This window comes from Pleurodeles waltl, chromosome 11 (genome assembly GCF_031143425.1).
Source record: "Pleurodeles waltl isolate 20211129_DDA chromosome 11, aPleWal1.hap1.20221129, whole genome shotgun sequence".
NCBI lineage: Eukaryota > Metazoa > Chordata > Amphibia > Caudata > Salamandridae > Pleurodeles > Pleurodeles waltl.
Genome location: NC_090450.1, coordinates 198,362,719 through 198,434,807, shown reverse-complemented (window position 1 = coordinate 198,434,807; position 72,089 = coordinate 198,362,719).

Below are 72,089 nucleotides of genomic sequence, written 5' to 3'. Positions count from 1 at the left end.
GAGTGATGTTCTGCTATTGTTGCTGTGTCACAAATTTGGACAGACAGCCACCAAGAATGAATACTATGATCTGTAGCAAACATCCATGGATCAGATGGATCAAGTACTTGTACATAAAAATAAAAGTTACTTTCTCTAATTGAACAAACACCTTGAAGAGCAAGTATCTGCAGAGCTATAGAAATTTCCTAAAATTGGAAGTATGGGTACTTGTTCAATTTCCCCTTAATCCAGTTAGAAAACATCCTTATTTCTTGATGGAGCTGTCTAGATTCAAGGTAACTTTGATAAGCCTTTCTCTGTAATATGTACATCGTAAAAAACAGTAATTTGATGAGCATGACGTGTACAGGTTAAGTGGGAATATAGCATCAGCTTTTCCTATAGTAGTGATATCAACTCGCATTAACATACTGGTCCATCCACTGTTGGAAAGTCAGTCTCCAAGTACTTTAAATTAAAAAAAAATCAATATGAAGTTGCCCCATCATCACAACATATTTATCTTCACCATTTAGATATGGTACATTCCTTTAAATTTGTTTTGCTGGGGCAAAGAGAGGTTGGTCCATTGAAATAATAGGTGTTTGTCCTGGATTGAGATAATAAACAGACTCTTTAATGACTTTCAATGCAGAACCATAGATTTAGAATGAGAACTTTCTGTGAAGAGCGTCAACAATGCAGTAGTTGACATATGTCTATTGACAGGTGGTAGTAATGATTCATGAAATGCTACCCAAGGTATGCTTTCACCAGAAGAAATATTTCCACTCTCAACATTGCACATCACTCTTTCAAGCCATTTATATTCATAGGTGTTAGCAGCATCAATTAGATCGCTTTGGCAATCAACTACTAATGGAAAGTGATAATCTGTATTGTTCATTGAAGCTGGTTCAATATTTGTATGCAATACTGAAAGATTTGAAATCTGTTCTGACTTACCATATTAGGATTAATCGCCACAATACCACAATCAGTTCCTTCTAGTTCTCGTTCTGGGTGTTGTGTCAGAGTTATTACAATTCCATGGAAGGAGTCTTAAGCTGTCATGAAACTTGAGTTGTGATCTATGTTAATAATACTTCCACTGGTGAGTACTTGCAACTTCAGTTTTGGTGGACACACAACTTGTTGACTCTCATACAGTGTGCAAATGCTATTTCCTAAATCAGCATATATTTGCAAAACCCTGTCATATGAAATACAAATAGTTAGTTTATGCAACTTGCCTACTAGCTCTTGATTGGTCATTTGACTCTGGATAGAAAGAGCAATGTATATGGACAGAGAAGTTTCTTTATCGCTGTCATGTCTAGGAACTCAAGGAGAGTACGTTCTTCAATTCTTTACACTGTTAAACATTATCACTTCGGAAATAGACAACGTTATATTGGTAGTGACTCTCTCACAGGAATACCAATCTCTTATGTCAAATCCATCAATTATAATTTTAACATGGGCAAGAAGTGATTCCGAAACAGATCAGTTTCCAAAGTCATCCCCAAACGTTCCATTGAAGTTTTCTGATTTCTGCATCAAACCCCTTCTAAAAACATTTGCTGCATTAGCAATATTTAAGGCATCAGAATCAGACCTGTCACAGGTAAATACTAATGTGGATCCTACGTCATCTTCGAAAGCTAGTAGGAAATTTCTTCCTTCAGTGTATGCCTTTAAACCTCTTGTATTTCGGAGAATTCTCTCTTTTAGTCTTGTCGAGTTAACCTTACCTGCGGTGGAATCAAGTTGCTTTACACTGCTTGTGTGCAGCTTTACTAAGTCACAGAGTTTGAAAATTATTTTAACATCTCCCACTCACAAATATTTCAAATAAAATACAAATTTAGCTAGAGCTATTCCTTCTCCTTTGGTCTCACTAGGTGATTCCTTTTTTAGATCTAGCCTAGGCAGCTCGCATGCACTGTCTCTCAACATGCTGTAACCTGCTTTTGTGGGCTTTCACCATGCCCATCACTTTCATTCCTTCCTTGGCCTGCCTTTCAAAATTATTTTGTTCCCTCCCTGGAGGCTGACCCATGGAGTATTACACGTTCGCCCACATACTTTAGTGTCAGCGCAGTACTTTTTACTTTTGCCTTAGGTTCTTTTGTTTCTTGCTCGTGCTCTGCTCCCTACAAGAATGTAGCTGTGTATTTGTGTGTGTAAAGAAAGTTTAAGATATGATAGTCTTTGCTTCATATTATTGTACCTTTTCTAATAACTGCTCTTTGGATTGAAACACAAGTTTTCTATTTTTTATGTAACGCAAGGGGGGAGCCGACGCCGAGACTCGAACCCAGCTTCCCATTTCCGAAGTTGCCAGCTCTGAATGTTATGCCACATCCTCTCTCCAAGAGAATTCTAATTTTTTTAGGGATTTATCACAGATTACCTCACTGAATCACCCTCTCATCGCGCACCCACCCTTAACCTCTTCCCCCTTTTGTTTCCTAGAGAACACCCCCTGAATCGTGAGCACATTGGAAGAGCGTTTCCTTAACAAGTGATGTCACGGACAGGACTAGTTGCTTTTGAGCATCAGTTTGTATGTGGTGGAATAGGCAGTGCTTCAAGCACTTCGTGCCAACATGAATAAAAAATGTTCTATCTTACGCATCAAGAATTTTAAATTCTATTAAGGACACGGAGGCGAGGATTATGCTTCTCTCTCTTTACTGCCAAAAACACAGCAGCCAATAAACTTTAACAATCTCAAAAAACGTCATTTACCATGAAACCCTGTAGTTCAGAGTCCACCAATCATATGTAACCTCAATGTATATTAGTCTCCACAAACATAGTCCTTCCTCTTTCTTTGCAATAAATTTGAACAGTACTTGACTCCTTGGAACTGGAAACTCGAACACACAACTCTGGACAACCTCCGATACTTCATATCAGGTATTCACCGTCGACCAGAGGAACATCCGACTAAGAAACGATCAGACTCCAAAATCGGTTAGGTTCCCTTGTTTTCTGTACCTAGGAAAGATAAATATGCCATAATAATATTCTCATACTAAATAATTCTAAATAAAACAAATGGGAGGAAATGTCAACCTGTAACAACATTGCTTTAATAAACTTTGTTAAGAAATCAAAACATATATCACATTGGTGGTCATTCTGACCTCGGCGGTAAAAGGCGCCTACCGCCGGTCAGAAATCCTCCATAATTCCGCCGTGGTCGCGGTAACCCGCCACGGTCATTCTGACCCGCAGCAGCCAAACCTCCGAAAATCCGACAGCCACAACAGACCGCCAGACCAGCGGTCGGCGGATAAGTGGAGGTGACCAAACCTCCACCGTCACGCCAACAGAAATACGCCCATGCCATTACGACCCACGAACCCACGCGGTCAGAATACACACAAACGAACAAAACTCAGCCACATTGGGCGATTTGAATTCCACACACCTGATACACATACACACACCACTCCCACACACACAATACAATATAAAACACACACCCACATCACCCACAAACCCCTACGACCAAAAATTCAGAAAGAAGCACTGAGAGACACATCAGCGATCACAGAATACCATCACACAGAGGCACACTACACCATCACCCACACAATATCCACACACAAAACAACACACACCACCACACTCAACACACTTAACTACACATACTCCACCCCACACATCATACACACCACTCCATGGCACCCCAAAGACACCCCCGCTTCTCAGACGAAGAACTCAGGGTCATGGTGGAGGAAATCGTTCGGGTAGAGCCCCAGCTCTTCGGCACACAGGTCCAATACACCAGCATTGCCCGGAGGACGGAGCTATGGCAGAGGATTGTCGACAGGGTCAACGCTGTGGGACAGCACCCCAGAAATCGGGAAGACATCAGGAAGCGATGGAACGACCTACGGGGGAAGGTGCGTTCCATGGTATCCAGGCACAACATCGCCGTGCAGAAGACTGGCGGAGGACCCCCACCTCAACCCCCACAATTTACAACATGGGAGGAGGAAGTCTTGAACATCCTGCATCCTGACGGCCTCGCAGGAGTCGGCGGAGGAATGGATACTGGTAAGTTGAAGCTTCAATACTGCTTCCCTACCACCTGCATGCCAAATCATACCCCAACCCTCACCCTCATCCTCGAACCCCACCCTCACCCCCACCCCCATCCTCACCCCCACCCTCACCCCCACCCCCATCCTCACCCCCACCCTCACCCCCACCACCATCCTCACCCCCACCACCATCCTCACCCCCACCCCCAGCACACCTATTCCCTGCCAATGTCTCACCATCACAACCCACACATCCCAAAACCTAGGCCTGCATGCGTCCACTAAGCATGGACACCCATCACCAAAGCATGCCCAATGCATATACACATCCCCCCCACAAGCCACCCTCACCAAAGCCCCCACACACGAATGCCAGCACTTGGGGACACGGGAACCCACAGATACACCCATATGCCACACATTGAAACTATAACCATACCTCTATACCCCTGCAGGACCCGACCGTCAACACACCGCCACGGAGGGCCCAGAATTCTCCACACCCCCCACCCAAGAGGCCGTCAGCGATGACAGCAGCTCTGTCGACCTGGACACTGATGACCAGCCCGGACCATCGGGGACCTCTGGACAGTCGGTTCCCCTCACACAGGCACAGGCCACTACAGACCCAAACCCCTCTGGGAACACCAGCACAGCTCCCACCCAGCGGGCCCATGCCTCTGTCTCCAGGGCGCGTCAATCTGCGGTGTGTCTACCACTACAGGGCACCCAGGATAACCCACCACCCCAACAACAACAGGGACCTGGGGGCAGTGGTAGTGGGCACACCGGCCAGGGGGCAGAGGCCCAGGGAAACAGGGCAACTCGGAGGGCAGCTGTGCGACAGGGGGGGGACGGGCCCAGGGAACCCACTCTCCACGAGGCCCTCACCACCATCATGGGAGCATACAACCGCTCCCAGGAGACGATGGCGACGGTACTGGCCCGGTTCCAGGAGATCCAGGTACTGCAGGAGGAACACTATCGGGGGTACAGGGAGGACATCAGAGCCCTCACCTCCACCCTGGTTACCATGGTAGGGCTGCTGCAGGACCTCATCAACACCAGGACGGACACTCAACAACAACAAAGGGCCCCTGCCACTAGCCTGGACCAAGAACAGCCAACCACCTCCGCCGGCGCTAGTGGACAGGAGGCCCCCGCACAACAGCAGCCCACCAGACCCCCACCTCCTGCAGGAGAAGAACCACCCCGCAAGAGGGCCCTGAGATCTCGCAAGAAGACAGAGTAGGATGTCAAGACCCCCGCCAGCAAAGGATACCACCTGATGTCAGCCCACTGTCCCACATTGTCACCCGGCACCCATCTCTCCACAGGCCTCTGGACAATGCACCTGTGTGACTGTTACTCTGGACTCTGCCATGGACATTCCTTCACCATAGCCCCCACCCACTTGAAACCACCCATCCCATTTTGAGCACTGAAATAAACACCTATTTTGCACAAAACTATCTGGAGTCTGGCTGTGATTTCAAAATATTGTAATTGACATGACATTGCAAATATGTCCTTGTACATAGTGAAGTCAACAAACAGCTGCCACAAAGCTGTAGTCCATGGGGAAACGAAGCACAGGACTCGTAGTGGGGACCCCAGATCTTAAATAGGGAGGGAAAAGCCACAACTCAGTCATCATACACTGGGGCAAATAGACAGGCAGCAGAGATGCAGGAGAGTAGTTCACATTTACTAAATTATGTTTGAATTGTTACCTGTGTCCTATTGGAAGTACTGTTCAATGATTCTGTCCCTGTTGTCTGTTTCAGCACCGTCGTCTTCCTCCTCGTCACTCTCCACAGGTTCCACAGCTGCCACAACACCACCGTCTCGACCATCCTCCTGCAGGAAAGGCACCTGGCGGCGCAAAGCCAGGTTGTGAAGCATGCAGCAGGCCACGATGATGTGACACACCTTCTTAGGTGAGTACATTAGGGATCCCCCTGTCATATGCAGGCACCGAAACCTGGCCTTTAGGAGGCCAAAGGTGCGTTCGATCACCCTCCTAGTACGCCCATGGGCCTCATTGTACCGTTCCTCTGCCCTGGTCCGGGGATTCCTTACTGGGGTCAGTAGCCACGACAGGTTGGGGTACCCAGAGTCCCCCAATAGCCATACACGGTGTCTCTCTAGCTGTTCCATCACGTAAGGGATGCTGCTATTCCTCAGGATGTAGGCGTCATGCACTGACCCTGGGAATTTGGCATTTACATGCGAGATGTACTGGTCAGCCAAACACACCACCTGGATGTTCATGGAATGGTAACTTTTTCTGTTCCTGTACACCTGCTCCCTGTCTCTTGGGGGAACCAAAGCCACATGGGTCCCATCAATGGCACCAATGACGTTGGGAATATGTCCAAGGGCGTAGAAATCACCCTTCACTGTAGCCAATTCGCCCACCTCAGGGAAAATGATGTAGCTCCTCACGTATTTCATCAGGGCAGACAACACTCTGGATAACACCTTCGAAAACATGGGCTGAGACATCCCAGAAGCAATTCCCACTGTTGTCTGAAATGACCCACTTGCCAAGAAATGGAGTACTGACAGGACCTGCACCAGAGGGGGAATCCCTGTGGGTTGGCGGATGGGGGACATCAGGTCGGGCTCCAGCTGGGCACACAGTTCATGTATAGTGGCACGGTCAAGCCGCTAGGTCAGGATAATGTGGCGTTCTTCCATTGTCGACAGGTCCACCAGCGGTCGGTACACGTGAGGATTCATCCGTCTCCTCGCCAAACCCAGCGGACGGTGCCTAGGAAGGACAACATGGAGCACAGAGTCAAGCAACCCACAGGTACGTACTCACAGCTTGCACAGTAAACGATTCTCTATGCAGTGAATGGCGTGTCTGAGTGGCTATGCAAGGCCTAGGCCTGTGTGACGCAGTTGAAATTGAGCCATGTGGACCCTCGAAATGGCGGCTGCCTGACCTGTGAAGTGTGACAATGGGATGTGAGGTCAATGCGCTGGCGTGGCACACCGCGGCGGTCGGCGGTCGAAGACCGCGGCGCGAAGCCGCATTGGTTAACATTGAAGCCTATGGGTTTCAGGAGCCAATGGCGAAGGGCGCTGGCGGTGGCGGTACGCACCGCCGCGGTACGCACCGCCGCGGGCGTGACCGCCATTTTCTATCTACTTATTCACTCGCGACTTGAACTTTCACAGGAGAGGACCTATACTGCAAGTGTTGCTGTGACCTCGGTCTGGAAGGGACAATGGCTGCTGCGCCTGGGGAAAGGGCCCCTGCCTTCACTGGAGAAGAGTTGGAGAAACTTGTGGATGGGGTCCTCCCCCAGTATGCGCTACTCTACGGTCCTCCAGACCAACAAGTGAGTTTAATTCAATATGGATTTGGGGCCACTGGCTGGCTTGGGGGCCTGGCGGGGGGCCTGGCGGGGATGGGGGGCATGTTGGGCCTGGCGGGGGGCCTGGCGGGGATGGGGGGCATGTTGGGCCTGGCGGGGGGCCTGGCGGGGATGGGGGCGCCTGGCGGGGGGCCTGGCGGGGATGGGGGGCATGTTGGGCCTGGCGGGGGGCCTGGCGGGCATGTTGGGCCTGGCGGGGATGGGGGGCATGTTGGGCCTGGCGGGGGGCCTGGCGGGGGGCCTGGCGGGGATGGGGGGCATGTTGGGCCTGGCGGGGGGCCTGGCGGGGGGCCTGGCGGGGATGGGGGGCATGTTGGGCCTGGCGGGGGGCCTGGCGGGGGGCCTGGCGGGGATGAGGGGCGTTGGGCCACTGGCAATGAAAATGCAGACAAACTTGAACGTGGTATTTCTCCCTCCCTGTACGTGTCACATAGGTCCGCGCCCATGAGAAGATCGGGATTTGGCGTGCCATCGCCAAGGAAGTCCGGACCCTGGGGGTCCACCATCGACGGGGCACCCACTGCCGCAAGAGGTGGGAGGACATCCGCCGCGGGACCAAGAAGACCGCCGAGTCTCTGCTGGGGATGGCCTCCCAACGTAGGCGGGGTGCCTGCCGTCAACTGACCCCCCTGATGTTCCGGATCCTGGCGGTGGCCTACCCTGATTTGGATGGGCGCGTGAGGGCAGCACAGCAGACACAAGGGGGTGAGTACAAGCATTATCTACTCTGTTGTCGCGCAGTGGAGGTGTCTGGGTGGGGGAGGAGGGCTGTGGGTCCCCCTAGGCCAGGGCGATATCTGTAGGCTGGGCACCCCCGTAAGCCCCTGTGTCCCCAGCCACCACCCTCAGTAGTGTGTCAGTACAGCCATCCCTGGGCCGTGTCATCCATGGGTGCAGTTGTCAACTCTAGGCGTGTAGGGCATGTTCCACGGAATGCGTAGCGGACCCCAAGCGCGCAACTTAGTGAAGGGGGCATCTGTGTCTGTCATGTCCGCTAACTGTACCGGTGATCCATGTACTCAAAATCTCTTTATTTCTCTCTCCCCCTCCCTTTTTGTTTGTCTTTCTGTGCTTGTGTGCATCAGCATCATCAGGCGGAGGAGAAGTGGCATCGGGGCAGGAGGGAGCTGCATCTCACATGGCCCAGGAGGGCCATGCCACAGAGTCTGACTGGACCAGTGAGACGGAGGGCGAGGGGAGCTCCACAATGGGGACGACTGGACCCTGCAGCGACACGGACACGTCCTCGGAAGGGAGCTCCCTTGCGGGGGTGGCACCATCCGTGCCCCCCGCCATTACAGGTACAGCCGCCACCCAGCGCACCATCTCCGCCCTCCCAGCAGCCCCTCAACGTTCGCCCCGTGCCCGCTCTGCCAGGAAGCCAGGCATCTCCTTCGCCCCAGGCACCTCAGGCCCTGCCCCTGTTACCCCCGCTGCCCTCAGTGAGGAGGTCATTGACCTCCTCCGAACGCTCATTGTTGGGCAGACTACCCTTTTGAATGCCATCCAGGGGGTGGAGAGGGAGGTTCATCGCAGCAATGCGTACCTGGAGGGCATTCATTCGGGTCAGGCTGCCCATCAGCGATCGTTCCAGGCTCTGGCCTCAGCACTGACTGCAGCCATTGTCCCTGTCTCCTGCCTCCCTCTACTAACTCCCTCCTCCCAGTCTCCTGTTCCTCTGCCTGTCCCACCCACACCATCAGACCAGCCTGCACACACCTCAACACCCAAGAGCAGCTCATCCAAACATAAGCACCACAGATCACGCAGACATTCACACAAGCAACATTCCGATGCAGACATGCCAACAGTCACTACCACCTCTGTGACCCCCACCTCCTCGTCTCCCTCCTCCCTCCCTGTGACGTCTACACTCACACCTTCATTCACCTCACCATCAGCCAGTGTTTCCATCACCAGCATACCCTCCACTACAGTCCGCACACGTGCAGTCACCACCCCCACTGCCATTTACACATCCCCTGTGTCCTCTCCCACTGTGTCTGTCACCCCCTCTTCCACACCACACAAACGCAGCCACCCACCCACCCAACAGCCATCCACCTCACGACAGCCTCCCGCTCCTGCACCTGCACCTGCACCCAAAGACAGCAAACTTGTCTCGCCTACAACCACATCCTCTCCCTCCACTCCCATACCCACTGTACCTACCACTCTCCATTGTCCCAAGAAAATCTATCTCTCTACTGCTACCTTCTTTCCTGACCCTGAGCCCCCCCCTCCTTCTCGTCGGGGTAAAAAGAGCACCTCAGCCACCACCAGCCCTGCAGCCCCCTTGACAAGGGTGCAGGGGTATTGGAGCCCACCAGCCCGCAGGTCTGGATTTTCGCCAAGCAGCAAGGGAACAGCCAGCCCACCCCCTGGGAAGAGGAGCAGAAGGCGGAAGGGCCGCCGCCGGAGCCCGGATTCGATATCCCCCCAGGACACTAGCCAGCCACCGTCAACAGCCACAGCTCCAAAGGGAGGAAAGGGCCACAGACTCCCGACTAAGGAGGGCAAGGGCAGCAAGGCGGAGAAGTCAGGCAGCAGGCCTGCTGCCCATGGAGGACCCGTCACAGCTGCCCAGGAGGAGCCCGCAACCCCCATAGCCGCTGCCCCGGGAGGAACCGGCACAGCTGCCCCGGGAGAGCCCACCACCCCCATAGCCGCTGCCCAGGGAGGACCCAGCCCAGCTGGCCAGGAGGGCCCCACCACCCACAGCTTAGGTGGGCATTGTAGGAGCACCATCCCCGCTGCCCAGGAGGGCACCACCAGGCAATGAGCAGTTGGCCATAGAATGGCCGCCGTCTCCAGCACCGCTCCGCTGGGGACCGCCGTCTCAAGAACCGCTGAACTGGGCCCTTCAAGGCAAGAACCGCTGAACTGGGCCCCGCCGTCTCCAGCACCGCTCCGCTGGGGACAGCCGTCTTTAGAACCGCTGAACTGGGCCCTTCAAGGCAAGAACCGCTGAACTGGGCCCTTCAAGGCAAGAACCGCTGAACTGGGCCCTTCAAGGCAAGAACCGCTGAACTGGGCCCCGCCGTCTCCAGCACCGCTCCGCTGGGGACCGCCGTCTCAAGAACCGCTTAACTGGGCCCTTCAAGGCAAGAACCGCTGAACTGGGCCCTTCCAGACAGGAACCGCTGGCCCTTTGGCAGACGTGGCAGGGCAGGATCTGTCTCGGGCAGGGCTGCAGGATGTCCTCTGGCCAACATGCCTCCTCCAGTGGCAGTGGAGTCTGTTATGGACTGTTTGGACTGTGGCTTTGCTCTCCCCAGGATGGCCCAGTGGGCAGGCCACCCACTGTATAGACTGTTTGGACTGTGGCTTTGCTCTCCCCAGGATGGCCCAGTGGGCAGGCCACCCACTGTATGGACTGTTTGGACTGTGGCTTTGCTCTCCCCAGGATGGCCAATGGTCATGGAGTCCCCTCGTGGATCTGGCGTCGTGTACTCAAGTGGCTGAGGTGCCCCCCCTTCCCTTCCCCCTGAGGTGCCTGTCCTTTTTTCTTTCTGATGCCCCTGCAGTGTTCTCTCCGTGGAGTTCTTGTCGTGGGACTGGGCCTTGCCCCTTTGCTCAGGACCCCTGTGGTCCACGGACAGTGGTTGGACTACATTTAGTAGCTGTATATATTTTGTACATAGTTTATTTATTTATTTGGATTACTGCTGTCCATTTTTCAATATATCTGCCCGTTTGAGATCTCTTCTTTTGGTCTTTGCATTATTTCGGAAGGGGGGGGTTTGTGGGTTGTGACAGTGATCTGTGGGAATGCATTGATGTGTGTGTTGTAGTGGGTGTGGGTGGGTGGGTGTGTGCCGGTAATCTTTTCCCTCCCCTGTGTCGTAGGTGCAGTACTCACCGATGTCTTCCGCGCCGCCGGGCGTGCTCCTGGTACAGGAGCAGGTATAGGAGTGCGGGGATGACCTGCAACTCGGGTTCCATACTGCCGGAATCTCGCGTGGAGTATGTGGAGGTGAGCGTTTTCCCGTTCGTAGTCTGTTTCCGCCGTGTTTTTATCGGCGGTGCTCCCGCCCCGGAAAAGGTGGCGGATTGGTGGGTTGTGATAGGGTGGGCGGTACATTGTCTGCCGCCTGGCTGTTGGCGGGGACCGCCGCGCTGTTTGTTTGTTCCGCCGTGGCGGGCGGAGTGTTAATGCGGCGGGCTGTGTTGGCGGTTCCCGCCAGGGTCAGAATTGCATATTTTGGACCGCCGGCCTGTTGGCGGGTTGGCCGCCGCTTTATCACCGACCGCCAGGGTCAGAATGAGGGCCATAGTCTTTAATGGGTGGGATAATCCTCGCCTCCGTGTCCTTAATAGAAATGAAAATTTATGACACATAAGCTAGAATTTTTTTTATTCTATGTCAGGACCGGAGGCTTCGGATTATGCTAATTCAAAGCTGATTCACAACAGTCGTCACTACATCAACAATTGGTTTATGATAAAATATCTTGAACGTAGAATCTGATGACCAATCTGCTGCTCTCATAATATCCTCTAAATGAAAATCAACAGAGAACGATTTAGAAGCCATTGCTTCTCTAACTGAATGTGCACCAAACATAGAAATATCTATACCAGCTTCTTGAAGGATCCAACGAACTCAACGCGCTAAAGTTGCAACAGAAACAGGACCAAAAGGCTTTTGCAACAAAATCAACAATTGTCCCTGAAAATCTCTACATATTTCCCTAGTACATTCCTCATAAGCCTTCAAACATTTCACAATACATAATTTTTCATGATGAGAAAAGCTGGATAAGAAACACATTTGGAAGATGACTTTGTTTGGTTGGAAATAGTAAAAGAATCTCCGGAAGGAGTAAATACTCTACCTGCCAAATCCAGTGCTCGTACATCCGACACTCTGCGACAGGACAAAAGACACAATAAAATAGTTAACTTCGCTGAAAGCTGTTTACGAGAAAGGTCTTCGTTGCAAGACCAGGACTTCAAAAACTTTAAAACAATATCCACATCCCAAAGGGAAGTATATTTAGGCTGAGGGGGTTTGACCATGCGAATACCCCGCAATAATTTACAGACCAATGGGTGTTCCCCATTCAGTTTCCCTTCTATATGGGGATGACCCGCTGAAATTGCTGACCTGAAATTGTTAATGGTTCTATAAGCTAGCCCTTGAACTGCTAGACTCAAAAGAAAATTAACAATCATAACAATGGAGGTCCCCAAGGGATCAATACTTTGTTCACTACACCAACACAACCACCGTTTCCAGGCAGACTGACATCGTTTGTGAGTGGAAGGAGCCCAAGATTGGGACAAGAAAAACAACGCATTGTTCGAAACTCCCGGCATTTGCCAACGTCTCCGGAAATTCTCCACGCCATGAGGAACAATTGTCCCCCCCCATAACAATGGATGAGGAGCCCCCACTGGGTCCAATAGCAGACGAGGGTCCAGCGGAATCGCAATCGGACAAGCGCACAACATTGACATCGCTAACGGAAACCAAGGCTATGCCTTCCAAATTGGAGTCACTAACGTTAATTCCGCTCTCTGTCTCCGGACCTCAGAGAGTACTCTCTGAATCATGATGAAGTGGGGAAAGGCATAGAGCATCCTCGACTCCCAAGACTGAAAAAATGCATCCGTCCCTGACGCTAAGGGATCCGGCCTCCAGCTGAAGAAGCGGCGTAGCTGGGTATTGAGTCTCGAGGCAAAGAGGTCCATCTTGCAAGGACCCCAAAGAGTATTCAATTTGTTAAAATTCTGAGGATCCAGCTTCAAATCACTGCCATCCCTGAGGAATCGAGAGTTCCAATCTGCAATCTGATTGACTCGACCCGGAATGTATTCTGCCTTCACAGATATGTGATGGCGAAGACAAAACTGCCAAAATCCTTCGCTATCTCCACTAACACTCAAGATCTGGTCCCCCCGAGGCGGTTGATATACTGAACCACTGAAACATTGTCCATCCGAAGAAGGATACAACATTTTGCTTGCTGAGGAGATAGGGAGCGAATCGCAAAGGCTCCCGCCAACAATTCTAGACAGTTGAGTTGAAGAGATAACTCCTCCTGGGACCAACGGCCCCCCCTCTGAACAGAGCCACAACGAGCTCCCCAGCCCCAATGGCTGGCATCCGATTCTATAATGACTTACGGACTCGAGGCAAAGATGGCTCTGCCATTCCAGGGGTCCATGTGTGCCAGCCACCAATTGATCTCCGCCCAGGCTTCGTCCGACAGAACAATCTGTTCCGCATATGATAAGCCCCTGCGAAGATGAATAATCTTCAGGTGTTGTAAAGTTCGATAATGGAGTGGCCCCGTGGATATCGCCTGGATCGAAAAAGCTCAAAGACCCACTAAACGTGCAAGGGTCTTCAGTGATATAGTCTGCGAGGCAAGGGCTCTCCTCAACTCTTTCTTGATGGCACTCCGCTTCGACAGAGGCAACAGCAATTGAGCTTTGATGGAATCTACCTGAAAACCTTAGAATTCTATGACCTTGGAAGGGGTCAAAACAGATTTGCTTAGATTGATCAGGAAACCTAAGTCCTATAGAAGCTGAATCGTCCATGAAAGATGAAGAAGGATCGCTTCTTCGGATTGCGCCATGATCAAAATATCGTCCAGATAGATGATGAGGCGTACTCCCCTTTCCCTGAGGAGTTGAACCACAGGCATTAACAGTTTGGTGAAACACCAGGGGGCGGAAGAAAATCCGAAAGAAAGGACGGCGAACTCGTACCAAATCCCTCTCCAACGGAACTGGAGAAAACGGCGATGAGGTGCGAAAATGGGAACTGTAAGGTAAGCATATTTGAGGTCCAACCTCACTAAAAAGTCACCTTCTAAAAGAAGGTCTCTCAATATATGGATGCCCTCCATCTTGAAATGGCGGTAAACGACCCAGGAGTTGAATTCTTTTAGATTGAGAACCAACCTTGACCTGCCCCCTTTCTTCTGAACCAGGAAAACTGAGCTTACAAAACCTGTCAGATGGGGGTCGGTATAAAAAATAGCACACTTCTGAAGAAGACGCGCTATTTCTTCGCCCATGAAAGAGCTTTCTGTCTGGGAAAAAAGGGATGGATGGGGCAGAGACACTTGTCGAGGAGTGGCATAAAACTTTATCCTGTATCCTTGCACTGTCTGGAGAACCCAAGGGTCTTGAGACACACGTTCCCAGGCTACAACATGATCTTTCAATCTCCCCCCTAGAAAAAACGGAATAATTCTCACCTGTGAAACCGCCTTCTGAGAAGATGAAACCGCCTCTGTTACGGTAGCCACGTCCTCTACTTCTGCGGGCTCTAGATGGATAGAATCCTGATCGTGAATAATAGCCTTGGCCTTGCTGGTGGTACATTCTGGAAGCCTGATGGAATCCTCAGCCTGACGGACGGCCCCTGTAGCGCCCGGCCCTGACAAAAAGGCCTCTGGTAAACATTTTCCTCATAGAGGACTGGGCTTTGTCTAAAGCAGAAAAGGTGGCAACATATTTTCCTAAATCTTTCACAAAACAACAAACCATTTGCGGAAGGACCCACATAATTGGGGGCCAAGTCTGCCAATTTGGGGTCAAGTCTCATAAAAAATGAACGTCTACATTCTGTGGACATGGCACAGTTTGCGTTACCTAAAAGACATATAGCTCATTGAGCCCACTCCATAACCGTCAGAGGGTCCAATGAGGATTCGGTTTCTTTGGTCTGAACTGCCAGCTCCAGAATCCTTGTGATAGGCCCTGAAATGTCCAGCAACCTGTCTTGGCAACCCTTCCAAGCCCGATCAAGTCCTTTCTTAGGGTCCTTGGCAAATTTGTTCATAAACGTTGCCATGTTCGGATCCAAATCCGGGGTCTCCGCTACCTTACCCTGTAGTGAAGGACGGGGGCATTCAGAACACAACGTGTTGCGTACGTCGCAGTCAAAACCCTTTCTGATGTGGTTTTGCACATACTTTGCAACCTCCTCACAAGGGATCCAGTCGGAAGACAGAGGATGGATAATGTTCTCAGGGTTGAAAGAGAGGTTCCGACAAGAAGAGCTGCGCTCTTGGACGTTATGCGCCTTACGTTTGCGTTTGCTTGTAAGCTTGGGATCCTCATGTTCCTGATCTGAGCCAGAGGAATGAGATGCATAAGAAGGCGGCCCATCAGGTAAGGTGGTCGAGTCCCGACCTGTGTCTGGAAACTCCAGTGAGGAATAAACATCATACCCATGATCCTGCATGACTGAAGCTGCCATATTTGCCAGAACATCAGCCGAAGATAAGGGTCTTTTAAAGGCTCAATGGGCCGAGCCCATTTTGAAAGGCTGGTCGAGGTGAGAACCAGATTCGGGTATAGGACGTCCTCTCAATATGCGGTGCCCAAAACGTCTCAGGGGCTGAGCAAAGGGTTTTAGTGCACTTATCAGAGCCTGATTCATGGAATCCTGGACATGGTAGCCCAGAGCTTCCACTAGTCTTTCATCCATACAATCTTCATGATCCTCAGGATGGTCCTGATAACATTCATCCTCCTCAGCGTAGTACACCATAATGCAGACAGGATGTATGAAGGAGTTCAAGGGGGGAAACACAGCCCCAGCAGGGAAAGGCAATACAAATATATATAAATATCTAAATGTATATAGAAGTCACAGCAAATATAATGTGGAGGGAGCCCCTGCAATTTGTTCCCTAGGCCAAGCCTTAATGCGAGTTTTTCGCCCCGTCGGGCGTTCTCGGGCTCAAAAATAACTATTGGTTTGAGAACAAGCTAAAAATAGCTTTGTCTTGTGTCTTTGCGCGCTGCGATCACCTCACTCATTGGGAGTCACAGGAGAGCAAGGAGAACGCATGAGCGAGCATGATCATAGAAAGAGGACTTGTCCTCATAACGCTATCGCGGTCTAGGAGTCAGTAAGACTCCGAAGCTGAGAAGCGCGGCCATGCCCCCCTGCCACTGTGCAAGACTGAATGCTCCGACTAAGGGAACGGGGGAAAAATGAAACGCGATCAAAGCAATCGTGAAGAGTGTGGACAGTACAAAGAACTGCGACGAGTGAGAGCCCACTCCCGCTCCATGCTGTGGGAATTATAAACGATTTAACATTATAAACATTGAACATCATAAGGAAAAACATAGACGGTGACTTATCTGTGGCTGCAGCAGCAAAGAAAGAGGAAGGACTACGTTTGTAGAGACTAATATACAGTGAGGTTACATATGATTGGTGGACTCTGAACTACAGGGTTTCACGAGAAATGAAGTTTTTTGAGATTGTTAAAGTTTATTGGCTGCTGTGTTTTTGGCAGTAAAGAGAGAGAAGCATAATCCGAAGCCTCCGGTCCTGACATAGAATTAGAACAGCAGCAAGTCCTTGTGATTCTTTTACTCCTCCAAATAGCTGGTGTCTGCCCCTTTATCAATCCTTTTGCTCCACTTCTCCTTTAACTCTGCCTAGTACCCCCCTTAATTTCTTCTTTGGCTGTAGTAGCTGGAAATGACCAGCTGTTGTGTTCGGATCAGAGTTGCTGCAACTAGAGTGCTCTGCTGACTGAAAACCGCACTCCTAGATCCCGCTCTGGTCCAAGGGCCACTGTTGCTGTAGAATTGTTGGGGTTATTTAAGCTGTAGTAAGTAATAAGCATATATATGGCTAAATACTTATAAGGTCTCAAAGGCGAGACCTATTGGCTATGCAAATGCTTGTTATTCTTTCGTACGCTGCGTGCTCTGTTATAGAGTCCAGCTAAACATTTAGGATGGTATTCAGCATCCTGTGCTTGCATGCCACCCATAACCAATTTTGCAATAAGTACTGTATCTTGAACCACCTCGGCACACTGACGAACATTAGCATCCACATCATCTGTTTTCTCCTTATGAATTACAGATGTATCTGATTCCTTGGAAAAGAAACATACTTTTCTTCCGGGAATTTTATTTGGAACTGGACTGGCCGAACGTGTTTTTACTGGGCTACCATATAGATCCCTATCACTGTTTTTTTCCTGAACCTGTTGAACCTTGTTAAAACATGATTCATCCACACTGCATTGTTAGTCGTTTATGTCTATTCTATACCAGAAACATCATTAAGCTGCTCAAACTCAACATTCATTCCAGTTCTTTAAATGTCTTCAGGTTATGGTGCAAAGCATTAGATCCAGACCCATAATGTTTGCGTGTAACATTTGCTTGGCTAATAAATATTTCTAAAGTACTTTCCTGACAAAGAACACAGATGGACCAATTTCTTTTAACAACATCATTGTGCTGGACAGCTTCAACATTAGTTGTCGATGTTGCACTAAAGTATTAATTCAACATGCTTCCATTTTCAGGCATTACAGAACACGTGTTGAAACTGAAAACAAAAGAAAGGTACATATTAACATATAATACATATTAATAAATGTTGATACATGTCAATAAGTATGAATTTTTACCCCAAATATTTTACTGATTTGAATTTATATTTATGATGTCACAGTTGAGATCCTATGTGGGCATGCACATGACATGCACGGATGTGTACACATTAATGTTTGTGCCAAATTTGACACAAATCGGACGATTTTAAATTATTTTTTATTCGTAAGCCATCTGGGATTTCGATTGGACTACATGACGTCATAGGTAAGATCCACTTGGGATCTTGTTTTAATGTTGTTACTATTACAAAGACAAATGCCTGTACCAACTTTCAGCCTTCTATCTCAAGGTGAACGGTTATTCAGTCTAAGAGCTATACTACAGTGAACAGTGATGGATGTGGTCTCTAGGACATGATAGGTACTTGTAATCTAGACACTGAGGGGGTCATTCCAACCCTGGCGGTCGGTGTTAAAGCGGCGGCTAACCCGCCAACAGACGGGCGGTTAAAAAAAATGGAATTCTGACCCCGGCGGAAACCGCCAACAGAGACCGCCACTTTAACACACCGACTGCCACGGCGGGACAAACAAACAGCTTGGCGGTCACCGCCAACAGACATGCGGGAGTCAATGTACCGCCCACCCTATCACAACCCACCAATCCGCCACCTTTTCCGGGGCGGTAGCCCCGCCGATAAAAACACGGCGGAAACAGCCATTTCAAACGGAAAACGCTCACCTCCACACACTCCACGAGGAATCTGGACAGCATGGAACCCGAACTACACATACTGCCAGCTATTGTATTCCTGCTCCTCTACCAGGAGCACGAACGCCGGCGCAGAAGACAACGGTGAGTACTGCACCTACGACACAGGGGAGGGGGGAGGAGAAAAGACTACGGGCACACACATACGCGACACACCCACCCTCACCCTCACCCAAAACTACACACACATCAATGCATAGCAACAACTCAGAGTGACACCCCCAAACCCCCCGGAAGAATGCAAATACAAAAGAAAATGATGATGAAATTTGAATTATATTGTACGGCTGAGTAAAAAAATATATCAAACATCTATAACTATATATATATATATAAAAAGTCCAGTCTGAATTGTGTAACAGCCATTGTTCGTGTGCCACTGGGCCAAAACACATGGGCAAAGCCCACACAGGATACCCGACTCCAATGGAGAGAACACTGCAGGGGCATCAGATAGGAAAACTACAGGCACCTCAGGGGGAAGGGAAGGGGGGGCACCTCAGCCAGATGAGTCCATGACGCCAGATCCACGAGCAGCCTCCATGGCCACTGTGCAATCCTGTGGAGTGCAAAGCCACAGTCTCTCAAGTCTCTACAGTAGGTGGCCTGCCCACTGTGCCATCCTGGGGAGTGCAAAGCCACAGTCTCTCATGTCTCTACAGTGGGTGGCTTGCCCACTGTTCAATCCTGGGGAGTGCAAAGCCACAGTCTCTCAAGTCTCTACAGTGGGTGGCCTGCCACTGTGCCATCCTGGGGAGTGCAAAGCCACAGTCTCTCATGTCTCTACAGTGGGTGGCTTGCCCACTGTTCAATCCTAGGGAGTGCAAAGCCACAGTCTCTCAAGTCTCTACAGTGGGTGGGTTGCCCACTGTACCATCCTGGGGAGTGCAAAGCCACAGTCTCTCAAGTCCATACAGTGGGTGGTTTGCCCACTGTGCCATCCTGGGGAGTGCAAAGCCACAGTCTCTCAAGTCTCTACAGTGGGTGGTTTGCCCACTGTGCCATCCTGGGGAGTGCAAAGCCACAGTCCATCAGGTGGATTACAGACTCCACTGGTCATGGAGGAGGCATGGTGGCCAGAGTGCTTTGTGAAGCCCTGCTCGACACAGAACCGGCACTGCCAATGGGCCAGCGGTGCATGAGATGAAGGGCCCAGCAGAGCAGTTCAGAGACGGCGGTGCCCAGCGGAGCGGTGACTGACAGGAAGGGCCCAGCAGAGCAGTTCAGAGACGGCGGTGCCCAGCGGAGCGGTGCTTGACAGGAAGGGCCCAGCGGAGCGGTGCTTGAGATGAAGGGCCCAGCGGAGCGGTGCTTGAGATGAAGGGCCCAGCGGAGCGGTTCAGAGATGGCGGGCCCAGCGGAGTGGTGCTTGACAGGAAGGGCCCAGCGGAGCGGTGCTTGAGATGAAGGGCCCAGCGGAGCGGTTCAGAGACGGCGGTGCCCAGCAGAGCGGTGCTGGACAGGAAGGGCCCAGCGGAACGGTGCTTGACAGGAAAGGCCCAGCAGAGCGGTGCTTGAGATGAAGGGCCCAGCGGAGCGGTTCAGAGACGGCGGTGCCCAGCGGAGCGGTGCTTGACAGGAAGGGCCCAGCGGAGCGGTGCTTGACAGGAAGGGCCCAGCGGAGCGGTGCTTGAGATGAAGGGCCCAGCGGAGCGGTGCTTGAGATGAAGGGCCCAGCGGAGCGGTTCAGAGACGGCGGTGCCCAGCGGAGCGGTGCTTGACAGGAAGGGCCCAGCGGAGCGGTGCTTGAGATGAAGGGCCCAGCGGAGCGGTGCTTGACAGGAAGGGCCCAGCGGAGCGGTGCTTGAGATGAAGGGCCCAGCGGAGCGGTTCAGAGACGGCGGTGCCCAGCGGAGCGGTGCTTGACAGGAAGGGCCCAGCAGAGCAGTTCAGAGACGGCGGTGCCCAGCGGAGCGGTGCTTGACAGGAAGGCCCCTGTTCAGCGGTGCTTGTCACGGCGGGCGCTGTTCAGCAGTGCTTGTCTTGGCGGGGCCCTGTTCAGCAGTGCTTGTCTTGGCGGGCCCTGTTCAGCGGTGCTTGTCTTGGCGGGGCTCTGTTCAGCGGTGCTTGTCTTGGCGGGGCCCTGTTCAGCGGTGCTTGTCTTGGCAGGGCCCTGTTCAGCGGTGCTTCTCACGGCGGGTCCTGTTCAGCGGTGCTTCTCACGGCGGGGCCCTGTTCAGCGGTGCTTGTCTTGGCGGGCCCTGTTCAGCGGTGCTTGTCTTGGCGGGGCCCTGTTCAGCAGTGCTTGTCTTGGCGGGGCCCTGTTCAGCAGTGCTTCTCACGGCGGGCCCTGTTCAGCGGTGCTTCTCATGGCGGGGCCCTGTTCAGAGGTGCTTGTCTTGGCCGGCCCTGTTCAGCGGTGCTTGTCTTGGCGGGGCCCTGTTCAGCGGTGCTTCTCACGGCGGGCCCTGTTCAGCGGTGCTTGTCTTGTGTTTCTAGGGAACCAGACCTGGCCAATACTTCCCGCTCAGTCGCCATCCGACCTTTCGGTTGCGGGGCCCTCCTGTGATGGAGTCCTGGGCCCGTGGGTGTCCTCCGTCACACCCGGAATGGGGCTGCTGGGGCCCTCCTGGTCAGCTCGCCTGCTCCCTGACTTGTCCGCCCTGCTGCCCTTGCCCTCCTTCGCTGAATCTCTGGGGCCCTTGCCTCCCTTTGTTGATGTGCCAGGTGACGGGGCAAGGCTACTGTCCTTGGTGGCAGCCGTCTCAGGCTTGTCGCGCCTGCCCTTCGCTTTTTTGGTCCTCTTCCCAGGGGGTGGGCTGGCTGTCCCCTTGCTGCTGGCCGATGTTCCTGCCCTAGGAGCTGGTGGACTCCAATAGCCCTGAACTATGGTCCTAGTAGATGCAGGGCTGGTGGTGGCTGAGGTGCATTTTGGACTCTTACGAGATGGAGGGGGTGGGTCAGTTGTTGGAAAGAGGTCAAGGTTGGAAAGGAAAATCAATTTGGAAAGACAGGGACGGGTAGGTGTAGTAGGAATGGGTGTGGAGGAAGAGGATGTGGTTGTAGGAGTGTCAAGTATGCTGTCTTTGGGTGCAGGTGCTTGTGACGGAGGCTGTCGTGAGGTGGATGGCTGTTGGGTGGGTGGCTGCCTGCGTTTGTGTGGTTTGGAAGAGGGGGTGACAGACACAGTGGGAGAGGACACAGGGGACGTGTAAATGGCAGTGGGGGTGGTGACTGCACGTGTGCGGACTGGTCTGGAGGGTGTGCTGGTGATGGACGTACTGGCTGATGGGGATGTGCATGCAGGTGTGAGTGGAGACGTCACAGGGAGGGAGGAGGGAGACGAGGAGGTGGGGGGCACAGAGGTGGTAGTGACTGTTGGCATGTCTGCATCTGGATGTTTCTTGGGTGAATGCTTGTGTGATCTGTGGTGCTTATGTCTGGATGAGCTGCCCTTGGGTGTTGAGGTGTGTGCAGGCTGGTCTGATGGTGTGGATGGGATAGGCAGAGGAACAGGGGACTGGGACTGGGTGGAGGGAGTTTGAAGAGGGAGGCTGGAGACAGGGACCATGGCTGCCGACAGTGCTGAGGCCAGAGCGTTAAACGATCGCTGATGGGCTGCCTGACCCCAATGAATGCCCTCCAGGTATGCATTGCTCCGATGCACCTCCCTTTCTACACCCTGGATGGCATTCAAAAGGGTAGACTGCCCAACAATGATGGTCCTCAGGAGGTCAATGACCTCCTCACTGAGGGCAGCAGGGGTAACTGGGGCAGGGCCTGAGATGCCTGGGGCGAAGGAGATGGCCGGCTTCCTGGCCGAGCGGGCACGGGCCGAACGCTGAGGGGCTGCTGGGAGGGCGGAGCTGGTGCGCTGGGTGGCGGCTGTACCTGTTGTGGTGGTGGGCACGGATGTTGCCGCCACCGCAAGGGAGCTCCCTTCCGAGGACGTGTCTGTGTCGCTGACGTCTCCACGGGTCCCCGTTGTGGAGCCCCCCTCGCCCTCCGTCTCACTGGTGTACTCTGAGTCCGTTGCATGGCCCTCCGGGGCCATGTGAGATGCAGCTCCCTCGGGCGCCGATGCCACTTCTCCTCCACCTGATGATGCTAATGCACACATGAACAGGAAGACAGAGAAAATGGGGGGGGGGGAGAAATAAAGACAGGTTGAGTGCATGCATTGGCAACACCGTTGTCGGAGAGGACAGACACAGAAGCCCCCAGCACTACGCCGCGCTCTCGGGGTACACTACTCAATTATTGTGACTTGGCCTACAGGTCTATGGACGACAAATGCACACATAGGTGAGGCCTGACCATGGATAGCTGTACATAGCACCCTACAGAGGTGGGGGGCGGGGGCACAGGGCCATGCCTAACGGAGGGGCCTAGCCTACAGAAAGCGCCCTGGCCTAGAGATAGCCACAGCCCTCCTCCCCCACCCAGACACCTCCACTGCGCGCAAAGATAGCAGAATGTGCTGATACTCACCCCCTTGTGTCTGCTGTGATGTCCTCACGCGCCCATCCAAATTGGGGTAGGCCACCGCCAGGATCCGGGACATCAGGGGGGTCAATTGGCGGCTGGCACCCCTCCTACGTTGGGAGGCCATCCCCAGCAGAGCCTCGGCGGTCTTTCTGCTCCCGCGGCGGATGTCCTCCCACCTCTTTCGGGAGTGGGTGCCCCGTCTGTTGTGGACCCCCAGGGCCCGGACGTCCTTGGCGATGGCACACCAAATTTCGATCTTCTGATGGGCGCTGACCTATGTGACATGTGTAGGGTGGGAAAGGAAATATCATCACTTTTCTGCATGGTCGATGTGAGTGGCCCCCCCTCCCCAACCTTGCCACATGCTCTCATCTGTCGTGCGTTGCACTCCTCATTCGCTCACCTCCCCACCATCTTACATCCACCCCACTCAACACAGGCATAGCCCATACTACGTGCTCCCTGTGTACTATCCTGTTGGTCTGGAGGACCGTAGAGTAGCGCATACTGGGGGAGGACCCCATCCACGAGTTTCTCCAATTCCTCAGATGTGAAGGCAGGGGCCCTTTCCCCAGTCGCAGCAGCCATTGTATCTCCCAGACCGAGGTCACAGCAGCACTTGCAGTATAGGCCCTCTCCTGTGGATGATCTGGTCTCGAGTGATTAAGCAGTTAGAAAATGGCGGTCACGCCCGCGGGTTCAATGTTAACCAATGCGGCTTAGCACCGCGGTCTTCGACCGCCTACCGCCATGGTGTGTCACGCCAGCGCATTGACCTCACATCCCATTGTCACACTTCACAGGTCAGGCAGCCGCCATTTCAAGGGCCCACATGGCTTAATTTCTACTGCGTCACACAGGCCTAGGCCTTGCATTGCCACTCGTACAGGCCATTCAATGCATAGCGAATCGTGTACTGTGCAAGCTGTGTGAACGTACCTGTGGGTTGCCTAGACTCTGTGCTCCATGTTGTCCTTCCTAGGCACCGTCCGCTGGGACTAGCGAGGAGAAGGATGAATCCTCCCGTGTACAGACCGCTGGTGGACCTGTCGACAATGGAAGAACGACATATCATACTGACATACAGGCTTGACAGAGCCACTATACATGAACTGTGTGCCCAGCTGGAGCCAGACCTGATGTCCCCCATCCGCCAACCCACAGGGATTCCCCCTCTGGTGCAGGTTCTGTCAGTACTCCATTTTTTGGCAAGTGGATCATTCCAAACAACAGTGGCCATATCATCAGGGATGTCTTAGCCTATGTTTTCTAAGGTTTTGTCCAGAGTGCTGTCTGCCCTGATGAAATACATGCGGAGCTACATTGTTTTCCCTGAGGTGGGCGATTTGGCTACAGTGAAGGGTGATTTCTATGACCTTGGACATATCCCCAACATAATTGGTGCCATTGATGGGACCCATGTGGCTTTGGTTCCCCCCAGAGAAAGTGAGCAGGTGTACAGGAACAGAAAAAGTTATCATTCGATGAATGTCCAGGTGGTCTGTTTGGAAGACTAGTACATCTCCCATGTAAATGGCAAGTTCCCTGGGTCAGTGCATGACGCGTATATCATGCGAAATAGCAGCATCCCGTATGTGATGGAACAGCTACAGAGACATCGTGTGTGGCTATTGGGGGACTCTGGTTACCCCAACCTCTCCTGGCTATTGACCCCAGTGAGGAATCCCCGGACCAGGGCAGAGGAACGGTACAATGAGGCCCATGGGCGAACTAGGAGGATCATAGAAAGAACCTTCGGGCTCCTGAAGGCCAGGTTCAGGTGCCTGCATATGACAGGTGGATCCCTAATGTACTCACCAAAGAAGGTGTGCCAGATCATCGTGGCCTGCTGTATGCTTCACAATCTGACTTTGCGACGCCAGGTGCCTTTTCTGAAGGAGGATGTCCCGGATGGTGGTGTTGTAGCAGCTGTGGAGCCTGTGGAGAGTGAAGAGGAGGAAGACGACGGGGACGACACAGACACCAGGGAAATGTGATACAAGAGTAGTTTCTGTAGCACACAGGTAAGAATCAACCACCCCATTTTACTTTTACTTACAGCCTCCTGCCTCTCTACTGTCGGTGTTTCCACCCAGTTCCTGTTCACTGATTTGTGACTTTACCTTCCCTTTTCAGAGCTGTATGCCCCACTGCGTGACTTCTGCTTGGTTTGCCCATGGACTACAGCTGTATGACAGTGGTATGTTGTCATCACAATGTAACTGAACATTTTTGCACCGTTATGTGTAATACATTTGTTATGAATACAAGCAGACTCCAGATTATTTGAGTGCAATAAGTGATTTAATTAAAGTGCTACATTTAGGTACATGATTGTAAAACGGTGATGGGTGGGGGTGGAGTAATGTCCATGGCAGAGTCCAGTTCTCAGGCTCACAGGTGCATTGTCCATATGCCTGTGGAAGGATGGAGCAGGGGCAGTTGGAGGTTGGACAGGGTGACAATGTGGGACAGTGGGATGACATCAGGGGGTATCTTATGCTGGCGGAGGTCTTGGAATCCTACTCTGTCTTCTTGTGAGATCTCAGGTTCCGCTTGCGGGGTGATTCTTCTTCTGCAGGAGGTGGGGTTCTGGTGGCCTGTTGTTGTGTGGGGGCCTCCTGTCCACTAGCGCCGGCGGAGGTGGTAGGCTGTTTCTGGTCTAGGCTAGTGACAGGGGCCCTTTGGGGTGCCACATGGTCCCGCAATGTGGTGACTATCTGGTTAAGGGCCACGACGATGGTCCCCATTGCGGAACTAATGTTCCTCAGTTCCTCTCTGAACCCCATGTACTGTTCCTCCTGCAGTGCCTGGATCTCCTGGAACCTGGCCAGTACCGTAGCCATCGTCTCCTGGGAGTGGTGGTATGCTCCCATGATGGAGGAGAGGGCCTCTTGGAGAGTGGGTTCCCTGGGCCTGTCCCCCCCCTGTCGCACAGCAGCCCTCCCAGTTCCCCTGTGTTCCTGGGCCTCTGTCCCCTGGACGGTGTGCCCACTACCACTGCCCCCAGGTCCCTGTTGTTGTTGGGGTGGTGGGTCAACCTGGGTGCCCTGTAGTGGCGGACACACCGCTGATTGACGTGTCCTGGAGACAGAGGCATGGGTCCGCTGGGTGGGAGCTGTGCTGGTGTTCCCAGAGGGGGTTAGGTCTGCTGTAGCCTGTGGCTGTCTGTGGGGAACCGACTGTCCCGAGGTCCCCGATGGGCCGGGCTGGTCATCTGGGTCCAGGGAGACAGAGCTGCTGTCATCACTGGGGGCCTCTTCTGGGGGTGGGATGGACATCTCTGGACCCTCCGTGGCGGTGTGGTGGCGTTCGGGTCCTGCAGGGGTATAAGGGTATGGTTATTGCTTCTGTATGTGGCATTTCGTGTAATGGGTGGGTGGCCGTGTACCCAAGTGCAGGCATTCCCTTGTGGGGGCTTTTGTGAGGGTGGCTTGTGGGGGTGATGTGTGTGTGCAGTGGCCATGCTTTGGTGATGGGTGTCCATGCTTTGTGGTCGCATGCAGGGCTTGGTGTTGGGATGGGTGGGTTGTGATGGTGAACCATTTGCAAGGAGTTGGTGTGATGGGGGTGGAGGTGAGGGTGGGGGTATGATTTGGGATGCAGGTGGGGAGGGGGTGGGAAGAAGTAGTTAAGATTAGACTTACCAGAGTCCATTCCTCCAGATACTCCTGCAAGGCCTTCAGGATGCAGGATGTGCAAGACTTCCTCCTCACATGCTGTGAATTCTGGGGGAGTAGGTGGGGGTCCGCCGCCAGTCTTCTGCACCGCAATGTTGTGCCTTGATACCATGGAACGCACCTTCCCCCGTAGGTCGTTCCACCGCTTCCTGATGTCATCCCGATTGTGTGGATGCTGTCCCACAGCGTTGACCCTGTCGACTATCCTTTGCCATAGCTCCATCTTCCTAGCAATTGTGGTGTGCTGCACCTGTGCCCCGAAGAGCTAGGGCTCTACACGAACGATTTCCTCCACCATGACCCTGAGTTCCATGGGGTGGTGTGGATGAGGTGAGGGATGTTGTATGTGTTGTAGAGTGTGGTGTGTGTGGTGGTGTATGGTGTTTTGTGCGTGGTAATTGTGTTGGTGATGTTTTGAATTGCCTCTGTGTGATGGTCTACTCTAAGCAGTGCTGTCTCTCTCTGTCCTTCAGTCGCTATTGTGGTCGTAAGGGTTTGTGGGTGATGTGGGTGTGTGTTTTATATTGTATTGGGTGTGTGGGAGTGTTGTGTGTATGTGTATCAGGTGTGTATATTTCAAATTGTACAATGTGGTTGTGTTTTGTAAGGGTGTGTGTATTTTGAGCGCGGCGGTGTGTACCGCCAATGGAATACCGCGGTTGAAAGACCGACGCGTGGATTCGTGGGTCGGAATGGCATGGACGTATTTCTGTTGGCGTGACGGTGGAGGTTTGGTCATTGCCAGTTTTTCGCTGACCTTTGGTGTGGCGGACTTTTGTGGATGTCATGTTTTTGGCGGTTTGCCAGTTGCGGGTCAGAATGACCGTGGCGGTTTACCGCGGCCGCGGCGGTGTTATGGCGGTCTTCTGACCGGCGGTAAGCGCCTTTTACCGCTGAGGTCAGAATGACCCCCTTAGTGTTGTAAAATCTTCAGAAATCTATGAAAAATAAGCAAGTAGCATTGGAAGTTGGACTTCAGATCTTTTCTCCTTCAATCTACATATCAGTGAGCATTCATTATAGGTCATGTTTGATCCTTACATTGGTTTCTCACTTGAGTGGAATTAGTCACTCAACTCTGAATATGACTTGCTTCAGATGAAATATCTTTAGGTGTGATTCAAATTTTACAAAGTGAGGTTCCATGAAGTATGCATTTTGTGTCACACTGCGTGTTGCATATTCTTTTTAAAGTAAGTGTGATTGTTTCACATTTAAGCATGTTTGTTATTACAGCCTATGTTCTGTTTTGTTTCAGTAGTTACACTCAATTTTTGTTAAGTAACAGGAACAGTGTGAGATCCTACCAATCCTCATGGCTCTAAAACTTTCAGACTTTGGGGGTTATTACAACTTTGGAGGAGGTGTTAATCCGTCCCAAACGTGACGGTAAAGTGACGGATATACCACCAGCCGTATTACGAGTTCCATAGGATATAATGGACTCGTAATACGGCTGGTGGTATATCCGTCACTTTACCGTCACTTTTGGGACGGATTAACACCTCTTCCAAAGTTGTAATAACCCCCTTTGTCTTTAAGGACACAATCATAAATCCTTATGAAAATACAAGACCTTGTTTGTCTCCAGAGTATGAGCTTAATGTGGCATCTTTATTATGCTTAACAAGGTGAAATGTTCCCCTAAGTGACATTGGGGGTCATTACAACCCTGGCGGTCGGAGACCGCCAGGGGAAATGTGGCGTCCGTACCGCCAACAGGCTGGTGGTACGGAGACCCTTATTACGGGGCCGGTGGTTTACCACCGTTTTAGCCCCGGCGGTGATAATCCGCCAGGGCAGCGCTGCCCTGGGGATTATGACTCCCCTACCGCCAGCCTGTTTCTTGCGGTTTGCACCGCCAGGAAGAGGCTGGCATTAAGGGATGCCCTGGGGCCCCTGGGGGCCCCTGCACTGCCCATGCCAATGGCATGGGCAGTGCAGGGGCCCCCTAACAGGGCCCCGTACAAGCGCGACGGGTGCTACTGCACCCGTCGCACGGTCGTAACACTGCCAGCTCCATTAGGAGACGGCTTCTATGTTGCGGCCTCATCCCCGCTGGGCCGGCGGGCGCAAACTAGGTTTGCGCCCGCCGGCCCAGCGGCGATGTCGTAATAGGGTTCACGGGAGTGCGACCGCATTGGCGGCTGCACGCCGCCCGCCAATCTCGTAATGACCCCCATTGATTTCAATGATATGTTAGTGTGTGAAACATTACAATGTCATTAACATTTTAGAGCATTTTGTTTTGCAGGTTATGATTAAGTTCATCTCTATAAACATAAGAAACCTGGCATGAGATGAAGGTTTGGGGTGCACTATCCATTAATATGGATTGAATTAAACTTCAGCTCTTTCTTTCTACATCATCTCTGGGTCCACACACTAGGTTAGTGGGGACCCCAAAACAATAAACCCTCCCACCATTCAGTGTCTTTTTAAGTGCTCTCAAGGCTGTAACTTTTGTTTTACAGCTGTGAGTATTTTTAATGGCCTTGTTTGTAATTTAATTGCAGTAGGCCTGCTAACCCTAAAAATGTGTAATGTGGTATGACCTCATGGGGCTAAATATAGGGTTAAACTACATTATCTTCTGCCATTATCTTTTCTTGTGGTTATGCCATCTAGGTGATAACTATATGGTTACAAGACCATGGGGGTTATTACAACTTTGGAGGAGGTGTTAATCCGTCCCAAATGTGACGGATGTACCACCAGCTGTATTACGAGTTCCATAGGAAATAATGGACTCGTGATACGGCTGGTGGTATTTCCGTAACTTTACCGTCACTTTTGGGACGGATTAACACCTCCTCCAAAGTTTTAATAACCCCCCATATTTCTTAGAAATGCTATTTTCATTGTGGTGTCATCTACGGGCTGTTCTCAACTTTATAGTCTAATATCAAAAGTTTATTTCTGATAAAGGTTTTTATTGGGTTTACATGATAATGGTATATGTTTTATTAATCTCTCCATATTGCGACTATGAACATGATTCAGGCCAACTTAACATCCTTATTATACTTTGACTATTTGAAAAATCTTGATATGTTTGGGTGACCGTTCTAGTTTATTTCTCTTGTTACTCCTCTGTGGCTGTCTTGTGTCTTTTTTTGGGAATTGAGTTAGCCAGCCAGCAACTCTCATGGTAGGGTGGTGAAAGTGGTATTGTATTGAAATTAGCTTGGCATATTTATATTAAGATGCTAACTGGCAACATTTTCATTTTTGGCTGCAGTTAGAGGAAAAAGGTAAATGGAAGTGTTTTAGTTACATGCAGGGCCACTGTAAATATGTGGCAGGAAAAGACCAAATTATGAGGCAGGGTTGACCAATTTATGTGGCAAAAAAATCCAGTTGTGAAATTACAACACCAGTTGCTCTAACTCAAGCAAATGTGAGACCCATTGTGTTGCAAATGCCTGTTTTAATTTGACCAGCCTTGCTGCCTGCACCCCCAAGAAGGCATTGCTGCTGCTTGGGCATACCCAGTAATACAGCATGCAGGGCCTCAGGGGGTCCTGTAAGAAGCAAAACCTTATTTGAGCCAAAGTGTGAAACTCCTGAGGAGAGCTGCCTGTTGCTCTCCATTGTCTCTCACACATCTTTAAAGTGTATCTGTAGCCCTTCGTCCTCCTCCCTGGCTGAAACACCAAGACACACAGCTTAAGATTGTAAACAACACGCTCAGCTTGGAGACACTCTCCCAGGCACTGGTGGAATGCAGCTGTCAGGTGAGACACCTTAGGGTTGATACCTTTTCAAGAGAAACAAAATTGGTCATTAGTTGTTGTTCAAAGAGTCTACAAAGGCCTGGACCTGATACTAAACAGTACTGGAAACAACATTGTATTTATTCATTTCTAACATGCCATTTCTGTGTATTTTACTTTGACTGTTATTCATTGATCCCCTTTGAATCATATTTTAAAAGTGCATAAGCATCAGTGGTAAAAGCAGCTATGCAGCATCCTCTCTTAGAAGCCCTTCTGGTAATACAAGCAACAGATCTGTAGTGTCCCGCAGACGCGTCGCAGTGCAGCTTTTTCTATCGGAGGGTTGACCCTACACTTACAGACACCTATCCCTCAAAGGTGGTCAGGCGCACTTGTCCTCAGTCCAGGTACTGCCATGTCTGTGTGTTTGTTTGGTTCCTCAGCCGATGCCCCAACATTCAAGTGTTATTGAGGTATCTGAACCCCAGCCTATTACCTGAGTTTTGGTGAAACAGGCTCAGAGCAGTGAACCACGGATAACAACAAATAACAGATTACACAGAGAAACACATTCACCTTGTTTCAGTCTGCAAAGAGACATCCCCAGCGCCATCTACTGGCCACTGCCAAACCTCAATATCCTATTTTTGCGTCGATCTTAACCCCTTGGATGCCGTGGACTTAATGGATACGTCCTCGGCAGCACCACTCGGGTGCCAAGTATGTAACATTACGTCCTGGTAGGGGCCCTCGGGGGAAGCGCAAGTGCTACCCAGGAGTGCCTGGTAACTCCCTCCCCTGGGCAGGGATGGAAAGGGAATCACTAACCCTTTCACCCCTTGCCCCTACCCCGGACCCTGCCTGTGGCATCTGATGACCTCATCAGAGGCTGCCCCCTGCCACTGGATTCAAGCTAGCATGGCTGATGAAGGGTGATACCCTGAAACCAGTCCCAGCATGCTTATTTCCAGTCCATGGAGGACCTGGTTGGGCAAGTCGGGTTGGACTGTTTGTGAGAAAGTAGCCTCTTTCTAGCCTTGTTACCCCCACTTTTGGCCTGTTTGTGAGTGTATGTCAGGGTGTTTTCACTGTCTCACTGGGATCCTGCCAGCCAGGGCCCAGTGCTCATAGTGAAAACCCTATGTTTTCAGTATGTTTGTTATGTGTCACTGGGACCCTGCTAGTCAGGACCCCAGTGCTCATAAGTTTGTGGCCTATATGTGTGTGTTCCCTGTGTAGTGCCTAACTGTCTCACTGAGGCTCTGCTAACCAGAACCTCAGTGGTTATGCTCTCTCATTTCTTTCCAAATTGTCACTAACAGGCTAGTGACCATTTTTACCAATTTACATTGGCTTACTGGAACACCCTTATAATTCCCTAGTATATGGTACTGAGGTACCCAGGGTATTGGGGTTCCAGGAGATCCCTATGGGCTGCAGCATTTCTTTTGCCACCCATAGGGAGCTCTGACAATTCTTACACAGGCCTGCCACTGCAGCCTGAGTGAAATAACGTCCACGTTATTTCACAGCCATTTTACACTGCACTTAAGTAACTTATAAGTCACCTATATGTCTAACCTTTACCTGGTAAAGGTTAGGTGCAAAGTTACTTAGTGTGAGGGCACCCTGGCACTAGCCAAGGTGCCCCCACATTGTTCAGAGCCAATTCCCTGAACTTTGTGAGTGCGGGGACACCATTACACGCGTGCACTACATATAGGTCACTACCTATATGTAGCTTCACAATGGTAACTCCGAATATGGCCATGTAACATGTCTATGATCATGGAATTGCCCCCTCTATGCCATCCCGGCATAGTTGGCACAATCCCATGATCCCAGTGGTCTGTAGCACAGACCCTGGTACTGCCAAACTGCCCTTCCTGGGGTTTCACTGCAGCTGCTGCTGCTGCCAACCCCTCAGACAGGCATCTGCCCTCCTGGGGTCCAGCCAGGCCTGGCCCAGGATGGCAGAACAAAGAAGTTCCTCTGAGAGAGGGTGTGACACCCTCTCCCTTTGGAAAATGGTGTGAATGCAGGGGAGGAGTAGCCTCCCCCAGCCTCTGGATATGCTTTCTTGGGCACAGATGTGCCCAATTCTGCATAAGCCAGTCTACACCGGTTCAGGGACCCCTTAGCCCCTGCTCTGGCGCGAAACTGGACAAAGGAAAGGGGAGTGACCACTCCCCTGACCTGCACCTCCCCTGGGAGGTGTCCAGAGCTCCTCCAGTGTGCTCCAGACCTCTGCCATCTTGGAAACAGAGGTGCTGCTGGCACACTGGACTGCTCTGAGTGGCCAGTGCCACCAGGTGACGTCAGAGACTCCTTGTGATAGGCTCCTTCAGGTGTTAGTAGCCTATCCTCTCTCCTAAGTAGCCAAACCCTCTTTTCTGGCTATTTAGGGTCTCTGTCTCTGGGGAAACTTCAGATAACGAATGCATGAGCTCAGCCGAGTTCCTCTGCATCTCTCTCTTCACCTTCTGATAAGGAATCGACTGCTGACCGCGCTGGAAGCCTGCAAACCTGCAACATAGTAGCAAAGACGACTACTGCAACTCTGTAACGCTGATCCTGCCGCCTTCTCGACTGTTTTCCTGCTTGTGCATGCTGTGGGGGTAGTCTGCCTCCTCTCTGCACCAGAAGCTCCAAAGAAATCTCCCGTGGGTCGACGGAATCTTCCCCCTGCAACCGCAGGCACCAAAAAGCTGCATTACCGGTCCCTTGGGTCTCCTCTCAGCACGACGAGCGAGGTCCCTCGAATCCAGCGACTCTGTCCAAGTGACCCCCACAGTCCAGTGACTCTTCAGCCCAAGTTTGGTGGAGGTAAGTCCTTGCCTCACCTCGCTGGGCTGCATTGCTGGGAACCGCGACTTTTGCAGCTACTCCGGCCCCTGTGCACTTCCGGCGGAAATCCTTTGTGCACAGCCAAGCCTGGGTCCACGGCACTGCACGACTTTCTAAGTTGGTCTCCGGCGACGTGGGACTCCTTTGTGCAACTTCGGCGAGCACCGTTTCACGCATCCTTGTAGTGCCTGTTCTGGCACTTTTCTGGGTGCTACTTGCTTCAGAGAGGGCTCCTTGTCTTGCTCGACGTCCCCTCTCTCTGCTGGTCCAATTTGCGACCTCCTGGTCCCTCCTGGGCCTCAGCAGCGTCCAAAAACGCTAACCGCACGATTTGCAGCTAGCAAGGCTTGTTGGCGTTCTTTCGGCGGGAAAACACTTCTGCACAACTCTCCACGGCGAGAGGGATCCGTCCACCAAAGGGGAAATCTCTAGCCCTTTTTGTTCCTGCAGAAACCTCAGCTTCTTCTGTCCAGTAGAAGCTACTTTGCACCCGCAGCTGGCATTTCCTGGGCATTTGCCCATCTCCGACTTGCTTGTGACTTTTGGACTTGGTCCCCTTGTTCCACAGGTACCCTAGATTGGAAATCCACAGTTGTTGCATTGTTGGTTTGTGTCTTTCCTGCATTATTCCTCTAACACGACTTCTTTGTCCTTAGGGGAACTTTAGTGCACTTTGCACTCACTTTTCAGGGTCTTGGGGAGGGTTATTTTTCTAACTCTCACTATTTTCTAATAGTCCCAGCGACCCTCTTCAAGGTCACATAGGTTTGGGGTCCATTCGTGGTTCGCATTCCACTTTTGGAGTATATGGTTTGTGTTGCCCCTATCCCTATGTTTCCCCATTGCATCCTATTGTAACTATACATTGTTTGCACTGTTTTCTAAGACTATACTGCATATTTTTGCTATTGTGTATATATATCTTGTGTATATTTGCTATCCTCTCACTGAGGGTACCCTCTAAGATACTTTGGCATATTGTCATAAAAATAAAGTACCTTTATTTTTAGTATAACTGTGTATTGTGTTTTCTTATGATATTGTGCATATGACACTAAGTGGTACTGTAGTAGCTTCACACGTCTCCTAGTTCAGCCTAAGCTGCTCTGCTAAGCTACCATTATCTATCAGCCTAAGCTGCTAGACACCCTATACACTAATAAGGGATAACTGGGCCTGGTGCAAGGTGCAAGTACCCCTTGGTACTCACTACAAGCCAGTCCAGCCTCCTACATTGGTTGTGCAGCGGTGGGATAAGTGCTTTGAGACTACTTACCACTCTTGTCATTGTACTTTTCATAAGAGAAAAATATACAAAACAAGGTCAGTGTATATACACATAGCCAACAAGTTTTGCATTTCCTCTTTTCACTCTTTTCTAAGTGCTGAAAAGTACTTCTAACTTTCTAAAAAGTTCTAAAAAGTTTTAAAAGTTTTTTTTCTCTGTCTTTCTAAAAGCTCTGACAAACTTTTTATCTTTTACTATCACTTTAACTCTCTCTAAAAATGTCTGGCACAGGCCAAAATGTTGATCTGTCCAAACTTGCATATGATCACCTTAGCTGGAAAGGAGCAAGGAGTCTCTGCATAGAGAGAGGTTTGAGTGTAGGGAAGAATCCTTCCTTAGAACTGTTAATTAACATGCTTAGAGTACAGGATAAGGCCATAAGTGCCCAATCTGTTGAAAAAGTAGCTAATGGTTCTCAATCTGATCCAGGGACTCCCCCAGGAAAAGATTCAGGAAAGAAACTTCTCAGCCTGCCCATTACTAGACAGTCTAGCATAGTTGGTACAGAGGTTGAATCACACCATACTGATGGTGTGCTCTCACATTATACTGTTAGCCAAGCTGTTAGGGTGCCCTCTGTAAGGGACAGGTCTCCTTCTGTTCATTCCCATCATACCTCTGTATCTAGAAATGTCCCTCCCACCCACCCTGATGACAGATTGTTAGAAAGGGAGCTCAATAGATTGAGAGTGGAACAAACCAGACTGAAGCTCAAGAAGCAACAGCTGGATTTGGATAGACAGACTTTAGAAGTAGAGAAGGAGAGACAGAAACTGGGTTTAGAAACCCATGGTGGCAGCAGCAGTATTCCCCATAGTCATCCTGCAAAAGAGCATGATTCCAGGAATCTGCACAAGATAGTTCCCCCTTACAAGGAGGGGGATGACATTAACAAGTGGTTTGCTGCACTTGAGAGGGCCTGTGTTGTACAAGATGTCCCTCAAAGGCAGTGGGCTGCTATCCTATGGCTATCATTTAGTGGAAAAGGTAGGGATAGGCTCCTTACTGTGAAAGAAAGTGATGCCAATAATTTTACAGTTCTTAAGAATGCACTCCTGGATGGTTATGGCTTAACCACTGAACAATACAGGATAAAGTTCAGAGAGACCAAAAAGGAGTCTTCACAAGACTGGGTTGATTTCATTGACCATTCAGTGAAGGCCTTGGAGGGGTGGTTACATGGCAGTAAAGTTACTGATTATGAAAGCCTGTATAACACAATCCTGAGAGAGCATATACTTAATAATTGTGTGTCTGATTTGTTGCACCAGTACCTGGTAGACTCTGATCTGACCTCTCCCCAAGAATTGGGAAAGAAGGCAGACAAATGGGTCAGAACAAGGGTGAACAGAAAAGTTCATATAGGGGGTGACAAAGATGGCAATAAGAAGAAAGATGGTGAAAATTCTCAAGATAAGCATGGCGATAAGGGTAAAACCAAAGATCCCACTTCAAATCTTAAACACTCTTCAGAGGGTGGGGATAAAACTAATTCTTCCTCTTCTTCTCAACCTGCACACATTAAAAAGCCTTGGTGCTTTGTGTGTAAAAACAGAGGCCATAGGCCAGGGGATAAGTCCTGTCCAGGTAAACCCCCTGAGCCTACCACCACTAATACATCAAGCTCTAGTGCCCCTAGCAGTAGTGGTACTAGTGGTGGGACTGCTGGCAACAGTCAAGTGAAGGGTGTAGTTGGGTTCACTTTTGGGTCCATAGTAGAAACTGGGGTAGTCACTCCCAAGACAGTTTCTGTCACACCTAGTGGCATTGGCCTTGCCACACTGGCTGCTTGTCCCCTTACAATGGATAAGTACAGGCAGACAGTTTCAATAAATGGTGTTGAGGCCTTGGCCTACAGGGACACAGGTGCCAGTATCAATTTGGTGACTGAAAACCTAGTGCACCCTGATCAACACATCATTGGACAACAGTATAAGGTTATTGATGTCCATAACTCCACTAAGTTTCTTCCCTTAGCTATAATTCAGTTTAGTTGGGGTGGAGTTACTGGCCCTAAGCAGGTGGTGGTATCACCTAGCTTACCTGTAGACTGTCTCTTAGGTAATGACCTAGAGGCCTCAGGTTGGGCTGATGTAGAGTTTTATGCCCATGCAGCCATGCTGGGCATCACTGAGGAATTGTTCCCTCTCATTTCTACTGAAATGAAAAAGCAAAGGAGAGAAGGCCTGAAAACTCAGGATCCCTCTCCATCAACAGGTAAAAAGGGTATCACAGTATCCCCTAACCACCCTACCATTCAGGATACCATTCCTGTGGTGGGAGAAACCTCTCCTGGGGTGGCACCTGTTCCAAGGGAATCATCAGCTGGCAAAGCTGGACTCCCTGAGGTAGAAGTACCTCTCTGTGGGATAACTAACATTGGTGACAAAAAGAGCACCATTTTAGTTAACATGGAGCATCCCTCCAACCCTCCCAGAGAAACTTTAGTGCAGAAACCCTGCACTGCCTCACAACACTTAGGACAGCATCCCTGCCCTAGTGTGGAGCTGATAGGACAGCATCCCTGCCCTGCTCCAACCCAAGAGAAACAGCATCCCTGTTCTCTCTTCCAGCCATATGGACAAAGTTTTTGCCCAGCTATGGCTTTTCTGAGACAGCATCCCTGTCTGGCATTTCCATCACTACAAATAGGTTCAGTGGACAATTCCCACTGCTCTAAACTAAAACTTACTGATAGAAACTCTGAAAATACATCTTCACATTGTTGCTTAGCTAAAAAACTTCAATCAGTGTGGTTTACATCCCCACAGGGAAGTAACCATATAGTGGATGATAAAGGGAGTAACCAGTCTATTGCAGAGCTACTCTCTACTTATCACCACTTAGACAATAAAGTCTCAACTGGCCAAGGTTAGCCTTATTGTCCTTCGTTTGGGGGGGGTTGTGTGAGAAAGTAGCCTCTTTCTAGCCTTGTTACCCCCACTTTTGGCCTGTTTGTGAGTGTATGTCAGGGTGTTTTCACTGTCTCACTGGGATCCTGCCAGCCAGGGCCCAGTGCTCATAGTGAAAACCCTATGTTTTCAGTATGTTTGTTATGTGTCACTGGGACCCTGCTAGTCAGGTGCCCAATGCTCATAAGTTTGTGGCCTATATGTGTGTGTTCCCTGTGTAGTGCCTAACTGTCTCACTGAGGCTCTGCTAACCAGAACCTCAGTGGTTATGCTCTCTCATTTCTTTCCAAATTGTCACTAACAGGCTAGTGACCATTTTTAACAATTTACATTGGCTTACTGGAACACCCTTATAATTCCCTAGTATATGGTACTGAGGTACCCAGGGTATTGGGGTTCCAGGAGATCCCTATGGGCTGCAGCATTTCTTTTGCCACCCATAGGGAGCTCTGACAATTCTTACACAGGCCTGCCACTGCAGCCTGAGTGAAATAACGTCCACGTTATTTCACAGCCATTTTACACTGCACTTAAGTAACTTATAAGTCACCTATATGTCTAACCTTTACCTGGTAAAGGTTAGGTGCAAAGTTACTTAGTGTGAGGGCACCCTGGCACTAGCCAAGGTGCCCCCACATTGTTCAGAGCCAATTCCCTGAACTTTGTGAGTGCGGGGACACCATTACACGCGTGCACTACATATAGGTCACTACCTACAGGGAGTGCAGAATTATTAGGCAAGTTGTATTTTTGAGGATTCATTTTATTATTGAACAACAACCATGTTCTCAATGAACCCAAAAAACTCATTAATATCAAAGCTGAATATTTTTTGAAGTAGTTTTTAGTTTGTTTTTAGTTTTAGCTATGTTAGGGGGATATCTGTGTGTGCAGGTGACTATTACTGTGCATAATTATTAGGCAACTTAACAAAAAAAATATATATACCCATTTCAATTATTTATTATTACCAGTGAAACCAATATAACATCTCAACATTCACAAATATACATTTCTGACATTCAAAAACAAAACAAAAACAAATCAGTGACCAATATAGCCACCTTTCTTTGCAAGGACACTCAAAAGCCTGCCATCCATGGATTCTGTCAGTGTTTTGATCTGTTCACCATCAACATTGCGTGCAGCAGCAACCACAGCCTCCCAGACACTGTTCAGAGAGGTGTACTGTTTTCCCTCCTTGTAAATCTCACATTTGATGATGGACCACAGGTTCTCAATGGGGTTCAGATCAGGTGAACAAGGAGGCCATGTCATTAGATTTCCTTCTTTTATACCCTTTCTTGCCAGCCACGCTGTGGAGTACTTGGACACGTGTGATGGAGCATTGTCCTGCATGAAAATCATGTTTTTCTTGAAGGATGCAGACTTCTTCCTGTACCACTGCTTGAAGAAGGTGTCTTCCAGGAACTGGCAGTAGGACTGGGAGTTGAGCTTGACTCCATCCTCAACCCGAAAAGGCCCCACAAGCTCATCTTTGATGATACCAGCCCAAACCAGTACTCCACCTCCACCTTGCTGGTGTCTGAGTCGGACTGGAGCTCTCTGCCCTTTACCAATCCAGCCACGGGCCCATCCATCTGGCCCATCAAGACTCACTCTCATTTCATCAGTCCATAAAACCTTAGAAAAATCAGTCTTGAGATATTTATTGGCCCAGTCTTGACGTTTCAGCTTGTGTGTCTTGTTCAGTGGTGGTCGTCTTTCAGCCTTTCTTACCTTGGCCATGTCTCTGAGTATTGCACACCTTGTGCTTTTGGGCACTCCAGTGATGTTGCAGCTCTGAAATATGGCCAAACTGGTGGCAAGTGGCATCGTGGCAGCTGCACGCTTGACTTTTCTCAGTTCATGGGCAGTTATTTTGCGCCTTGGTTTTTCCACACGCTTCTTGCGACCCTGTTGACTATTTTGAATGAAACGCTTGATTGTTCGATGATCACGCTTCAGAAGCTTTGCAATTTTAAGAGTGCTGCATCCCTCTGCAAGATATCTCACTATTTTTGACTTTTCTGAGCCTGTCAAGTCCTTCTTTTGACCCATTTTGCCAAAGGAAAGGAAGTTGCCTAATAATTATGCACACCTGATATAGGGTGTTGATGTCATTAGACCACACCCCTTCTCATTACAGAGATGCACATCACCTAATATGCTTAATTGGTAGTAGGCTTTCGAGCCTATACAGCTTGGAGTAAGACAACATGCATAAAGAGGATGATGTGGTCAAAATACTCATTTGCCTAATAATTCTGCACTCCCTGTATATGTAGCTTCACAATGGTAACTCCGAATATGGCCATGTAACATGTCTATGATCATGGGATTGCCCCCTCTATGCCATCCTGGCAAAGTTGGCACAATCCCATGATCCCAGTGGTCTGTAGCACAGACCCTGGTACTGCCAAACTGCCCTTCCTGGGGTTTCACTGCAGCTGCTACTGCTGCCAACCCCTCAGACAGGCATCTGCCCTCCTGGGGTCCAGCCAGGCCTGGCCCAGGATGGCAGAACAAAGAACTTCCTCTGAGAGAGGGTGTGACACCCTCTCCCTTTGGTAAATGGTGTGAAGGCAGGGGAGGAGAAGCCTCCCCCAGCCTCTGGAAATGCTTTCTTGGGCACAGATGTGCCCAATTCTGCATAAGCCAGTCTACACCGGTTCAGGGACCCCTTAGCCCCTTCTCTGGCGCGAAACTGGACAAAGGAAAGGGGAGTGACCACTCCCCTGACCTGCACCTCCCCTGGGAGGTGTCCAGAGCTCCTCCAGTGTGCTCCAGACCTCTGCCATCTTGGAAACAGAGGTGCTGCTGGCACACTGGACTGCTCTGAGTGGCCAGTGCCACCAGGTGACGTCAGAGACTCCTTGTGATAGGCTCCTTCAGGTGTTAGTAGCCTATCCTCTCTCCTAAATAGCCAAACCCTCTTTTCTGGCTATTTAGGGTCTCTGTCTCTGGGGAAACTTCAGATAACGAATGCATGAGCTCAGCCGAGTTCCTCTGCATCTCTCTCTTCACCTTCTGATAAGGAATCGACTGCTGACCGCGCTGGAAGCCTGCAAACCTGCAACATAGTAGCAAAGACGACTACTGCAACTCTGTAACGCTGATCCTGCCGCCTTCTCGACTGTTTTCCTGCTTGTGCATGCTGTGGGGGTAGTCTGCCTCCTCTCTGCACCAGAAGCTCCGAAGAAATCTCCCGTGGGTCGACGGAATCTTCCCCCTGCAACCGCAGGCACCAAAAAGCTGCATTACCGGTCCCTTGGGTCTCCTCTCAGCACGACGAGCGAGGTCCCTCGAATCCAGCGACTCTGTCCAAGTGACCCCCACAGTCCAGTGACTCTTCAGCCCAAGTTTGGTGGAGGTAAGTCCTTGCCTCACCTCGCTGGGCTGCATTGCTGGGAACCGCAACTTTTGCAGCTACTCCGGCCCCTGTGCACTTCCGGCGGAAATCCTTTGTGCACAGCCAAGCCTGGGTCCACGGCACTCTAACCTGCATTGCACGACTTTCTAAGTTGGTCTCCGGCGACGTGGGACTCCTTTGTGCAACTTCGGCGAGCACCGTTTCACGCATCCTCGTAGTGCCTGTTTCTGGCACTTCTCCGGGTGCTACCGGCTTCAGATAGGGCTCCTTGTCTTGCTCGACGTCCCCTCTCTCTGCTGGTCCAATTTGCGAACTCCTGGTCCCTCCTGGGCCTCAGCAGCGTCCAAAAACGCTAACCGCACGATTTGCAGCTAGCAAGGCTTGTTGGCGTTCTTTCGGCGGGAAAACACTTCTGCACGACTCTCCACGGCGAGTGGGATCCGTCCACCAAAGGGGAAGTCTCTAGCCCTTTTCGTTCCTGCAGAAACCTCAGCTTCTTCTGTCCAGTAGAAGCTTCTTTGCACCCGCAGCTGGCATTTCCTGGGCATTTGCCCATCTCCGACTTGCTTGTGACTTTTGGACTTGGTCCCCTTGTTCCACAGGTACCCTAGATTGGAAATCCACAGTTGTTGCATTGTTGGTTTGTGTCTTTCCTGCATTATTCCTCTAACACGACTTCTTTGTCCTTAGGGGAACTTTAGTGCACTTTGCACTCACTTTTCAGGGTCTTGGGGAGGGTTATTTTTCTAACTCTCACTATTTTCTAATAGTCCCAGCGACCCTCTACAAGGTCACATAGGTTTGGGGTCCATTCGTGGTTCGTATTCCACTTTTGGAGTATATGGGTTGTGTTGCCCCTATCCCTATGTTTCCCCATTGCATCCTATTGTAACTATACATTGTTTGCACTGTTTTCTAAGACTATACTGCATATTTTTGCTATTGTGTATATATATCTTGTGTATATTTGCTATCCTCTCACTGAGGGTACCCTCTAAGATACTTTGGCATATTGTCATAAAAATAAAGTACCTTTATTTTTAGTATAACTGTGTATTGTGTTTTCTTATGATATTGTGCATATGACACTAAATGGTACTGTAGTAGCTTCACACGTCTCCTAGTTCAGCCTAAGCTGCTCTGCTAAGCTACCATTATCTATCAGCCTAAGCTGCTAGACACCCTATACACTAATAAGGGATAACTGGGCCTGGTGCAAGGTGCAAGTACCCCTTGGTACTCACTACAAGCCAGTCCAGCCTCCTACACTGTTCCCATGAGGAACAGGGTCAAGACTGATTTGCATATGGCTGGGTCCAAACTGGGGTGGCATGGTGTGCAAAAGAACAATGGATTAAACCCAGATCTGTGTCTGGGGGTGAGTGTTTGCATTGCTCAGCACTCCGTCCATCATACTTTTGTGTTGCTAAAGTTGCCCTCCGCACGGGAAGCTGACCTTCCAGCGCAGATCGGCAAAAGCATTTCTCCTCCGATTATGTGGCGGGGGCGAGAGACACATGAAAGGAAAGGCCTTTCTTTTTCATGTCCCTCTGCATCAAATGCCCACTAGACACCTGGGAGTTTTGTTTTTTTGTATTTATGAATGAGCGAGCTGCCCTTTGGACAGGGCCGCTCTCTGGGGGGGGGGGGTTATTTTGGGGGGTTTTCTGCCCCTCCTCGGGGCAAATCGGCCTATTATAATTAGGCTGATCTGCCCCCAGGGGGCAGAAACCGCTAGATACCAGGAATCATTTTTTTTTTAATTTTGTTTATTGATTATATGTGGGGAGTGACCCCTTAGGCAAGGGTCGCTCCTCTGGAAGGGGGGAATTGTTTTTAGGCCATTTCTACCCCCCTTCGGGGCATATCGGCCTATTTTTATTAGGCCAATCTGCTCCCAAGGGGGGCAGAAACCACTAGTAACCAGAGATTTTATTTTTTGTTTTGTTTTATTTTATTTTTTTAGATGTGGGGAGCGACCCCTTAGGGAAGGGTCTCTCCCTTGGGGGGAAACATCTTTTTAGGCCATTTCTGGCCCCCTTGGGCTCAGATCGGCCTACTTTTATGGGATCAATCTGCCCCCAAGGGGGGCAGAAACTGCTATACACCAGGGATTTTTATTTTTTTGTGGCAGTTTCACGCAAGGGGAGCAACAACCTTGGGCAAGGGTCACTCCCCTGGGGGAAAAATGTATTATAGGCCATTTCTTCCCCGCTTGGGGGCAGATCAGCCTATTTCTTTTTGGCCGATCTGCCCCTGGGGGGGCAGAAACCACTTAGGCACCTGGGATTGCTATCTGTGTTTTGTTTGGGGGCGCGGCCCCTTGAGCAAGGGTCGCTCCCAATGGGAGCGCATTACTGTTGGCCATATCAGCCCCCCAGGGGGGAGGATCGGCCTATTTTTGGAAGGCCCATCTGCCTCCACATAAATGGGGCCAAAGTTGCTCTGCCTCCCCGTGACCAGATGGGGCAGTTACCCCCGATCCACTCCCCGGGGGGGTGGGGGGGCAGAACGCCTACTAGATGATAGGGAATTAAAAAAAAATAGTGGGGTGGTGGCTCCCAACCAGTATAGGCATGGCTATGCCCGATCCCAACTGAAGATGGTGACAGTCTCGGCAAGCAAGAGGACATTTGATTATTTGGGGTTTTGGTTTTACATTTGGGCCATGAGAGCTTGTCTAACTCTCAAAATCATCCCACTTGGAATGGTGAGGGCTGCACTTTTTAGACTTTGGGACGCTGCCATGTAGAAAAATCCACAAGATCTAGACACATCTGAAAACTAAACATCTGGGTGAGTCCAGGGTGGTGTGCTTCACATGCACCCCTCACCATTTTCTTACCCACAATGCCTTGCAAACATCCAACTTTTCTGGAAATCACACATTTTTTCCCACATTTTTTGTGATAGAATCTTCCTGAATCTGCAGCAATCCACAAAATTCCTACCACCCAGCATTGTCGCATCTATACCGATACAAATTCTGCCTCACTCGACAGTCTAAAAATGTTTTTTTTCAAACTGCCCTTTTGGACCCGCTTTGGTTCCCCCTCATTTTAGACATGTCACAGGCAACTGGCCCACCTACACAAGTGAGGTATCGTTTTTACCGGGAGGCTTAGGGGAACGTTGGGTGGTAGGAAATTTGTCCCGGTACGGTGATCCCACACAGAAATGTGGGAAAAATGTGATTGTTAAGCTAAATTTGAGGTTTGCTGCAGGTGTCCCCCTCCTGCAAAAACAGGTAGTTTTGTATTTGATCATTTTGATGTGTCCACATAGGGGGTCATTCCTACCCCGGCGGGCGGCGGGCGCTGCCCGCCAGGCGGTGACCGCCAAAAGACCGTACCGCGGTCAAATGACTGCGGCGGTCATTTTGACTTTCCCACTGGGCTGGCGGGCGACCGCCAAAAGGCTGCCCACCCGCCCAGAGGGAAAGCCCCAGCAACGATGAAGCCGGCTCCGAATGGAGCCGGTGGAGTTGCTGGTGTGCGACGGGTGCAGTTGCAGACACTGAAAATCTAAATGGGGCCCTGTTAGGGGGCCCCTGCAGTGCCCATTCCAGTGGCAGGGGCCCCACGACACCCGTTTCCGCCATCCTGTTTCTGGCGGTGAAAACTGCCAGAAACAGGATGGCGGGAAGGGGGTCGGAATCCCCATGGCGGCGCTGCTTGCAGCGCCGCCGTGGAGGATTCCCTGGGGCAGGGGAAAACCGGCGGGAAACCGCCAGTTTCCCTTTTCTGACCGCGGCTTTACCGCCGCGGTCAGAATTGCCCCTGAAGCACCGCCAGCCTGTTGGCGGTGCTTCCTCTGTCCCCTGCCCTGGCGGTCCATGACCGCCAGGGTAGGAATGACCCCCATAGTGTTTTGGTGCATTTCCTTTCACAGGCTGTAGGAGGCTGGCCTGGCTTATAGTGGGTACCAATGGTACTTACACCCTGTGCCAGGTCCAGTTATCCCTTATTAGTAGAGTAGAAGTGTTCTAGCAGCTTAGTCGGATAGAGCTAGCTATAGCAGAGCAGCCAAGGCTGAACTAGGAGACATGCAAAGCTCATGTCACTTATATCAGATAGGTACTATATCATAAAAAAGATAATACTCAGTGTTACTAAAAATAAAGGTACTTTATTTTAGTGACAATGTGCCAAAACTACCTCAGAGGATATGCTCCTTTAGGAGGTAAGTAAAATACACAAAATATAAACAACAGACCAAATCAGGTAAGTAAAACAGTCAGAAAGTGGTGCAAACACTGTAGAATACAATAGAATGCAATAGGCCTAGGGGCAACACAAACCATATACTAAGAAAGTGGAATGCGAACCACGAATGGACCCCTAGGCTAGTGTAATGTGTAGAGGGTCGCTGGGAGTGTAAGAAAACACTAAGGGTGTCAAAGGTACCCCACCCCAAAACCCTGGAAAGTAGGAGTAAAGTACTACTATTTCCCCAGAAACACAGTAAAGTTGTGATAAGGGATTTTGCAAAGACCACAACAGACTGCAAAGCACTGAAGATGGATTACTGGGCCTGAGGATCTGCAAAGGAAGGGGACCAAGTCCACGAGTCGCGAAAGTGTCCAATGGGGCAGGAGCCCACTAAACCCCGGATGAAGGTGCAAAATGGCTGCCTCCGGATGGCAGAAGCTGAAGATTCTGCAACAACGAATGGCGCTAGGAACTTCTCCTTTCTGTAGATGTCCCACTGCATGCTGGAGGATGCAGAGTTGTTTCCCTGGCAAAATACTGCAAACAAGCCTTGCTAGCTGCAAGAGTTGCAGTTAGAGAAAAAGGGTGCTGCCCGGGCCCAGGAAGGGCCAGGATGTCGCAACTTGGGAGAGGAGACAGAGGGGGCCCTCAGCAAAGTAGAGAGCCCACGCACAAGCAGGAAGCACCCACCAAAGTCCTTGAACACAGGTTCAAAAAGTCTGAAAATGGCGGTTGTCTCAACACTGCAAAAAGAGGTCCCATGATACCGGAGATCAACTCAGGGAGCTGAGCATCGCAGGATAGAGTGCTGGAGACGATGGCTTGGCTGTGCTTGCAGGATTTTGTGGAAATGTGCACAGAAGCCCTTGTAGCTACAGTTCATGCGGTTCACAGGATTACTGCCTGGAGACAAGAGGCAAGGGCTTAACTCCTCCAAATTTGGACAGTTGGGCCATGGGACAGTCTGGGTCACTTGGGTCTACCACCTGTGTTCCAGGGGCCACACTCGTCAGAAGTAAAAGAGAGAGGTGCAGAGGAACTCTGGTGAATTCTTGCAAGTCGTTATCTGAGGAAAAGCCCACTGGAGAGACCCTAAATAGCCCTTAGAGGAGGATTGGCCACCTAGTCAGGTAAGCAACTATCAGGAGGGGTCTCTGATGCCACCTGCTGGCACTGGCTACTCAGAGGCCTCCAGAGTGCCCTCACACCTCTGGAAACAAGATGGCAGAGGTCTGGGACACACTGGAGGAGCTCAAGGCACCACCCCTGGGGTGGTGATGGACAGGGGAGTGCTCCCTCCCCTTTCCATTGTCCAGTTCTGCCCCAGAGCAGGGACTGGGGGTCCCTAAACTGGTGTAGACTTGCTTATGCAAGGAGGGCACCATCTGTGCTCTTCATAGCATTTCCAGAGGCTGGGGGAGGCAAACCCTCCCCAGCCTGTTACACCTATTTCTAAAGGGAGAGAGGGTAACACCCTCCTCCCAAAGGAAATGCTTTGTTCTGCCATCCTGCGTCTGAGCTGCTCAGACCCCAGGAGGGCAGAACCCTGTCTGTGAGGTGGCAGCAGCTGTAGCTGCATTGCAAGCCTCAGAGAGCTTGTTTGGCAGTACTGGTGTCCAGGATGTATGCAATTGGCTCCCCAATACCACATTTGGAATGGGGGGATAATTCCATGATCTTAGACATGTTACATGGCCATATTCAGAGTTACCATTGTGAAGCTACATATAGGCATTGAACTATATGTAGTGCACGTCTGTAATGGCGTCCCTGCACTCACAAAGTCCCGGGAATTGGCCCTGAACTTGGTGGGGGCACCTTTGCTAGTGCAAGGGTGCCCTCACACTTAGGCGGTCATTCTGATCACGGCGGGTGGCGGTAGCCACCCGCCTGGCGGGAACCGCCAAATGGCCGCTACGCGGTCAGAAGACCGCTGCAGCCATTCCGACCTTCCCGCTGGGCCAGCGAGCGCTAACAATGTTAGCGCCCGCTGGCCCAGCGGGAAGGTGGCCTGCAACACTGATGCTGGCTCTGAATGGAGCCGGCGGTGTTGCAGGGGTGCGACGGGTGCAGTTGCACCCGTCGCTCTTTTCACTGTCTGCTGAGCAGACAGTGAAAAGCAGGCTGAGGCCAGTGGCATGGGCAGTGCAGGGACTCCCAGCGGCCCCTAGACACCCGTTACCACCATCCTCTTCCTGGCGGTGACAACCGCCATAAACAGGCTGGCGGTAAGGGGGTCAGAATCCCCATGGCGGCGCTGCTTGCAGCGCCGCCATGGAGGATTCTCCCAGCCCGGGGAAATCCGGCAGGAAACCGCCGGACCCGGCTGGGCGACCGCGGCTGTACCGCCGCGGTCGGAATGACGAATGAAGCACCGCCAGCCTGTTGGCGGTGCTTCCGTCAGTCGCCACCCTGGCGGTCTATGACCGCCAGGGTCGGAATGAGGGCCTTAGTAACTTTGCACCTAACCTTCAGTAAATGAAGGTTAGACACATAGGTGACTTATAAGTGACTTAAGTGCAGTGGCTGTGAAAGTGTGTGCACTATTTCACGCAGGCTGCAGTGGCAGGCATGTGGAAGGGTTTGTCTGAGCTCCTAATGGGTGGCACAAGAAATGCTGCAGCCCATAAGGATCTCCTGGAACCTCAATGCCCTGGGTACCTAGGTATCATATACTAGGGACTAAAAAGGGGGGTCCAGTGTGTCAATAGAAATTGGTAAATGAAGTCACTAGCCTATGGTGACAAATTTGAAAGCAGAGAGAGAATAAGCACTGAGGTTCTGGTTAGCTGAGCCTTAGTGACACAGTTAAGCACTATACACACACACACACACACATTAGGCCATACACTATGAGCACTGGGGTCCTGACCAGCAGGATCCCAGTGAGACAGGCAAAAACATATTGACATACAGGTAAAAATCGGGGTAACATCCCAAGAAAGATGGTACTTTCCTACTCAACCCCGCTCTAAACGAGGGACAATAAGGCTAAAGTTTTCCATATGAGTCTTCATTGTCTAAGTGGAAATATCTGGAAGGTCCATCTGCATTGTAGTGGGTACTCCCAGGTGTATGTTCCACTGTAAAGTCCATCCCCTGTAGGGAAATGGACCACCTCAACAATTTAGGGTTTTTACCTGTCATTTGTTTAAGCCATAATAGAGGTTTGTGGTCTGTTTGAACGATAAAGTGAGTCCCAAACAGGTAGGGTCTCAGCATCTTCAAGGTCCGGACCACAGCAAAGGCCTCCCTCTCTATGGCAGACCAACGTTTTTCTTTAGGGTCAGCCCCCTGCTGATAAAAGCAACAGGTTGATCCTGGCCCTCTGAGTAAAGTTTTGATAGTACAGCCCCTACCCCTAATTCAGGAGCATCTGTTTGGACAATTAATTTTTTGGAGTAGTTTGGGCTTTTCAAGACAGGTGCAGAGCACATGGCCGTCATAAGCTCCTCTAAATCATTCTGACAGTTAGCTGTCCACAATACCTTTTTAGGCATCTTCTTACTGGTGAGGTCATTAAGAGGGGCATCAATGGAGCCATAGTTCTTAATGAAGCTCCTGCATTACCCAGTGAGACCTAAGAAGGCTCTAACCTGGGTCTGTGTAGTAAGGGGAGTCCAGTCCATATTGGTCTGGATCTTCCCCTGTAGTAGTTCAATCCTTTCTCCACCTACCAGGTGGCCCAGATAAACCACTTTCCCTTGCCCTATCTGGCACTTTGAAGCCTTGATAGTTAGGCTTGCCTTTTGCAGTGCCTCCAAAACCTTCCAGAGGTGGACCAGTTTATCATCCTAGGTGGAGCTAAATACAGCAATATCATCTAAGTATTCTGCAGTGAAAGCTTCCAAACCTTGGAGGACTGTATTCAATAGCCTCTGAAAAGTGGCAGGTGCATTTATCAAACCAAAGGGCCTAACAGTGAATTGATAATGCCCTCCTATGGTTGAAAATGCAGTTTTTGGTTTAGCATCCTCTGCCAATTTGATCTGCCAATACCCTGCACTCAAATCAAAGGTGCTTAGATACTTGGCAGATGCCAGTGGATGTATTAGCTCATCTGCCCTGGGTAAGCAAAATAACGATGGATTAAACCCAGATCTGTGACTGGGGGTGAGTGTTTGAAAAGTTTCAACACTCCGTCTATCATTTTATTTTGTGATTTTGCCTTGTGCGCCCTAAGTGGCTAGGATATGCTCAGACGTGGGTCCCTTGCTTGCTGCGCCACTGGATTCAAGCTAGCCTGGCTGATGAAGGGTGATACCCTGAAACCGGTCCCAAGCTAGTCTGGTTGATGAAGGGTGATACCCTGAAACCGGTCCCAGGATGCTTGAATGCTGTCCAGGGAGGACCTGGCTTGGCAGTTTGGGCTGGACTGCTCCTATTGGGAGCAGGGTCAAGACTGATTTGCACACAGCTGGGTCCGAACTGGGGTGACGTGGCAAGCAAAATAACGATGTATTAAAACAAGATATGTGAATGGGGGTGAGTGTTTGAAAAGTTTCAACACTCTGTCCATCATTTTATTTTGTGGTTTTGCCCTGGGTATAGGGTGAGCATCAGTGTTGGTTACAGTATTGAGACCCCTATAGTCCACACAAAACCGCATTTCTCTCTTTCCTTCTTTGCTATGCGGTTTGGGGATAAGCACCAATGGGCTGGCCCAAGGGCTATCAGAAGCCTCAATAACTCCTAGACCCAACATTTTCTGAACCTCTGTTTTAATGCAATTTCTGACATGGTCAGGCTGCCTGTAAATTTTACTTTCGACTGGTAAACTGCCTTCAGTATCAATTGTATGTTCACACTCGGTAGTTGTACCAGGTATGAGAGAGAAGAGGTCAGAAATAAGTCCTAGGAGATTTTTGCAGTCCTTCCTCTGCTTAGCAGTGAGGCAATCTTCAAGAACTACTCCTTCTACTAAGCCATCAGCTTCAGTGTTGAAGAAGACGTCAGGGTGAGCGTCACTCTCTTCCTCCTGCCCCTCATCTGTGGCCATGAGCAGGGTTAAGTCAGCCCTGTCATAGTAAGGCTTGATGCGATTGACATGAAGCACCATAGGGGGGCTTCTGGCAGTGCCAGGTCCACAAGATAAGTGACCTAACCTTTCTTTTCCTCAATGAGATGGGGTACACTCCATTTGTCCTGGAATGCTATTGGTGCCACAGGCTCAAATACCCACACCTTCTGTCCTGGTTGGTACTCTGTCAGGACAGCCTTCTGGTCATGCCATTGCTTTTGGAGCTCTTGGCTGGCCTGAAGGTTGTTAGTGGCCTTTTTCATGTACTCAGCCATTCTAGATCTTAGGCCAAGTAGATAGTCCTCAGTGTCTTGCTTTAGAGGTTTTAAAGGTTGTTTCCAACCCTCCTTAACACGAGCAAGGGGGCCCCTAACAGGGTGACCAAATAGGAATTCAAAGGGGCTGTAGCCCACTCCCTTTTGGGGTACCTCCCTGTAGGCCAAAAGGAGGCATGGCAGGGGGACATCCCATCTCCTTCTGAGTTTCTCAGAGAGTTCCATGATCATGCCTTTGAGAGTTTTATTAAACCTCTCAGCCAATCCATTAGTTTCTGGATGATAAGAAGGATTAACGTGTAGGTAAAACCACACTCCTTCCACATTTCCTCGAGGTATGCAGGCATGAAGTTACTACCTCTGTCTGATCCAACTTCCTTAGGGAAACCCACCCTGAAAACGATTCCCAGGAGGGCTTTTGCCACTGCAGGTGCTGTAGTGGTTCTTTAGGAGATAGCTTCTGGATACCTTGTGGCATGGTCCACCACCACAAGGATGAATCTACCCTTTCAAAGGGCACCCCAACCACTGGTAGTAGGATTGAGGGGGCCTTTGGGGTGCCACCGGCCTTGCCATTGGCTTGGCACATGACAAAGGAGCGACAAAACTCCTTTGTGTCTTATGACATATGGGGCCAGTGAAAATGTGGAACAAGTCTGTCCCATGTTTTACTCTGGCCTAAGTGCTCAGCCAAGGGAATGTCGAGCTAGAGTTAGGAGGAATTCCCGGTACTGAAGGGGGATGACCAGTCTCCTGGTGGCACCAGGTTTAGGGTCCCTTGCTTCAGTATAGAGGAGATTCTCCCAGTAAAATCTGTGTTCTCATTGACGTCCCCATTCTGCTGTTTGACAGCTTGCTGTCTAAGACCCTCCAGTGTTGGACAGGTTTGCTCTTCCACACTCAGCTCTTCCCTGGCAGGTCCCCCTGCATCCAAAAGCTCAGCTGTATCAGCGTCCAGCTCCTCTGGTGTAGGTTCTGCACTGGGAGAGGATTCCTCTTCCTCAAAAGGGGATTCATCTGGAAAGGGAGGGATAGTGGACAAGGGTTTGCCCTTCTTACCCCTAGTTTTTGGGAGCACTTGGTCCATTATTCCAGGATCCAAGTTTCCCTGTCCTCTTTGCTTCTTGGCCGGAGCTCTGGTAAGAGCAAATATATGCCCAGGAGTGCCCAGCATTGCTGAATGGGCCTCCAACTCCATCTCAGCCCAAGCTGAAGTCTCCAAATAATTTCCTAGCTGACATTCTACAGGTAATTCAGTGTCTACAACAACTTTCTTTGGATCAGTAAGCCCCCCCCCCCCCCAGTTAAGATTCACAACAGCTATGGGATGGCTAACAGTGTTGCTATGGGCGTCTGTCACTTGGTACTGATGACGAAGTAGGTGCTGCTGAGGGGCAACCAGTTTGTCCATCACCATTGTGACACTGGCACCTGTGTCCCTGTAGGTCTCAACCTGAACACCATTAATCAGGGATAGTTGCTTATACTTATCCATATTAAGGGGACAAGCAACTAAGGTGGCAAGGTCAATGCCACCATTAGAGACTAAAACAGCCTCAGTGATCCCCTAACTAGACCAACACCAACTACATTACCAGTGGTGATCCCAGCTACACCCTTTGACTGGCTATTAATAGTGTTATTCCCACCACCACTGCTATTACTAGAGCACTATTGGATGCAGTAGGGGTTGTGGTGATGGGAGGTTTGGTGTTTCTTTTTGGACAAGTGGGATCACTTGCCTAATGACCTTTGGCTTTACAGAGATAACACCATGGCGTTTTCTGATTGTGAGAAGAGAATTTGGACCCACCACCACCATAGGATTTTTGTTGTCCTGATGAAGACTCTGATGATTTTTTTTATCTTTGTCCCCACCCTTGTCATGTGACTTGCCATCCTTCTTCTTGCTGTCCTTGTCACCCCCTGTATTAACTTTTCTGTTCACCCTGGTTCTGACCCATTTGTCTGCCTTCTTTCCCAATTCATGGGGAGAGGTCAGATCTGAGTCCACAAGATACTGATGCAACAAGTCAGATACACAATTACTCAGTATATGCTCTCTCAGAATTAGGTTATATAGGCTTCCATAGTCAGCCACCTTACTGCCATTTTACCAACCTTCTAGGGCCTTCACCGAACAGTCTACAAAATCTGTCCAAACCTCTGATGACTCCTTTCTGGTCTCTCTGAACTTTATCCTGTATTGGTCAGTGGTTAAGCCCAGACCATCTAAGAGTGCACTTTTAAGAATGTGGTAGTTATCTGCATAATCTTCCCTGACAATAAGGAGTCTGTCTCTCTCCCCTTGCCAGAGAAAGATCGCCACAAAATAGCAGCCCACTGAACACAAGGAGCCCTCTGAACTTTACAGGCCCTCTCAAGTGCAGCAAACCACTTGTATATGTCATCCATCCTTGTAAGGAGGGACAACTTTATGCAGATTTCTGGAATCAAATGAGGGTTCCCTAACATTAGCATTCCTGAAACTGCTGCTGTCACCATGGGGAACTAACCCCAAACCCTGTCTGTCCTTTTCCACAGCCAGGGATTCCCTGTCTAAGGCCAAATGTTGCTACTGTAGACTCCATCTGGCCTCCTCTAACCTCAGCTTTCTGAGTTCCCTATCTAGGGACTAGTCCTCAGGGTTAGAATTGTGGGATACTTCTGAGGCAGAAGTAACATGGGAATATGCAGAGGCTGATCTTTCTCTAACTGGAGACACTCTAGTGACCTGGCCCATAGGGGTGAAGGGAGCCCTACTAGCATGTGAACCCTTCCCACTCCCAGTTATTCTAGGGGACCTGTTAACAGAAAGATAAGTGGAAGTACCCTCCCCAGGATTATCAGTGTGCTACTCTGGGCCTGCCTGGTTTGAATCTTCCTCTATCCCCCTCTTTGCCTGATCTTGACCAGTGCTGATTCCCTGGTCATCTTGAAGGAGAAGATTTAAGAGGAACTCCTTATTGGGATTCTTCCTAATCCCTAAACTTCTTTCAATACAGACACCCCTCAAACTTTTAAAGTTTAGATTCTCATAGGTAGTTGTCACAACTCTAGGGGTAGCTTCTACAGAAGACATATTGAAAGAGAAAAAGTTTAGGAAAGTGAGTAAAAAGTTAGTAGACTAACAGAGCTTATGTTTTAGAGAAAAGAAGAAAACTTCAAAAACTTTGTAAAACCTTTGCAAAGTTAAGAGAACTTTTTAGAAAGTTAGAAAATTACTTCTAGGTATATATTACGTATGCTCTAAGTATTTGAGCAAGCTTTTCTTGGAAAAAGCACTAGCAACAAAGTAGTAAAGCAATTGCAAGTACTTATCCCACCGCTGCACCACCAATGTAGGAGGCTGGCATGGTTTGTAGTGGGTACCTTGGGTACTTACACCTTATACCAGGTCCAGTTATCTCTTGTTAGTGAAATGTAGTAGTGTTCTAGCAGCTTAGGTTGATAGAGGTAGCTATAGCAGAGCAGCTTAGGCTGAACTAGGAGACATGCAAAGCTCCTGCAATACCACTTATAGTTACACAGTACTTATACACAAGTAAAGACAATACTCAGTGTTACCAAAAATAAAGTTAGTTTATTTGGGTGACACAAGGCCAAAAATATCTTAGAGGCAATACTCCTTCTGGAGGTAAGTATTATACACAATATATACACTAGACACCAAAATAAGGTAAGTAATTAGACATAAGATAGTGCAAACAATGGAAAATGCTACAGAATGCAATGTGAGAAAATACGGCTAGGTGCAACACAAACCATATACTAAGAAAGTGGAATGCGAATCACAAATTCCCCCCTAGACAAGTGTAATGTGTAGAGAATTGCTGGGAGAGTAAGAATACAGTAAAGGTAAGTAAATTACCCCACCCCAGAGCCCAAAAAAGCAAGAGTAAAGTACTGCAAGTTTCCTTAGGACACACTACAAGTCGTGATTAGAGTTACCGCAAGAACCAAGCAAGACTGCAAATAACAAATGGTGGTTTCCTGGACCTGAAGACCTGCAAAGGAAGGAGACCAAGTCCAGAAGTCAGAAGAAGTTCCAGGAATGACAGGAGCCCCTGCCACCCTAGAAGAGGGTGCAAAAGAAGAGTCCCTGTATGCACGAAGACTGCAGAAATGCACCTAAGGAAGATGTCAGCGGGTTCCTGCATGATGCACTGTATGTCCCACGAAGAGAAGTTGGATGCATGCGAGTTTTGGCGCTGGATTCCTCCAACGAGCCTTGGTTCCGGCAAAGTCGTGTTTTGCATCAAAGTGGCGTTATCTGGACCCAGGAGGGACTTGGGGGCCTCAACTCTGTGTGAGGAGGCAGAGTAGGCTCTCAGCATTTTAGAGATCCCTCAGAACACCAGACAGCACCCACGGGAGTCCCAGGACACGGGGACAAAAGAGGTGCAAAATGCGGTTGGTGCTGCACTACAAAGGAAGATCCCACGCAGCCGGAGAACAACTCAGCGAGTTGAGCGTTGCAGGATAGAATCCTGGGGACCTGGGCCAGATTGTGCATGAAGAAAGTTAGCAAATAGTGCACAGACCTCAGGAGGTGAAGAAGACGTGTTGCACAGGGGTACTGTCGCTCTTGGGGAAGCCAAGGTCTTACCTCCTCCAAATTGGGACAGCAGGCCCTCAGGACTGTCTGTGTCGATGGGGTTCACCCTCTGAGTTCCAAAGAGCACACTTGTCGCCAGTAGAGGAGTCCAAGAGAACCGGTTGCCGACTTAGAAGGTGCCTGCTTCAGCGGGGGAGTGACTCTGTCACTGCACCGGAGATTTTTTTGGTCCTTCTGGTGCAGGGTGAAGACAGTGAGTCCCCAGAGCATGCACACTGTGGAAACTGTTGCAGTTGCTGTCTGGAGCTGAAGTTGCAGAGGAAAAGTAGCCCTTCTGGATACTCTGTTGCTATTACAGCGGTTCCTCAAGCAGTCTGCGGTTGACCGATGTCAGAGGTTGAAGTAGTAGTTGCACAGGATTCCTGATGGAAACTTGCAAGCAGAATCTGAAGAGAAACCCACAGGAGAGACCCTAAATGTCCCTGAGAGGGGGATTGGCTACCTTATCAGGTATGGACCTATCAGGATGGGTCCTGACGTCACTGAGGAACCAGGAAAGATAGAATCCCTACCCGGGGTCTCCTTCCCAGCGGTGGAGGGACACCCTAGTCCTCAGGGTCCGTTTAGCAGAGAGTACACAAATCAGGCGGCGTCACCAACTGGAGGAATAAAGAGAAGTTTATTACATGGGTTATAGCTCGAGCTAATACAGAGGCCCAGGTCAGTCAAGTGACTATCCTACGGAGGCTGCCCCTTCAGTTCGGGGCACCCAACCGTATATATACACAAAACTGCTTAGTCAGAGGACAACTCCACCCCTGGCGTATTCAAGGTCCTCTGCGGCCTTCAGAATATTTCAGGGACACACGTGTGGTGGGAGAAGGTACTGATGCAGCTGGCAGGAGGTGGCAATGACCTGTACAAACCTGTTCTGGCAGTTACTGATTAAGCACAACAATTCTCGGAACTATGGTTAGAATAAGTAGATTACAGCGATAATCAGATTGCAGCCCAAGGCTACGAACACAAGGTCAATCATCAAAGTTCAGGAGGTTTGTCGAGCACATGGCAACATAAAAAAGATAAATAAATGCCTAGCAGCTATGGTGTATGATTAATTTTATGTACATTTTCTCAATCCCTCCTTTTGCCATTGTGAGGCAAGTTTGAACGTCATTCAGTGTCTATGTTAATGGACATAAGGTCTTTTATCTCCTGCTCAAGGGACAACATAGCCGTGTGTTGAGGAGGGCGAACAGGCCAGGGGGCAAGGGATGCCATACACCATCCACACAAAGCAGGTAGGCACTGTACACAAAGACAACAGGTGAGGAATTCAGCAGCGAGCACAAAGAGGAATTTTAGTATTTTCCAGCCCCATTGGGAAATCAGGCCCCAAAACCAGTCAGTCAAGGACCATGTTCCTTCGTCTTGGTGTATTGTGGAAGCTATTGTATGCAACCTTTGAATAGCTTTATAAACTGTAGGGGCATTGTCTGGTATATAAATGCAGCAGCTCAATCCAATCAAAGTACAAACTCCACCACGGTCTGCCAAGATGATGTCAAGAACCATTCTGTTTTGAAGAGTAACAAGGCGGTCAGCAGCGAGCTCTGCAGTGATGTTACTCAGAGCGCCTGCTGTTTCATTTATTGTTGCTTCCACGACTCATGTGAGATGTCTGATATCCCTACTGTTTATCATAGGGCGCCAAAATGGAAGGACTCCTTTAAAGTAGTCCAATGCTTCTTGTGCTGAGGTATCTTCTGCAGATATTACCCCTCTCTGAGTCCTGTGGTGTTGAGGGCCAGCTGTGTAAGTTGGTGGTAGTAACCAAGCGATGTAACACGTGCCGGTCCAGGTGGGTACCAAGGAGGTGTAGGCATTATTACCACAAACAAAATACGAGTTTCGTGATGGTATCATGGTAGGCCAATTAGTTCCATTCAATATTACTGTAACATTACAGTTACTGGCACCTACACTTCTATTACCACATTTCTGAAAACAAAGTGGAGCCTTGACCTGTGTTACAAAAAATCTTCGGTCAATCCGGCGTGTGGTATTAAAGGATAAAAAATATATGTAAGTAGACCTGTTTCGTCGGACAGCATATTCCGACTTTTCTTCCTTTGTTCCATAAACTCTTGTTCCAGTGGGCCAGCATAACCGGTATAGGTGGGTGACCAATAGTCCGGAATTAGTAGCATCCATTGAGGTAGCCCAAATGGCTGATAGTTCATACCAGGCGCTGCAGGAGCCATCAAAAGAAAAAGGGAATGAAATATATGGCAACCCTCTTTGCACGGAACTCGGTAGGAAGCCACATATCCAACAATTTGTTCTATTTACAGCCAGCTGATGTTGATGTAACATAGATATAAAGGTATTGTTTTCATATTCCTTACGTCGTCCTTCCTCATGGGGTGCTAAGGAAACATGGCTGAGTTCTGGAGGCGGTGGCGTAGTTGGTGAGACCTCTGAATCAGAATCATGTATTACCCACCCAATGCAGGACAGAAGTACCAAAAATAGTATTGTTATGGTGAGACAAGCGATACGTGGGCCTGATAGTTTTTTTAAATTATTTATTTTCTTCTTTTTCCTCTTGTCTTCCTGTATAACACCCATTTCCCTTTATTGCCTGTCCCACCTAAGTGCTATCCGTGACTGGTGGTTGCTTCACTGTGGGGCGATTCCAGCAGTCCTATTGACACACTCTGGTCCGCCCCGACAGACAAAATCACGGCCCTGCAGCTATCGTCAGACTTAGTACAGGGGACAAGCAAACAGTTCATTGTTCATTTTCTTATTTTTGTGGGCGGAAATCGTATCTTGTGGACTGTGGTATGGTATGGTCAGGAAACATTTGTTCAGTGTGACCAAAATCTGAGGGAACCTCCTGCAGCACACTGTTGTTCTGTTTTTTATCACTCCGCGTAGTGTTGCTGAAATGGTCCTTAGTCGTCGGGTGGTCACCACTTTTTATTTCATCAGAGGGTACAAGCAGAGGTACTTTCTTACAGTGGGATGCATGTATCCAGTTCTTAGCTCCCTCGACTTTAACTGCTGTTCGAGTAGCAAGGAGAACCTGACGTGGACCTTTCAATCGAGGTTCGAGACTCTTTTTCCGCTGGAAATTCTTTGTGAGAACCCAGTCGCCAGGTAGTATCTTGTGACCTGGATCAGTGGATACAGATGGGAGTGCTTCACACACCTGTTGGTGAATAGAACGCAAAGAATTAGTGAGTTCATTTAAATAGTCGATCAAAACAGGATGTTCTAGCTCTGAGTACTTGTGAGGTCGAGGGACCCCCCAGACATTTGCTGGCCTTCCCATCACCATTATCTAGTGTGAGGCGTCATCCTGACAGACATTAAAGCCAGGGGCAACGCGTCCGGCCACCGTATACTGCGTTCTGCGCATATCTTTGACATCTTCAAATTAAGTGTGCCATTATATTTTTCAACTAGTCCTGCTGACTTGGGGTGGTTAGCTGCATGAAACTTCTGGCGGAGGCCCAACCCTTCATACACCCTTTTCATCACCTTTCCTACAAAATGACTCCCATTATCTGACCAGACACACCTTGGGACCCCAAACCGTGGGAAGGACTCCTTCAGAAGTACCTTTGCGGTAGTAAGGGCAGTATTATCTTTAGTAGGGTAAGCTTCTACCCACTTACTAAACATACAGACCACAACTAGGACATATTTCAAGTTGTTACACCTTTCCATCTCAATATAATCCATTTGTAGTACTTCAAAGGGATACGTTGGTGGTGAAAAATGCCCAGCAGGGACTGAGGCACTCTTCCCTATGTTATGTTGTAAACAAATCATGCAGGATTGAACCAGTTGGTCAGCTACTCTTCTGATATTTTTATTAGACCAAACTGGATCAAGCAAATCACAGATGCTTTTCGCCCTAACGTGTGCAGGACCATGGGCCATAGTCACTACTGGCAGAACGAATGCATCGGGTACCATCCATCTTTCCCTCTGTGACAGATCTGTCCAGCACAGCGTATTTTCATCTAACTGGGCCTTCCCTTCTTCCCATTCCTTTCTCTCCTGTTCAGTTGCCTCATCCTGTATCTTCCTGACACTCTCTACCGTATTCCCAAATATCTCATGTGGACGAACCTTCTCTGTACTATCTACCACATACATGTGTCCTGCCTTTGCATACGCTGTATCTTTTGCTGTCTGATCGGCTAGGGCGTTACCCCGTCCAGTTTTATCTGTCACCTTTTTGTGTGCACTACACTTCATGATAGCCATTGTTTTGGGCAATGCCAGGGTGGAAAGTAAGTTAGTTATAAGGGTCCCATGTTGAATACGTGTCCCATGTGAGGTGAGGAATCCTCGCTCTGCCCACAAGCGACCAAAATTGTGTGCTACGCCAAATGCATACTGGCTGTCCGTGTAAACATTCACATCAAGTCCTTTACTTAACTCACAGGCTCGTGTTAGAGCTATTAATTCTGCGGCCTGAGCAGAGTTGTGTGGTATTCTAGCTGTTTCAACTACAGTGGTAGCTATTGTAACTGCATAGGCTGCAGAGGTAGTGCCATTGGGTAGCTTGATGCAGGAGCCATCTATGTATAATATGCCGTCAGGGTCTTTCAGTGGAGGGTCCTGTAAGTCCACTCTCCCTTTTGTTTCATCCTCCGTCCGGAGAATGCAGTCATGTATGTCATCATAGGAATCTTCTGTTTTTTCAGTAATTGGCAATAAAGTGGCAGGATTGAGCGTGTTGCACATTTTTAATGTTATATGACTAGCTAAAAGTGTCAGTTCATAAGTAGTTAATCGTGCATTAATAAGATGCTGTGTTTTTGTTTTGTTTAATAGTGCGTCAACAGTGTGTGGGACCAACAGGGTGAGGGGTGAATCCATGACTATCCCGGCCGACTGGCGCACTGCGACCGCTGCAGCGACTACTGCCCGTAGATAGCTCGGGAGTGCACGGGCCACTGGATCCAGTAGGGCCGAAAAATAAGCACAGGGGCGTTGTTTGCCGCCATGCTCTTGGGTTAACACTGATAGTGAACATCCATTTCTCTCGCTCACATATAACTGAAAATCTTTACGGTAATCAGGCGTACCCAGTACAGGTGCTGTGCGGAGTGTATTTTTCAATTCATCAAAACCAAACTGAAAATCGTCATTCAATTCAATTGTTTTAGGACAATCTTTGTGGGTGAGATGCAAAAACGGTTTTATCAAAAGAGAATAATTAGGAATCCATTGACGACAGAAGGAGGTAATACCTATAAAGGCCCTAACCTCTCTCTGTGTCCTTAGAACCGGTATGTCTCGTATAGCTTGTATTCTCTCAGCCGTCAACTTACGTCCCTCCTTAGACAGGAGGTGCCCTAGGTATATAACCTCCTGTCTACAATATTGCAATTTGGAGAAGGAGACCTTATGGTGATGGTGTGCAAGATGTTTCAATAAGGCTACAGTATCTGTTTTACAATTTTGTTCTGAAGTGGATGCTATTAAAAGGTCATCCACATATAGAACCAGCGTTGAGGAGCAAGGAAAAACAAGGGTATCTAATTGACCCTTGAGGGCCTGGCTAAAAATGCTAGGCGATTCAGTATAGCCTTGTGGAGCGCGACAGAACCGGAAACTGCGACCACCCAGTGAAAACCCAAAGATGTGTCTACTATCTGGATGAATGGGAATGCTAAAGAATGCATTCTTAAGATCGATAACAGAGAACCAAGTAGCGGAGGCAGGTATCATTGTTAATAATGTCGTAATGTCAGGAACAACAGGGAACTGGGGTATTACAATGTTATTGACCGCCCGTAAATCAATAACAAATCGGAGTCCTGGAGACGCGGTGCCATCAGATAATTTTTTATGAACAGGAAGGACAGGACTGTTACAATCATTACCACGCGTATCTTCAATGACACCCAAATCAATCAACTGGGTCACAATATTTTTAAGTTGTTGTTCAATGTGTTGGGATAATTTGTATTGGGGAAGACGAGGCAATTTGGCATTGGCTTTCAAGCGTATGACATACGTTGGTATGTCCAGACATCCAACATCGTCCTTATGTGTGGCCCATAAAATGTCTGGCAAATCTCGAAGTTCAGGTGGAAGTGGTTTTGACAAAAATTGTGAATGGGAAATATTTGGACCTAAAGTGACATGAGCTCCATCCGGAGAACAATAAATGGTGGCGTACAATTTCTTTAATAAGTCCAAACCCAATTAATTCTCACTACAGGCCAAAGTAAGAATGAGAGGGGAGCTAATGGTGTAAGGACCTATAGCAATATGCAGCGGCTGGGAGACGGGGTTAGCCACCGGGACACCAGAAAAACCCATAGAGACGTTAATCTTGCCAGACAGAGGGACCCCTTTGGACCTCTTCCTGTTTAACAGAACTTTTGGTGGCCCCAGTATCTACCAAAAAATCATGTGGAGTACCATCTAATTGTACCTCAACGTGAGGGCCATTCTGCCTAACAGGAATAGAAACTGGTCCCACCCCCTCTGTCGAAGGCTGTCCTAGTCAAAGGAGGACCCCTGACCTTCATAAGCATCATAGTCGTCATTAAAATATTGACGCTGGGATGAAGCATCAAAATAATTCGGGCGGGGGGTACTGTGGGACCGTGAAGGGGCCTGCTGGCGGGGTCTGTCTGCAGGATCAGACCTACCGCGTGGTCTGTTGTCCTGTTGCGGTGGGGGCATGGGGCGGCCTGTGGAGTTGTCCTTATTGGGGTAGTCATTCTTCCAGTGGCCCTCCTGCTTGCAGTAGGCGCACTGATTGTAGGAGAGGGAAGAACGGGGAAGGCGTTGGGACTGCCTTCTGTCATTGGGAGGTCCTTGATCTGGACTGCTGTTGACAGGGTTGAGGGTAGGCCTGCTGAAATAATACCTTCGTTTTCAACTCCTTTGTTTTTTTCTCCTTCTTTTCTTGTTCTTCTGTCTCCCTGTTCTCATAATATTGGGCCATTGTCAGTATTCCAGTGGCAGTAGAGACTGGCCACGTACTTTCACACAATTTCAATTTTCCCTTTATGTCTGGTAATATATTGTCCACGAATTTGTCAACAAAGAGTCTTATCCCCACTCAGTAGTCATGTCTTGGCCGCTGTCATCAGAAAAGACACCCTCAAACCTTGTATAAAAGTCTGAAACACCCTCGTCCTTTTTCTGTTTACAGGCAGCCAATTTATCCCAATTTATCCTGTGTGGTGTAAGTATGGTCTTCATTAAATCCAAAATACGCAGTGGGCGAGCCAATATAAGTGGGTCTGGTTTCGCTCCCCCAACCCTGTCTCTTTCTGCTGCTTGCAATTGGTCCCATGTAAGCCGTAGTTCAGCATGGTCGTGCCTCCGTACTTTTGACCATACTTCCTGCGGGACTACTGCTGCCATTAACATGTCAATATCGGACAACGTCATAGTACAGGATTCAAGAATTTGTTGCAGTTCTTTATAATATCCTGCAGGATTCTTACGTGGGTCAGGTAAGGCGGCTTTTAGGGTATATGATTCAGATCTTTTCCATGGGGTGTGTACCCACATTTGTTGAAAATGTCCTGCGGTAATAACTTGGCCAGCGTTATCCATCACCGGCTCTCGCCAAACCGGCGGAACCTCTCTCATGGGAAACATGGATGCCCTTATAAAAGGGCTACATGTCCACAGGCGGTCCCTTTATATGTGAAGAGTAACAACATAATCATGTAGACCAGAACCAAATGGCAGTCCAGTAGAGGCACGTTTTCGGAGGTCCACCAGTCCCGCGGGAGCTGAGGAACCATCATCCTCATATTCTTGTATTATAATGTTGCACATAAGAGTAGCTGCATGTAGCTGAACTAAACTATCTCATTGTTTCATAGTGTGGACAATGTCCTTGACCCCATAGTCATTCCAATTAGTCATCCACCTCCGAGTCATTTCTTCAATGACATCTTCCTCTTGTGAATTAGGGAACAAGTGTCCGCGAAGGGTGCGCTTTTGCGGGGTCATGGGACGGGGGGTATGTGTGTTGTCTAGACAGGAGTCAGGGGTGGGCCAAACGGGGGCCAGTCGAGGGGTGGGTACAGTCGGGCGGGGTGTATCCTCTATAGGTCTGGTGACAGGAGGGGAGGTGGTGGGTGGCGGAGCACTCGCCTGAGATCCAACCGGGGGTGGCACAATAGGGTCACCTGGTGTAGGTTGAGGATGTAGTGTAGGATATATTGGTGGAGTATATAACAGGGGTTTATCTAACATATCGTTTAAAAGGGGGTCTTCCTCTTGTGGCTTATCCACTACTGTCCTGGAAGGGTAACACTTATCGGTTTGTAAGTGAAGCCTTCGGTCATGTTCTAAAATTTTCTGTTGATGTTCAGCTACGTCAGAGTCATATACCTTTTCAGTCACCGTCATGGTCTTATGTCTCTGTAATTCTTTCTCTGCCTTCCTACGTCTTTGGTCTGCTTCTTTCTGCCAAGTCCGTAGTGAATCAAACATCCCTGGTCTACTTTTTGTCATAAACAAACGTTCCTGTAAATAGTCTAATTTATCTTTATCAAATGTCCCGTGAATAGGCCATTGTAAATCAGAACTACCTTTGGTTCTTTTTCTCCATATATCAGACCAGGTATATATGCCACATTTAACATATATATCATGATTCGGAGTCCCAGCCGGAGGAGCGGGGCATGTTTCCTTCAGGCGGGAGTCCGTACTGCAAAGACAACAACACAATTTCCTGAAACAACTGAACACTGGCATTCTTCCAGTATTTAAAAAAAAAAAATGTTTTTTCTTTTTTTTCTTTTTTTTAATTCTTACACCAGTGGTTTGAATACACCAAATGAGTGGCAAATATGCCTTTTGCTTCCTTTATACTTAAATGACAACTGAGGTCAGTCTTACCACTGACGTTGATCTTTGCAAAGAGCGATAGAAACAGTACAATACTCACAGACCTATTTTTAGACAGGAATCTTTCAACTCCCGTCTTTACCTGACACTTCTGTTATAGTCCGACAGTTGGGGACTCCAGTAGTTCACGGAAAACAGAGACCCGAATTCAGACAGCGCCAGGAGAAGTTGAGCCGGCTGGAAGACACACAGTGGAGATCCGCAGGTCCAGGACAGAGAACAAAGCTCAGAATCTGGTGTGGGGCGCCTCCCTCGGAAGTCCAATCGTGATTCCTCCGTCACCGGGTAGGTCCCCTGGATGCCTGACTCGGGTCCCTGTTCGGGCGCCAACTGAGGAACCAGGAAAGATAGAATCCCCACCCGGGGTCTCCTTCCCAGCGGTGGAGGGACACACTAGTCCTCAGGGTCTGTTTAGCAGAGAGTACACAAATCAGGCGGAGTCACCAACTGGAGGAATAAAGAGAAGTTTATTAAACGGATTATAGCTCGAGCTAATACAGAGTTCCAGGACAGTCAAGAACCTATCCTACGGAGGCTGCCCCTTCACTCCGGGGCACCCAACCTTATATACACACAAAACTGCTTATTCAGAGGACAACTCCACCCCTGGTTTATTCAAGGTCCTCTGCAGCCTTCAGAATATTTCAGGGACACACGTGTGGTGGGAGAAGGTACAGATGCAGCTGGCAGGAGGTGGCAACGACCTGTACGAACCTGTTCTGGCAGTTACTGATTAAGCACAACAATTCTCGGAACTACGGTTAGAACAAGTAAATTACAGCGATAAGCAGATTGCAGCCCAAGGCTGCGAACACAAAGTCAATCATCAAAGTTCAGGAGGTTTGTCGAGCACATGGCAACATAATAAAGATAAATTGATGCCTAGCGGCTATGGTGTATGATTAAGTTTATGTACATTTTCTCATCACGTGCTGGCACTATCCTCTCAATGGCCTCCAGAGTGCCCTCACACCTTGGAAAACAAGATGGCTGAAGTCTGGGACACACTGGAGGAGCTCTGGGCACCGCCCCGGGGTGGTGATGGACAGGGGAGTGCACACTTCCCTTTCCTTTGTCCAGTTTTGTGCCAGAGCAGGGACTGGGGGTCCCTGAACCGGTGTAGACTGGCTTATGCAAGGAGGGCACCATCTGTGCCCTTCAAAGCATTTCCAGAGGCTGGGGGAGGCTACCCCTCCCTGGCCTATTACACCTATTTCCAAAGTGAGAGGGTGTAACACCCTCCTCCCAAAGGAAATGCTTTGTTCTGCCTTCCTGGGACTGAGCTGCTCAGACCCCAGGAGGGCAGAACCCTGTCTATGAGGTGGCAGCAGCTGTAGCTGCATTGCAAGCCTCAGAGAGCTGGTTTTGCAGTACTGGGGGCCCATAGTGGAGCCCCCAGGATGTATGGAATTGGCTTCCCAATACCAGATTTGGAATGGGGGGCAATTCCATGATCTTAGACACCTTACAGGGCCATATTCGGAGTTACCATTGTGAAGCTACATATAGGCATCGACCTGTATGTAGTGCACGTGTGTAATGGTGTCCACACACTGACAAAATCCCAGGAATTGGCCTTGAACTATGTGGGGGCACCTTTGCTAGTGCATGGGTGCCCTCACACTTAGTAACTTTGCACCTAACCTTCAGCAAGTGAAGGTTACACATATAGGTGACTTATAAGTTATTTAAGTGCCGTGAAAATGGCTGTGAAATAGTGTGTGCACTATTTCATGCAGGCTGAAGTGGCAGGCCGATGGAAGGGTTTGTCTGAGCTCCTTAAGGTTGGCAAAAGAAATGCTGCAGCCCATAAGGATATCCTGGAACCCCCAATGCCCTAGGTACCTAGGTACATATACTAGGGACTTATAAGGGGGCCCATTGTGCCAATTGAAATTGGTAAATGAAGTTACTAGCCTATAGTAACACCTTTAAGAGCACAGTGAGCATAAGCACTGAGGTTCTGGTTAGCAGAGCCCCAGTGACACATTTAAGCACTATACACACACACACACACACACACACACATTAGGCCATAAATAATTAGCACTGGGGTCCTGACCAGCAGGATACCAGTGAGACAGGCAAAAACATACTGACATACAGGTAAAAACGTGGGTAACATGCCAAGAAAGATGGTACTTTCCTGCAGCACCTGAGGGGGAAAAGGATGTCAGCGAAGGGGTTAATGGAAATAATATTTTTACTTCTTTTTTTGTACCACAAAACAATGGGTACTCCACAAAAGAGACAGCCCATATCAATACAATTTGAGCATTCAGCAATATTACAGACGTCATCATGAAAGAGGTTGTAGGTTAGTGACCTTCCGTTTTAGGTGTTGTGCATAAGTTTCAAGATAGTTTTTTAGAAATTTTAATTGCTCAGAAGGATATTTATCTCTTCCCATGCACGTCATTGCCTTGTTTTGCTCGTGAAAGAGTGTAACTCTAGGTGTTACACATTTCGCAATTGAATGTCACTTTATCTGGACTGAAACCATAGAAATGTCACTTGTAAGCTATGTGAAAACCTGGCAACTGGGACGGAGTGACTTGAGACGTAGAACCACTGTGGTGCATTTCCACTGTGACTGAACTAAAATGAAGTGCGAACTTGCAGGTAATGGGTGTTGGGGTGCGCCATACCCGGGGCAGTCGCTCACTCAGCTAATAATGATCGTGTTTATAGAATAGTGACTGAGCTTAACCTTTTTGAAATATTGGTGCTTTGCAGCAGTTTTATGATCTTCTTTGAGTTTCTCGTTTTTCAAATTAGTGTAATTTCTGATATTTATAAGTGTTCCTCGTCTTCATTGCTTGATTTTACTTGTGAGAAAATGTCACTCATAGCTGCTGAAATGTCATTCATAATTACACTGTAATTATGAAAATGTCACAGGTAGCAGTCTGAAACCTTAGCAGGTATGTATTGAAATGGTACATCTGACATGAATCTGCAAATTGCTAAAGTATGCTAAAACAAAATAAGAATCTCCACTAGTGCTGGAGAATTTAAGATCAGTGACATTAATACAGGAAATAAGAAAATACTTTAACATGCAGATGTTCAAATATTTTAAACTAAACTGTCAGAGAAAAGGTCATTTTGTGTGGCAAGATCTTATGTAAATTTCTACCATCTGTGTAAATCTTGTGAAGATCCAGTAAAATCAATTCTTCGAACTATGTTGTCCCATAGAGGGGTGGGCACAACAAAATATTGCATGTTGTATTTGATAAAAGAAAATGAAAAAAACAAGATTAAAGTGAAGTTCTGTTTAATGTTGCTTATTACACCTTACTGTAAGTTTAAAAAAAACCTTAGACCTTTACTTAAAAACACATTTGAAGTGCAGATATGGTTATGAATTAAAACCAAAATAATGAGTTTTTTAGTTATGTTAAAGGCTGCAGTCCATAACTAATGCACTAGCTATGCAAACCATAGCTTGAACACCGAATGAAATACATATGATCTCACAATACTTATACCAATAATTTGCAAGACCTAAAAAACAACATAATTAACAAGGATAGTTCTAACTGGTAAGCAGGGTCAGACCAGCCCCTATTAAACCACTCATGGATAACGAAGGTGAGGAATCAAATGATAAAGAAGAAAATTGATCATCCCCAAGCCACCATCATAAGGACCACGTTGACAGTGTGTGAAGGCAAGATGGGGCCGAGATCCATGCCACAGAAATGTTGTTGTCGTCCATTCCAGATTGCAAAATCACGTTTGAAGTAGGTGGAGCGACAAATTGTGAAAGATATACAGGAACCGTGGAAGAATCATCATCTTGTACAGAGAAATTTGCTCCATAGCATTTACAGGAAGGGGTTGACATCTAGCGAGATCAGCTTTGGCCTTCCGGACTAAAGGCTGGAGATTGAGAATCCAGGTCAGTTCCAGATGCAAAGTAACCCATATGCCCAAATATTTAAAGCTGAGCCGATGAAGGGGAATATTCGTCCGCCAGTCAAAGCAATCTCTAGATGGGCCCAGTGAAATCAAAACGAACTTAGAGGGATTCATCTTAAGCCATGAGGCTGTTTTGAAGCATTTCAGCAAACTAATACATCAGGGGCCAGTTATGGCGGGGTTCGCAAGATATAGGAGGACATCTTCTGCATATATCGCAATGCTTTCCTCTTGATTATCACTCCAATTCCTTCCTCCAAACTGGACATCCCTATGGACGCACTTGGCTAGTGTCTCAAATGCAAGTACGAAAAAGCATGGGGAGAGAGGACAGTCTTGCCTAGTTCTGCTTCCTATGGGGAAGGTTTTAGAAAGAACTGCATTAACCTGTACTCAAGCCATTGAGTGCAAATCATACAATGAAATTGAGGTTCAAAGCCAGCCCGAGTCAACACCAACTGAAGATAGCCCCAGTCCACTGTGTCAAAAGCTTTTCCAAAATAAAAAAAAAGTAGGGCTGAATCATAAGGCAAGCGATTACGGTGAGCCAGAGCAACATGGAGTTGTCACAAGAAGTGTCTTGTGCCACGGGTCTGCATAAAGCCACATTGACCTGGGTGTATCAATGTAGCAAGAATGTGTTTGAGCCAGTTAGCCAAAATGGTACTGAAATTTGTTACCTGTCATCAAGGAGAGATATTGGAAGATAATCTGTACAGGATGTGGAGGTTGTGTCTTAGGGGTAACCACTATTGTGGCCAAGTCCAGTTCTGGGGGAAAGGTGCCAGTGTGACACACTTCCCTATACAAGGACAAAAGGTGGTGTATTAATATTTCAAGGAATGTGGTATAGTAGTCCATGGGGAATCCGTCTGAACCGGGAGTCTTCTGAGATGCCAATCCGGAAAACACCTCCCCATCCTCTTGGCTGTGAAGGGTTCATTGAGTATGGGAACAAGCGAGGGAGATAGAATGTGTCAAGAAAATGACTGGGAGCATCCGCATCCCCTCTCACGGAAGCCATATACAATTTCCCTAAGTAACAGGTGAATGTTTGTGCGCTTTTGGGAAGAGTATGTCTATGGACAGCCATTACATCAATAATTTAGGGTATGATTCTTTTCACCTGCTGGTGGGAGGCCAACCAGTATAATAACTTCCCCTTATTTGTCTCCCCAGCCATAAATCCTGGTAATTGTGGCTTACAAAAGGAGTTCTGACAGATTTACTCATGGCGGAGACTCAATTGGCAGGAGAGGTCTTCTGAGAATCAGACTTGAGGCATTCCAAGCAAAGGGCGCATGCTTCTAATTGGGTAACCTGAGAGAAGCGAGCTCGGTCCCCATCCCTAATATGCCCCCTCGTAAACCTTGTATAGTCACCTTACAGGCTGCCCACAGGGTTCCAATTTTTATGACCGACTCCTCATTATTGCAGGAATAGGCTTGAAGTTCCATCCTAAATGATGCAAGGAGGGTCTTGTCCAGGTGATACCAAGCGTTGAGGTGCCACATGGGGCGATGGCCAGTTTTGGGGGGTCCTTGATGGACAAATAGAGGGGAATGGTCCAAAATTCTGCAATGTAATATTTGGATTTGAGTAAGCTCTCAACAGTCGAGGGTGGAAAAGAATATTAGGTCTGTTTGCGTATGGTATGGTGGGCTGCAGAGGTGTGTGTTCATTGGCGTAATCTAGGGTGCCATGTCCTCCAGGCATCACAGAGGCCAAGAGTAGCAGTCCAATTAGTAAAAAGTCAGGCCCGGATTTGTCTGGAGCTAGTGGGGGGATCCCATTGTATCAAACTCTGGGTCCAGCACGGCACCAAACTTGCCTCCTAATCTTGTAATGCCCTGTGACAGGATCAGGAGGAGTTTGGAGAGGTCCTTGAGGCAAGCATTAAGGGATGCAGGCGAAGCATAAGCTCATACTAAAGAGACCTCCTGGCTTTCCGTTCTGTCAGGGTGATGAAGTGACCGTGCAGGTTCCATGGGAAACAGAGGTGGGTAAGGAACACTGCAGCAGGATAGCAATTCCCCAGGATCTGTGGAAATACCCTGCATGAAAGACCCTATCACATTCTCTAGTTGCCTGGAAGGTACAAAGCTCTCCATACAGACCTCGAAAAATCATATAAATTGTACTAGACCTGCAGGTCAAGTATCTTAAATAATCTACTCGACCTAACTGTAATGTACTTGAATCCCCTAAACGGGTCTCAAATTGTGTGATCCTAGGCAAATATTATTAGTTTACAGAGTCACCTTTATCTTCATTCTCACATATAAGAGCACCTTAAATATGTGAGCTCATCATTTCCTCTGTACAAAAACCCTTTTGTTTGATTAAATCAACTAAATGCTTTCTTCGTGTATAAAAAGAATCTAGCCCACATACAGGGGACACATGATTCATGACTTTCCTCTTAGTTTACTAATAGCATTGCCGTAGTGCAGGAGTGTTTCTCAGTTTATGTTTAAATACTCACTTTTGATAAATATATTACTAAAGCATGTTGTGGTAGCACACTGCCATTTACAGACAGTACATTTCACAGAAATGCCCAAAACACTTCCCATTAACTTGTAGCTTTACTGAACAATATAGTGTAATAACAATCTGTGAAAATTAAGTTTTGGAAAACATATTTATCCTTTGCACATCAGCCAGTGAAGTGTTCTGATTTGTTTTCATCCTATAAATTATTGTTTTGATCAAAAAAGTACAAAAACTGGGCTTTCACAACTACTGAAATATATTTTGAAATGTTTAAACAGTTAACTTAGTTATTTAAATACAGTTCACCTTACAAAATCCTGGAACTCTGCAGTCAGGAGGAAAATTAATTGTACGAAGACAAAATGACTTTTGACCTCTGTCTCTGGACCTAGAGCAAATGTCACAAGGCAAGATCAAGATTTAAAGGCATCTTTATTGCTCTTTCACTTTCTGACTGAACAGAATACCTGTTCTTTCTCAGCTTGCCAGAAGGGACAAGTAAGTCCTAACTAAAAATAGCTGAACCTGATAAAATATGACTCACCATATCGAGTGGATAAATGGATTTTTTAGAGGCTTGCCATAAGATGCGTTTCTTGAAGAAATAGTACCTTGAAGGAGTGGTGGTGGGAAAAGGTGAGGGCTGTGGATCATTTTACACGGTCTAGGAGTCTATTATCATTCCAAGACAATATTTGGAAAGTCATCGCTATGGAGGGTGAGCGGGACTATGCATTATAGGTAATGTAAGGAAGGGGCCTGTCAAGGTCCAGTAGTTAGGTGAAAACGATGCCAGTAAGAAACTGCAAGATGTCATAACTAGACAATTTCTGCTAAAGTCATTGTGGAGGTGGGTGTCAAAACCTAAAAAGGAAAAGAAAACGTAATCAAACATACAATAATCAATAAAACACTAAAAACAGTTTGTGAAAGAATCCCCGCACCCCCAACTCCCACTCCCCCCACACTTCTACTCTAGAAGCATCTGTCACCCTGAAAATAATGTTTGCTAGGAAAAATAATATACGCACCAATGCGGAAACATCAAGGGAATGAGCCCTCTCAAAATAGAAGATAAATCATTGAGATTTTAGCCACCATTCCTGATGTAGGAAGTGCCCACAAATAGATCATAGGAACAGCAGGGCAGGTAATTGAAAAACCCCATGGCTAAAGCACAAACAGGACAACCCATATAATTCAAAAGCATGGAGCTGTCAGGAACCAAACTCTAATCAAATTATACTACTGCAAGAGAGATCTGTGCCTGTATGAGGCACAGCCGGTGTAGGAGACAGTGAGTGTGGAGGCTTGTCGAGGTCCTGTTCCCCCTCCACCCCCTCAGCAATGGGACTTGAATCAGGCTGAGATGGCGACATCACCCACGTATGGGGGAACAGAGAAGCCAACTTCACATTGTGCGGTCCTCTGACTCCTTCGGGAGTGTGTGCATGTCCTCCAAAGTTTAGGAAACAACATCGGTTCCAGTGGATCTGCGGTGTCCAATCGGTGCGACGAGGAGGTAATCTGGCTGCGAAGTGGATGGTCCTCAGTCAGCCATTGCCACACAGACTCTGGATTGTTGAAGAAGTGTGATTTATTGGTATGGATGATGCAGGGTCTAGCTGGAAACAGCAAGCGATATTGATCCCCATGGCCCTGAGCTTCTGCATGAACTCCATGTAGGAGCGGCAGCTTAGTTGCACCTCACCGGTGTAGTTCGAGAAGAGAGGAACCTTGGCGTCCTCACATCTGAGGTCCGATTGCAATTGAGCTCCCCTAAGGATAGCATCTCCATACCTGTAGTTAAGGATGCAAGCAATTATTGGTCTGTAGAGGCTCCCGGAAGAGGTCTAGAAGTTAGCACTCGGTGTGTCCTCTTCACTGCAAACTTG